Source organism: Anomaloglossus baeobatrachus, chromosome 5 (assembly GCF_048569485.1).
Source record: "Anomaloglossus baeobatrachus isolate aAnoBae1 chromosome 5, aAnoBae1.hap1, whole genome shotgun sequence".
Lineage (NCBI taxonomy): Eukaryota > Metazoa > Chordata > Amphibia > Anura > Aromobatidae > Anomaloglossus > Anomaloglossus baeobatrachus.
Window position 1 is genome coordinate 63,827,580 of NC_134357.1, and position 72,089 is coordinate 63,899,668.

Sequence of the window (72,089 nt, forward strand, 5' to 3'; positions counted from 1 at the left end):
GCACACCTATCCCAAGCAATCTCCACTCTTTTAAAAGTTGCCTTCCACGTTCCATAAACCAATCAAAGTTTCTGTTTGGGAGTCGTCGTGGACAAGTGTAGGAATAAAAGAACCACGGTCTGATGGAGCGCTATGGAGGCCACGGGGATGTATAAGTTCAATGGTTTTTATTAATTCACATGTGAATTAATAAAAACCATTGAACTTATACATCCCCGTGGCCTCCATAGCGCTCCATCAGACCGTGGTTCTTTTATTCCTGCAAATTCTTCCCCTCTGGGGACCCACGGCAGGAGCTGCTTGGACGGAGGTAATACTCGCAAACAGGAACACTGATTTTCAGTGACTCCTCCAGACCGGCTGCACGGGAGGCTTTCCTGGATTAACTCCTCGGCTGCAGGAGACCTCTACCCTGCCTGGCACAGCAGCACGTGTGGTTTATCTCCTGGAAGGATCTCCTGAACTCAGTTCCTGACAGCGCAAGTTTATACAAACTAATCATGTCTTTTACCAGGGTTGTGCAGGGGCTGCACAACCTTATCAGGTGAGCAAATTTAATTCATTTGTTCTCACCGCTTACATTGTGACCCTACACATGCGCTCCTTGTTTTTTCATTTTTGTCGCGGACAAGTGTGGTTTTCATGGTTTTAACATGCTGACTTGGTCAGTAATTCCATGGAGTTTAGGCTCTGTTCACACATACGATCGAACAGTTTTATTTTTCAGTTAAATTTTAAAACTTATTTCTCACATAACCTCTTCACCATCGAGAGATTTTTCCGCTTTTTATTTTCGTTTTTTCCTCCCTTTATTCCAAAAGCCATAAAGTTTTTGTTTTTCCATGAGGGCTAGTTTTATGCAGGACAAGTTCTACTTTTGAATGAAACCATTAATTTTACCATATAGTAAAATAGAAAACGGTGCAAAAATTCCAAGTGCAGCGAAATTGTAGAAAAAATGCAATTCCAAAATAGTTTTTTTTACCCTCTTTTTTATATTACCATGTTTAATGTTAACCAACGCCTGAATTACAGCTGGGGCATTACAAAGCCCAAAGGGCATGACACAATACTCATAGTGGCCTTCTGTGGTATTGAAAGCCATTTTCCACTCATCTCCCTCTCTTAATGCGAACAAGGTTATAGTCCAGCTTGGTGGATCAATTTCACCCCATGACTGTGGGTCCCCTCTAAGGAGAGAAATTATGAGGCCAAGACAATTTTTTTTTGTCCCCGGAGGAAACCTGAGTTAGAAATAGTTTACAACTCTCTCTAAAATTAATAAATTGCTTACGATCCCCCCCAAAAAAATCCAGAAGGGAAACCTTGGCTTCTATAGGGGTGCCCCTCACAGTAGAAATAGGATCATCATTCTCCCCGTGAGCAAGGGTCCGACTTTGCTGACCCACCGTATTATCAATCTGCTGTGCCACAGGGACCCGGTGAGCAAGGGTACCGTATTAGCCAGATCCTGGAAAATTCCCAAAAGACCATTCAATTGTTCAGCATGATGCTTGACAGGCTCCATTTTTTTATTGGGCTGTTTATTATGTTTTGCTTGGGAGAAGATCAATGCAGTTAGGACTTGCATCGGCCAGCAATAGCGCAGTCACAGACTCACTTAGCACAAGCTCCCACTGCTAATCAATCTTTAAGAGCCGAGATGATCTTCACCCTCTCCTGATATAGAGCCAGGTGATCGGATAGTCTGAACCTGGGTTCTCCAACCAAAATTGTGGACTCAGTAGTGGTAGGGGCGTAGTCCTGTAATCCATCAGCTGGAACCACGGTCCCTCGGCTGAAGTTTTGTAAAATCACCAGTAATAGAAGCAGGCCATTTTTTTATATCCCTCAGCTCCCATTTCAGGGTATCATGTCCGACAGCTTTGGGAAAGATAATCATCCTCCAGATGGCAGACTAGTACACCCCAGGGTGCTGATGCAATTGGCAATCAGCAGGCATTCCACAAGTTAGCATACAAAAAGGGCATCGGATAGTCCCTAGTGGTTCCTGCGTGGGCTGGAATAGGTCTATCCCCAGACGAAAAGATGGCAGCTTGGAACTATGCTGCCTGAAAGGCCTTCAAGTGCTTCATGTTCTTCCTAAAGAACCAGAAATCAGAGTAGAGTGCAATATATCTACAGAAGGAAGTAGTGCTGAGATGGAAAAGGATCCAGGAATGAGTAAAAACAAACCAAAAAACACCAAATGAAATGATAAAGTATGTACTGCTAGAGAGTATGGCACCTACTACCTAAATAGAAACAGAAGATAGGTGCAGGGTGAAAAACATAAACAGCAGAGAGATAAAACTCTAGCTGTATTTTCACTGTCTGGCAAAGCAAAAGCAGTATGGTTGGATATCCAAGTGAGAATATCACCTGCAGGAAATACCAGCATGGGGAAGGTATTTATAGCCGCAACTGAAAGGTGACTGGACAGATAAATGAGTAAATCAAAGCACCTGTTACTCTAAAAGACTAAAGCCAGGATAACAGATGATAAACATCAAGTCAAAACATGTATCTTCTGTGGCTCAGTGGACAGATAAACTGACCACAAAACACATGATGGTCGGGCATAATTAACAATAGGTTACCCCCAAAAAAGTGGCCAGATATTTCTTATTGACGCTGAGTCGTCACAAGCGGTATCTGTAAAGAATTATAAGAATTATGAATTTTCTGTAAAATATTAAATACAGGTTTTATTGGGTCTTTGTTAATCAAGAATGCACCCATTTTTGTATCGACACCTTCTTTTAGGTATTTTTTAACAATATAGATTCATTTTGAAGTAATGAATGGCTGAGGATCATGTTTTAATTCTTTATAGGTTTCAGTTTTGATAATTTGATGGAATGAGATTCACGTATTTAGTCAGTTTAGTCCATTATTACTACGCTACAGCCTTTATCAGCTGCTTTAAAAAATCAGTGAATCCATCCTCCATTAGATCATGTAATGCTAATTTTTCATCTCTCCTTAAATTATTGTGCATATGAAATTCTCTAGATTTTATTTTTTTTCTAACAGTTATGTCTTTTTCAACCAAACTCACATAAGTTTCTATAGGGTTTAGGTGGATTAAATATACTTTTTACTTTTAAACCAAATTGATCTAAGTCAAGTGATTGATTGATACGTGACATATGGGGTGCCTCCACTCCTGGTACTGCAAAATGTGCACATAAATTAAGATTACAGAAAAATTATTAAAGATCCATGTCAAGTCTAAAGTGATCAAATCCAATTGCGGGACAAAAGGAAAAACCTTTAGGTAGTACCTTCATCTCATCCGGATTCAATACTTTCGATGACAAACTGAGGACTAATGGTACACTTTGCCTCTATGACCGTGTTAGTATTGGAGCTTCGATTTCCCCCATGATGGTGCCCGGCACTTCCGATGGGTCTCTGCTGCGTCTTCATTTCCGATCGTAAAAAAAATTGTCAAGGGAAATAGTAACGTCACTCACAGATCCAGATATCTCGGATCATGCGGCAGGGAATTTTTGCTATCAGTAAACCTTTTTAGTTAGGTAATCCTCAGTGTCTCTAATAAATTTTGTTCAATATCATTTTTCAGATTTTTTTTTACTTTTTCAACCTTTATTTTAAGTATGTTCAGTTCATCTGTTTTCATTTCTTTCAATTATTTTCCATGGAAATTTAGTTTTTAGGTTAGTTTTTCTTTACTGTAATGGCTACTTGTAAATGTTAAATTGTCAATCCCAGTAAGTCCACACAACATTGATTGTACATAGGGAAAAAAGAACAACAAAAAAGAGTTATACTGCTCATAAATTACATATTTTCTTTAATAACACCAATGATATTACATACATAGTCCATTACATGAAAAAAGGCACTATAAGTGGAGGTAGATGGATTACAGCATGGGGCCACAGATGTTAAAAAGCCTATTACTAAATTACAACAAAATTTATGATAAAACCCAAAGGCTAATTGTACACAATGACAATTTGCTAGTATCACATTGGCAAGGGTTCAAGAAAAATAAATGCATATATAAAATTAGAGTGCTGAGTGCTGTGAACAGGTACGTATAGAAATACAGAAAATACTCAATAACGTCAAATGGAGTAATAAATCTTTAAGTACACTAACATCTCCAATAAACGTTTAACCTATCACACACATAAAAAAATAACAGTCTATAGAATTTATAGACAGATATGCACTAAAAGCTTATAACCATAATAGTGTCAGCAAGTACAAGTAGGCCTATGCCACAGAGGAGAAAGATCCCCCAAGGATAAGAGCCCCAACGTATGTTTCACTATTGACATAACATGCTTCATCATTGGGGTGAAGGTGCTGATAGGGGAGTAAATTTTATATGTGTAGGTAGACGACACACAGCTGTGCAGCAACCCCCGAGTCAATAATGCGGCGAATGCATGCTCCGTCAGTGCTTATCACAGGCTCCCCCGCAGCCATCAGGGAAAATCTGTGCATGCACGGGAGCAGGGACGCGTCTCCATGGCTTTTGGGCATGCGCAGACACCACATCGATGGCCAGAGAATAAGTGAGAATGCGCGGTGGACGCATGCATGCATCGACTCGGCATTAGCTATTGGTAATGTTATACAGCATTCCAGTGGGTCACAGCATGGGAATATTACCCAAACAGGCAAACCGCAAAAGGATACCAGAAAAACATAAACAAATACTAACATAACATAACTTATAAAGGTACAAATGGGTCCATATGAGGAAAATGAGGTTGTCTGATTTGTTCATGTAAGAAAGTCACAATGAAGTATAAATTATGCATTTCCATACTAGCAAAGTGTCAGTGTACAATTACCTTTTGGGTTCTGTCATGAAATTTGTTGTGATTAAGTAACAGAGTCTTTAACATCTGTGGCCCCGTTCTGTCCCCTCCGCTATCTACCTCCTCTTATAGTGCCTTTCTTCATGTTATGAACTATTTATGTAATTTATCATTGGTGTTATCAAATAAAATCTGTAATTTTTGAGCATTATAACTCATTTTTGGTTCTTCTTTTTTCTCATGCTTCAACGAGTTGCCTTTGTGTCATGACTTAGCCAATATTTTGGATTGTCCTGACACCAATGTTGGTGTGCCTATTGACTTATTGATAATAATTGATTGTAGTTAGTGGTCTCATGACCCAAAAAATTGTCAAACTGCATCATGTGAGCGTCATGACAGTTGGAAGAATACGAAATGAAGTTGTTCCAGCCATTCAAAAGCCAAAAGGTGAATGTCCAGGAAAAATATCAGCGTCAAAAAGCCTGCTCATCACAAGGTCTATCAGTTCTGGCACATCAAATATGACACTTGTTTGGTTCTTAATAGTGAGATCACAGATGTACATGCAAGTGATGTGTGATTGCATGTTCCACAAATCTGGTATCATGGCCAGAAAAAGATGAATCTTCATCTCATTATCATAGGAAGCGTCGGCTCGAGTTTGCAAAAAAATTCAAAAATTGGACATTAGGAGATTGAAGAAAGGAGATTTGGAGAAATGACATGAAAGTCAATAGACTAGGCTCTAATGGGTGCAAATAAGTCTGAAAAAAAACAAGGCGAAAAAAGAGGCAAATGGATCGAGAAACTGAAGGAACTGTTAAGTTTGGTGGAGGAAGCCTGATGATATGGGGTCGTTTCACGGCCAAAGGCATTAGATACTTGACCAGGATGATGGGGATCTCAATTCTGAGGTATATGTGATTATACTATAAGACAAATTACTTCATACACTTGAGTACTATGGGTATGTAAGGATGATATAGTGTTCCAGCAGGTCAAGGATAGAGTTGAGCGCGGTTCGTGGTTCGTGGTTCTCCAGTTCGCGGCTCGAGTGATTTTGGGGCATGTTCTAGATCGAACTAGAACTCGAGCTTTTTGCAAAAGCTCGGTAGTTCTAGAAACGTTCGAGAACGGTTCTAGCAGCCAAAAAACAGCTAAATCATAGCTTGGTTTCTGCTGTAATAGTGTAAGTCACTCTGTGAATCAAACTATTATCACATTTCAGTGTATAGTGTGCGTGAACAGCGCCTTCAGATCACTGCTGTTTCTATAATGGCGATCGCCATTTTTTTTTTTTTTTTTTCTTGTCTTCCTTCCCTAAGCGCGCGCGTCTTGTGGGGCGGGCCAGCATGTCAGCCAATCCCAGACACACACACAGCTAAGTGGACTTTGAGCCAGAGAAGCAACGGCATGTGTGATAGGATCTGCATGTCACATGTCCCTGCATTATAAAACCGGACATTTTCTTCACGGACGCCATTATCTGCCTTCTGCGTCTTTGGTGTCAGACATCACTGTCGCAGCTCCGTCTTCCTGAGTCCTATAGCCGATACAGCTGTATGCGCTGCATACACAGCGTTAGACAGCTTAGGGAGAGCACTTTATAGCAGTCCTTTTAAGGGCTCCAACCGGCAGGGTCAGAGAGCCATAGGTGACAGGTCCTGCAAACAGCAACAGCGTCTGTGTAGCCCAGGTCAGGGATTTCCTACCTGCATTTCACCATTAGGAGGGAATAGAAAGGCAGGCTTCCATTCCTCTACCCAGAGCACCACAATCCTGCCACTGTACCCTCTTGTCCTCTGCACACTCCAACTGATAACTAAGCCATTATACTAGCAAACACTCAGTGTACCTAGTGGCATCCTATACGTGGCTATTGGACTTTGCTATAGTCCCACTAGTGCAAAGACATTTGCAGAGCGCGTCTGCCTGCATTGCACACTACAACTCATTCTAACCAAGCCATTATACTAGCAAACACTCAGTGTACCTAGTGGCATCCTATACGTGGCTATTGGACTTTGCTATAGTCCCACTAGTGCAAAGACATTTGCAGAGCGCGTCTGCCTGCATTGCACACTACAACTCATTCTAACCAAGCCATTATACTAGCAAACACTCAGTGTACCTAGTGGCATCCTATACGTGGCTATTGGACTTTGCTATAGTCCCACTAGTGCAAAGACATTTGCAGAGCGCGTCTGCCTGCATTGCACACTCCAACTCATTAAAACCAAGCCATTATACTAGCAAACACTCAGTGTACCTAGTGGCATCCTATACGTGGCTATTGGACTTTGCTATAGTCCCACTAGTGCAAAGACATTTGCATAGCGCGTCTGCCGGCATTGCACACTCAAACTCATTTTAACTAAGCCATTATACTAGCAAACACTCAGTGTACCTAGTGGCATCCTATACGTGGCTATTGGACTTTGCTATAGTCCCACTAGTGCAAAGACATTAGCAGAGCACATCTGCCTGCATTGCACACTACAACTCATTCTAACCAAGCCATTATACTAGCAAACACTCAGTGTACCTAGTGGCATCCTATACGTGGCTATTGGACTTTGCTATAGTCCCACTAGTGCAAAGACATTTGCATAGCGCGTCTGCCTGCATTGCACACTCAAACTCATTTTAACTAAGCCATTATACTAGCAAACACTCAGTGTACCTAGTGGCATCCTATACGTGGCTATTGGACTTTGCTATAGTCCCACTAGTGCAAAGACATTAGCAGAGCACATCTGCCTGCATTGCACACTACAACTCATTCTAACCAAGCCATTATACTAGCAAACACTCAGTGTACCTAGTGGCATCCTATACGTGGCTATTGGACTTTGCTATAGTCCCACTAGTGCAAAGACATTTGCAGAGCGCGTCTGCCTGCATTGCACACTCCAACTCATTAAAACCAAGCCATTATACTAGCAAACACTCAGTGTACCTAGTGGCATCCTATACGTGGCTATTGGACTTTGCTATAGTCCCACTAGTGCAAAGACATTTGCATAGCGCGTCTGCCTGCATTGCACACTCAAACTCATTTTAACTAAGCCATTATACTAGCAAACACTCACTGTACCTAGTTGTATCCTAAACGTGGCTATTGTACTTTTGTCAATTCACAGTATTGGAACGTTATTTGCAGCACGTCTGCCTGCATTGCACACTCAAACTTTTTTAAACTCAGCCATTATACTAGCAAACACTCACTGTACCTAGTTGTATCCTAAACGTGGCTATTGTACTTTTGTCAATTCACAGTATTGGAACGTTATTTGCAGCACGTCTGCCTGCATTGCACACTCAAACTTTTTTAAACTCAGCCATTTATAGTAGCAAACACTCAGTGTACCTAGTTGTATCCTAAACGTGGCTATTGTACTTTTGTCTATTCACAGTATTGGAACGTTATTTGCAGCACGTCTGCCTGCATTGCACACTCTAACTTTTTTAAACTCAGCCATTATACTAGCAAACACTCACTGTACCTAGTTGTATCCTAAACGTGGCTATTTTACTTTTGTCTATTCACAGTATTGGAACGATATTTGCAGCACGTCTGCCTGCATTGCACACTCTAACTTTTTTAAACTCAGCCATTATACTAGCAAACACTCACTGTACCTAGTTGTATCCTAAACGTGGCTATTGTACTTTTGTCAATTCACAGTATTGGAACGTTATTTGCAGCACGTCTGCCTGCATTGCACACTCAAACTTTTTTAAACTCAGCCATTTATAGTAGCAAACACTCAGTGTACCTAGTTGTATCCTAAACGTGGCTATTGTACTTTTGTCAATTCACAGTATTGGAACGTTATTTGCAGCACGTCTGCCTGCATTGCACACTCAAACTTTTTTAAACTCAGCCATTTATAGTAGCAAACACTCAGTGTACCTAGTTGTATCCTAAACGTGGCTATTGTACTTTTGTCTATTCACAGTATTGGAACGTTATTTGCAGCACGTCTGCCTGCATTGCACACTCTAACTTTTTTAAACTCAGCCATTATACTAGCAAACACTCACTGTACCTAGTTGTATCCTAAACGTGGCTATTGTACTTTTGTCAATTCACAGTATTGGAACGTTATTTGCAGCACGTCTGCCTGCATTGCACACTCAAACTTTTTTAAACTCAGCCATTATACTAGCAAACACTCACTGTACCTAGTTGTATCCTAAACGTGGCTATTGTACTTTTGTCAATTCACAGTATTGGAACGTTATTTGCAGCACGTCTGCCTGCATTGCACACTCAAACTTTTTTAAACTCAGCCATTATACTAGCAAACACTCACTGTACCTAGTTGTATCCTAAACGTGGCTATTGTACTTTTGTCAATTCACAGTATTGGAACGTTATTTGCAGCACGTCTGCCTGCATTGCACACTCAAACTTTTTTAAACTCAGCCATTATACTAGCAAACACTCACTGTACCTAGTTGTATCCTAAACGTGGCTATTGTACTTTTGTCAATTCACAGTATTGGAACGTTATTTGCAGCACGTCTGCCTGCATTGCACACTCAAACTTTTTTAAACTCAGCCATTTATAGTAGCAAACACTCAGTGTACCTAGTTGTATCCTAAACGTGGCTATTGTACTTTTGTCTATTCACAGTATTGGAACGTTATTTGCAGCACGTCTGCCTGCATTGCACACTCAAACTTTTTTAAACTCAGCCATTATACTAGCAAACACTCACTGTACCTAGTTGTATCCTAAACGTGGCTATTGTACTTTTGTCAATTCACAGTATTGGAACGATATTTGCAGGACATCTGCCTGCATTGCACACTCAAACTTTTTTAAACTCAGCCATTATACTAGCAAACACTCACTGTACCTAGTTGTATCCTAAACGTGGCTATTGTACTTTTGTCTATTCACACTACTGCAAATCTATGTGCAGCACCTCTGCATGACAACCTCGTGCTCTGTTTTTAATAAGCTATAATGATAGCACAAAATACTGCCATTTTGTGGCATCATAGAACTGGCTGTTGTATTCCATTAGTGCCCCACTGGTGACAAGCTATTTCTAGCACCTCTACATCACACCCTCATGCACATTTAGCTACGCTAATGTTATAGCAAACTCATGGAATTCATTGCTGCATTTCATAATTCGGAGGGATAGAAAGTCAGGCTTCCTTTAGCTTTTCCTTCTGTTCATAGACAGCATCTCCAAGACAAATTTCCCCTCCACGTCTAAGTGTGGAGAGGCAGCTAGTGCGCATGCGTGTGCCGATGTACCCCAGCTGCAGCATAATTACAGTGTTTCGCCTAGTGAGTATGCTCAGCCTGACTGTGCCATTCCTGACGCTAAGTCTTCATTTCGGGATACAGCGCATGCTCCCACACTAAGTGTGAAAAGCCTCTTTGCACAGGTGCTTGCATTCTGTGCCGGGTCTAAGTCCTGTTTTGTGCCTAGACACCATGCTAAAGCTGATAGTCTTTTTTCAGAGACTGTATTTCATGCTACTGAGCATGCTCAGGCACTTCCTGCATCAGAGACTAGGTCCGGTAATGAACTCTTTGGCCCTGGCCCTGATGTGGGGGTCCCATATAGACCACAGGGCATCAGGTGTCCTCCCAAATGGCTTGCAGAGGCCCACACCTATGACTTGTCACCGCATTATTGATGGTCAGACGATGACTGGTGAGGTGTTTGGGTCATGGCAGCCATGAGGTCATCATTGAAGTTGCGTTTCCAAATAGGACGCTAGTTATGCCACTCATGACGTGTCACTCTGCTTTTGTCTCCAGGAGGTGCATTGTGGTTCACCCTGGTTTGGGGCGGACCCAGGTTATAAAAGGGGCTGGAGCCAACAAGGAGGTGCGCAGTCTTCTATTATGCTCCGAAAGAGCACACCTCCATGTGTTGAACCCATTGCGGCTTTAGGCCAGAGGTAGGCAGGGATAGGGTGGTGGATGCAGGCCACCACCACAGTTGGTAACGCAGAACGGTTAAGACCAGCTCCTGTCCTAACAGTCCTGCTTGTGCAGCCCAGTGGCATTAACAGGCCTGCTGCTGCTGATGCGCCTGCTGTCCACAGGTGTGGCCCCTACGCACACGGTCAGCGTACTCAATGGCCCCTGTGTTGTTAACAGGGAGTTCCTGGGCTGGGTGGGCATGTGGACCCTGTGACGCTAACAGGGCTCACAGTCTCCAGATCCGAATGGCGTCTAACTCGGTTCAGGCTACTATTAGTTTCATAGCCACACAGCTCTGTATCCTCCACCAAACCTTCAAGTTGCCAACCTCTCCTTTTCCAACTGGGAGCACGGTGGACACTGACTGCTGAAGGTGATATATACCTTTCTCTTTCTTTTCTTATTAATTTTTGTTATATAGCGGTCACAGATTATATACCACTTTATCCAAATCTGCCAGTCCCACTGTAACAGATGTTGTTTCTTCAGCAAATGTTACAGTTGTTTAACCACCAAATCCACGGACCAAAATTTTTTTCCCCTTTCCAACACACCTGTTCCCCTTTCCAACAGCATCTGTCCTTTTTCAACTCATTTTGGGATATGACCAAAAGTGCAACTGTGCAGGGACACCGTACTCAACGCCATCTCAGCACAGCAGCCATCCCTCGGTCCCTCCGATGTGGACAAGTAAAAGACCATTTCCTCCTATCCATGACAAAGTGTTGAGATTCACTCTGTGCAGCACTGGTGTTTAGTGGAAAAGTAGATCTAAGATTGCGTACCACATTCTGCAGATACTCCTGTATACGTGCGTCTATTTCTATGGCAGGAATTAGTTCGCCAAATTTTGTCTTGTACCGGGGATCTAACAGTGTGGCAACCCAGTATTCAGGATTACTTCAAATTCATACAATCCGAGGGTCATGTAGGTAGTGCAGCAAGAAGGCGCTCATGTGTCTTGTGCATCCAGGAGGACCAAGTCCTTGGTGTGTTGGTGGCAGAGAGGTGAGAATCGTGCATCCTTCCTCTGCCCTCTACCCACAACCTCGCACAACCGAAATGTGAGCAAGCTCTCACTCATCTGCTGAGTCTTCCATGCCCATCGCCAGTTCGTCCTCCATTTCTTCATGGGCTCCTGCACTTTCATCAACACTTTTTGCTGATACTATGCGCCCTTGTTAATCCCTCTCCCTCACCATGACTGCCGCATAGGTGCCGCTGACCATCTGGACCTCGTAGATCTTGTTATCCCTTCCGCATATGACTCCTCCTGTACTTCCTCCCCTTCCTCTTGTCCCAACACCTGACTCCGAATAATAATTACAGTGTGCTCCATCATGTAGATGACCAGAATTGTCACGCTGAGAATGACATTGCCAGTGCTAAACATCTTCGTCGACATTTCAAAACTGTGTAGCAGGGTGCATAGGTCCTTGATCTGACACCACTCCAGCAGCGTGATCTGCACCACCTCTGGATCAACTTATCCCAGGCTATATGTCTTACCGTATTTCAGCAGGGCTCTGCGGTGCTGCCACACACGCTGCAACATGTGCAGATTCCAATTCCTGCGTGTCGGAACATCGCATTTCCGGCGTTTAACTGCCAGACCCTAAGACTTCCGGAGTGATGAAAGTTGTTGAGCTGCTGTGTGCGCACGATGGAAGTGAGCACATAGCGAGCGTGCCCGCTGCACAAGGCCATGTAGGCCGTGATGGTGTTTTAAAAATTGCTGGAGAATTCGGATCAACACGTGAGCCATAAAAGGCACGTGTGTCACATTGCCCTGAGGATGGCCCGCAGCCAGGTTTGCATCATTGCCGCACACGGCTGTTAAGTCACCAACGGAGTCCGCTCCGTCAATTTGTACTCCGGTCGCCAGGTGACAACGTGTTCCTTTCATGAATAGTGCTGATGATGGGAGAGTAGTCGATGCCAGCGGCGCAGGTGGACGCAGGTTATGCTCACCCACTGGGCTGCATTACCTTGACAGATGCAGAATCTCTGGCTGAATGTAGCTGGTGGGTATCTCACAGATGAAATACCATCATTCAGCTACAACCAATGGGAAGACACCACACCCTTTTTTATGCCCATCCTGTCTGCAGACCACTGCCAGACATAGCTATGAACCTCTGGTTAATTTTACCCCCAGTTCAGTTTTATGATTTTGTGTGCTTGTTACCTGACTACTTTTCCTGCTTGCTGTTTATGTACCTTGTTGGCCGATACGCATTTCACCTCTGCTTGTTTTCTGATTAAGTCCTGGCCGTCCCATTCTGTTCCTGTTCCTCAATTAATGTTTTGACCCTGCCTGACTACTATTCTCTGTAATAGCGGTGTGACTCACATTTCCCATACATTTCAAAGTAAAACTTTGACCGCCTGATGGCATTGAGCTCTGCTGCCAGCATAGTAAGGAGGTGTGTGGTAGTCCTTGTGCGCAGTTGCAAGGAAGGGTGGCCTGACCACACAGGGTTTGCGCAAAGGTAGAGGACCCACACGAGGTTGAAGAGGCAGAAGCAGTGTATTAACTTCTACATACAGAACAAGGATTGAAACAACTCGTGGGGACGGCAAGACTTGTACAGCAGACCCTTCTCCATCTCTCACCATAGTTTGCCAGTGCCCAGTCAGTGACATGTAATGACCCTGTCTATGCTTACTGGTCCAAGTATCTGTGTTGAAATGCACCCTGTCGCACACAGATTTTCTCAAGGAAGTGGTGATGTTGTGTGCGACATGCCGGTGTAGCGCGGGCATGCTTTTCTTGGAGAAGCAGTGGTGATTGGGCATCTGGTACTGGGGCACAGCGACAGACATAAGGTCTGTAAAATCCTGTGTGTCCACTACGCGTAAAGGCAGCATTTCGGTAGCCAACAGCTTACAGAGGGATAGAGTCAACCACTTAGCTTTGTCATGGGTCGCAGTAAGTGGCCTTTTATTTGACCACATCTGAGGGACAGAGATCTGGCTGCTGTCTGTAGACGGTGTTGAGTAGGGTGTCCCTGGAAAAATGCAGGTTTGTGAGAAAAGTGCAGGCGGAGACATGATGTTGGCTTCATCTTGCCTTCAGATCTGTTCATCTTGTATCATTTTTAAAAAACACAGCAAGCAAGGGTTACTCCAAGCGGAGTCTCCCTTTTTTTCCAAAAATTGGGCCCCACACAGACACCTTATCAGTGGCAGCACTTGTGCCCTAGTTGCAAACAGGATGTTTTGATTTGCATCAAGCACATTCCAAATCCACAAGCATTTACTCTCCCCAGGATGACACAGGGGTAGTAAATTCCTTCTGGATCCATGACTTGTTCATTTTGATGAACGTCAGTCTGTCCACATTGTCACTGGACAGACGCGTGCGCTTATCTGTCAGCACACACCCAGCAGCACTGAAGACACGTTCAGAGACAACGCTGGCAGCTGGACACGACAAAATCTTCGAGGCGTAACTGGAGAGCTCTTGACATTTTTCTAGATTTGAAGCACAAAAGGAGCAAGGCTCCATTTGCAAAGTCATTGCATCGATGTTCATTTGGAGATACTCCTGTATCATCCTCTCCATCCGTTGACTATGTGTCAGACTTGTTGTCTCTGGTGGCCTTGCAAAGGAGGGTCTAAAAAAATTATGAAAAGATTCCATAAAATTGCTGTTACCAGCACCAGATACGGTCCTACTGGTACGGGTAGACTGTTGAAGATGACGAGGCCGTCCCATGTTTGTCAAGTTACAACTGGGAGAATCACTCCCTTCACCTGCACGGTTGTTTGGTGGAAAAGCCGAGCTAAGATCGAGTAACAGCTTCTGCTGATACTCCTGCATACGTGCGTCCCTTTCTATGGGTGGAATTATGTCACAAAATTTGGACTTGTCCCGGGGATCTAATAGTGTGGCAAGCCAGTAGTCATCATCACTTCTAATTTTGACAATACGAGGGTCATGTTGGAGGTAGTGCAACAAGAAGGCACTCATGTGTCTTGCGCAGCCATGCGCACCAAGTCCACGCTGTGTTTGTGGCATAGAGGTGCTAACCGTTCTTTCTTCCTCTGTCATCTCCCCCCAACCTCTTTCAACTGAAATTTGACCAAGGTCCCCCTCATCTGCTGAGTCTTCCATGTCCATGGACAGTTCGTCCTCCATATCTTCATGTCCTCCTGCACCTTCCTCAACATCTCACCTGCTACCATGCGCCCTTGTTGATCCCTGTCCCCCATGGTCCCATGCCTGCCGCGTTGGTGATGATGAACGTCTGGACCTTGGTGATGTTGTTGTGTCTTGCGCATATGAATCCTCCTGTAGTTCCTCCCCTTCCTGTTGTCCCACCCCCTGACTACGAATAGTGTTTAGCGTGTGCTCCAGCATGTAAATGACTGTAATCGTCATGCTGATAATGGCATTGTCAGCGCTAAACATATTCGTCGCCATGTCGAAACTGTGCAGAAGGGTGCATAGGTCCTTGATCTGAGATCACTCCATCAGGGTGATCTGCCCCACTTCTGCATCTCGTTGGCCCAGGCTATACATCATGACGTATTGCACCAGGGCTCGCCGGTGCTGCCACAGTCGCTGTAACATGTGGAGAGTTGAATTCCAGCGTGTCGCCACATCGCATTTCAGGCGATGAACCGGCAGGCCGAAAGACTTCTGGAGCGATGCAAGTCGCTCAGGTGCGGCGGTTGAACGGCGGAAGTGAGCACTGCAGACAGTTTCCGTGCCCTGGTCAGAAGGCCATCTAGGCCGGGATAGTGTGTTAAAAATTGCTGGACAACAAGGTTAAACACGTGAGCCATACAAGGCACGTGTGTCACCTTGCCCAGGCGAAGGGCCGCACCCAGGTTTGCAGCATTGTCGCACACGGCCTTACCAGGCTGCAGGTTGAGTGGAGACAACCATTTATCAAAATCAGTCTCCAGAGCTGCCCACAACTCAGTCGCTGTGTGACTCCTATTTCAAAGACATGTCAAGCTAAAGACCGCCTGATGCCGTTGCGCTCTGCTACCAGCATAGTAATGAGGGGTGCGTGATTCCTTCTGCGCAGTGAGAACGCTGGTGGCCTGACCAGGCAGGCTTGGGGCGGAGGTGGAGGACCCAGATGAGGTGGAGGATGCAGAAGCAGTGGCGGAACTTGGACAGACAGAGGATTGACACACAAGTCGTGGGGACGGCAAGACTTGTGCAGCAGACCCTTCACCATCTATCACCATAGTTACCCAGTGGCCAGTCAGCGACATGTAACGTCCCTGTCCATGCTTACTGGTCCAAGTATCGGTGGTGAAATGCACCCGTTGACACACAGAGTTTCTCAAGGAAGCGGTGATGTTGTGTGCGACATGCTGGTGTAGCGCGGGCACACCTTTCTTAGAGAAGTAGTGGCGACTAGGCATCTGGTACTGGGGCACAGCGACAGACATAAGGTCTCTAAAATCCTGTGTGTCCACTAGGCGGAAAGGCAGCATTTCTGTAGTCAACAGCTTACAGAGGGATAGAGTCAACCTCTTCGCTTTGTCATGGGTCGCAGGAAGTGGCCTTTTATTTGACCACATCTGAGGGACAGAGATCTGGCTGCTGTGTGTAGACGGTGTTGAGTCGGGTGTCCCTGGAAAAATGCAGCTTTGTGAGGAAAGTGCAGGCGGAGACATGATGTTGCCTTCATCCAAAGTTGGTGCTATCGATGTCTGAGAGAGCTGTACACACTCACTTGTTTCCCCTTCCAAACCAACTGACGACCTACCAAGCAAACTGCCTGTTGCGGTTACAGTGGTGGAAGTTGTGGGTGGAAAAACAGGTGTGACAACTGTCCCCACAGTCCTAGAAGATGACGAGCGCGCGGATGCACTGGAAGGGGCAGGCGGTGGATGGTTCGCTCCGCTAGGCCGCATTGCAGCACGGTGAGCTTCCCATCGGGCCATATGATATTTATTCATGTGACGATTCATGGAAGAAGTTGTCAAACTGCTGAGGTTTTGACCTCTACTAAGAGAACCATGACAAATTTTACAGATCACATAATTTGGGCGATCTTTTTCTATGTCAAAAAAGGACCTGGCTAGGCAAGGCTTAGAGGCCATGCGACCTGTTGATCCACCCCGAATAATGCTCAGAGGCAGAGTGGTGGCTGAGGATGCAGTTGTAGACGTGCTACCAGTGCTCCGACTGTGTCCAGGAAGGCGCCAGGTTACTTCGACGTCGGTTGCATCCTCCTCCACCGCCTCTGTTGACCTCCTCGAGTGTCTGACTGTGGGTTGACAGTAGGTGTGATCTAGAACTTAATCATCAATTGTTGTGTTTGCACTCCCCTACCCCTCAGACCGAGTTTCTTCTTGCCCTGACCGAATATTTAAGTTGTCATCCCAATCGGGTATCTGCGTCTCATCTTCATCAGTATGTTCCTCATTGCCTATAACCACAGTTGTTGGAAAGGCAGCATTTTGGTAGCCAACAGTTTGCATATGATGAAAGTCAACCTCCAAGCCATTTCATGCCCTTCTAAAAGCATGTAAAACACAGCGAGGGGACTCCAACCACAGTCTCCCTCGTTGCCACTAACTGGGCCACACACACCCCACTTGACTGGCATCGGTTGAGCCCCCTTTTGAAAAAGAAAAAGATGCTTTGCATGAAGCACTCTCAAAAATACGCGTGCCTTTCCCGTCCCCTGGCTGACCCAGGGGAAGAAAAGTCCTCTGAGAGCCATGACTTGTTCATCTTGGTTCTTTTAGAGACACAGCGAGGGGACTCCAACCACAGTCTCCCTCGTTGCCACTAACTGGGCCACACACACCCCACTTGACTGGCATCGGTTGAGCCCCCTTTTGAAAAAGAAAAAGATGCTTTGCATGAAGCACTCTCAAAAATACGCGTGCCTTTCCCGTCCCCTGGCTGACCCAGGGGAAGAAAAGTCCTCTGAGAGCCATGACTTGTTCATCTTGGTTCTTTTAGAGACACAGCGAGGGGACTCCAACCACAGTCTCCCTCGTTGCCACTAACTGGGCCACACACACCCCACTTGACTGGCATCGGTTGAGCCCCCTTTTGAAAAAGAAAAAGATGCTTTGCATGAAGCACTCTCAAAAATACGCGTGCCTTTCCCGTCCCCTGGCTGACCCAGGGGAAGAAAAGTCCTCTGAGAGCCATGACTTGTTCATCTTGGTTCTTTTAGAGACACAGCGAGGGGACTCCAACCACAGTCTCCCTCGTTGCCACTAACTGGGCCACACACACCCCACTTGACTGGCATCGGTTGACCCCCCCTTTTGACAAAGAAAAAGATGCTTTTCATGAAGCACTCTCAAAAATACGCGTGCCTTTCCCGTCCCCTGGCTGACCCAGGGGAAGAAAAGTCCTCTGAGAGCCATGACTTGTTCATCTTGGTTCTTTTAGAGACACAGCGAGGGGACTCCAACCACAGTCTCCCTCGTTGCCACTAACTGGGCCACACACACCCCACTTGACTGGCATCGGTTGACCCCCCCTTTTGACAAAGAAAAAGATGCTTTGCATGAAGCACTCTCAAAAATACGCGTGCCTTTCCCGTCCCCTGGCTGACCCAGGGGAAGAAAAGTCCTCTGAGAGCCATGACTTGTTCATCTTGGTTCTTTTAGAGACACAGCGAGGGGACTCCAACCACAGTCTCCCTCGTTGCCACTAACTGGGCCACACACACCCCACTTGACTGGCATCGGTTGAGCCCCCTTTTGAAAAAGAAAAAGATGCTTTGCATGAAGCACTCTCAAAAATACGCGTGCCTTTCCCGTCCCCTGGCTGACCCAGGGGAAGAAAAGTCCTCTGAGAGCCATAACTTGTTCATCTTGGTTCTTTTAGAGACACAGCGAGGGGACTCCAACCACAGTCTCCCTCGTTGCCACTAACTGGGCCACACACACCCCACTTGACTGGCATCGGTTGAGCCCCCCTTTTGACAAAGAAAAAGATGCTTTGCATGAAGCACTCTCAAAAATACGCGTGCCTTTCGCCTCCCCTGGCTGACCCAGGGGAAGAAAAGTCCTCTGAGAGCCAGGTCCACATTGTCAGTGGACAGACACGTGTGCTTATCTGCCAGCAGACCCCCAGCAGCACTGAAGACAGGTTCCGAGAGAACGCTGGCTGCAGGACACGACAAGATCCTCAAGGCGTACGTGGCGAGCTCAGGCAATTTATCCAGATTGGAAGCCTAAAATGAGCAGGGCTCAAGTTGCACAATAATGGAATCGATGTTTCTTTGCATATACTCATATATCTGTGTGTCTCCCTCTTTTTCCTTGTCCAGCTGTTTTGTTTTCACATGAGTATATGTCCTTGTCACTTTCCCATGTGTTTGTGTTATGTTGTGAGTTGTTTGTCACCTTTTGGACACCTTTCAGGGTGTTTTCTAGGTGTTTTACTGTGTTTGTGATTGCCTGCCATTGTTTCCTATGGGCTCGAGTTCGGTTCGTCGAACGTTCGACGAGCCGAACTCGAGCCAGACCCCCCGTTCGGCGAACCGCCTCGAGCCGAACCGGGACCGGTTCGCTCATCTCTAGTCAAGGACAAGGATCTGAAGTATAATAGTCGACATTGGTAAAGAAATGATTTTATGGCAATGAAGTGGAGGTATTGGATTAGCCAACTTGAGGGTAGAGTTGAAGAAAAAGCTGTATACATACTGAACCCAAGTGAGTCGACCAGTCTGCACCAACATTGGGAACGTGTAAAAGAGACCTGGGAGCAGATTTTGGTTGAGACATTTCTGCTTGAGAGAATGCCCAGAAAGATTCAGGCAGTGATAAAAGCAAAGATGGATTTACAAAAGACTAGATGATTGTCTATAAAATAAAGGTAGTTTCACGCTAAACGCTGTAGTTTGTAGTGAGATATGGAGTCTGAGAGTCAGTTACAATACATTGTTACACTTTTGCTTGTCACTGTATATTTAAGTTATGAAACAGGATGTCCTGATAATGTGCTGTTTCAGTAGTGGTGATATTGAATCCACTGCAGCTTGTGTCCACACTTTCTACATCTTCAGTGGCCGCCGTCACACATTGCTGCTCTTTTTTGAAAAGAGAAATATTCAGGGGCCGGTGATGGAAGCAGGGTGAGTAACATCAGTGCCACCTTTTGATTTTGTTTAACAACTGTTAAATAGCCAATCACTTCTATCATAAACAGAAATTATTCGTTATTGTTGGATATGGTAGGAATCATAGGGGTCTTCCACAGACCCCAGGTATCATAGCAACCCATCAGTACTCTGTGGATATGTTGCGCTGAGGCAGCTGAGTAAGGAAAATGATGCACCTTCATACTGTCATGCTATTAATGCCACAGTCAGCGATTGACAGGGGCATTTGACAGATTAATAGGGATGATCAAATACCTCAAATATTCGGCTACGCCATATTCGACGAATAGGTCGCCGCTATTCAACTATTTGAGAACATTCGATGCGCAATGTAAGTCTATGGGAAACCCGAATATTTGCTATTCGGCAACTATTCGGGTTTCCCACAGACTTAAATTGCGCATCGAATATTTGCATAGCGGCGACATACTGTATTCGTCGAATATTCGTGAAGCCAAATATTGCCGAGTATTTGTGATATTCGATCATCCCTACAGATTAATAGTTTCACTGCACCTGTGGCTGTTAGAGTCAGGTCCTGGGTGTGGAATACAGACATTATCTGTTGGGTATCGGGTAGGCTCAGCCTGTCAGCCTGCTCTATACACCCGATATCGACTTTCACCATACATATGCAGTGGATGTTGGGAAGAGGTAAATGTTTTTCAAATTAAAATTTTTTGGTCTGCATACAAATAAGAATTATAATTATATTTTTTGTTTTTATGTAAAAGAATTTTGATGTTAATTACGAAAATAAAAGAAGTTGGGACCAAAAGTATTGGGGCCCTTCACATTACACCTACAGGTATCCATAAGCATAAAGTCCATAGTTCATAGGTATAAATATGGATTTGATACCCCCTCTCCGCAGCTACAGCAGCTTCCACTCTTCTAGGAAGGCTTTCTACAAATCAAAATATCAAAATACGAATATGTGGGTATTTTTCTCTATTCATCGAGAAGAGCATTTGTGATGTGAACAGAACCCCTAAGGTGTGGTTCACATAGCAGAGAAGGGTGTAGATTTAGATGCATTGTTGTAACCAAAAATAGCAGTGGATCCTAAAAAGTGTATAAAGATAAGGAAGTTAGAGTTCATCGACTTAAGGCCCCGTCACACTAAGCAACATCGCTAGCAACATCGCTGGTAACGAACAACTTTTGTGAAGTTGCTAGCGATGTTGCTGTGTGTGACATCCAGCAACAACCTGGCCCCTGCTGTGAGGTCGTTGGTTGTTGCTGAATGTCCTGGGCCATTTTTTAGTTGTTGCTGTCCTGCTGTGAAGCACAGATCGCTGTGTGTGACAGCGACAGAGCAACAACTAATGTGCAGGCAGCAGGAGCCGGCTTCTGCGGAGGCTGGTAACCAATGTAAACATCGGGTAACCAAGAAGCCCTGTCCTTGGTTACCCGATATTTACCTTTGATACCAGCCTCAGCCGCTCTCACTGTCAGTGCCGGCTCCTGCTCTGTGCACATGTAGCTGCAGGACACATCGGGTTAATTAACCCGATGTGTGCTGTAGCCAGGAGAGCAGGGAGCCAGCGCTAAGCATTGTGCGCGGCTCCCTGCTCTGTGCACATGTAGCTGCAGCACACATCGGGTAATTAACCCCATGTGTGCTGTACTAGGAGAGCAGGGAGCCAGCGCTCAGTGTGCGCTGCTCCCTGCTCTCTGCACGTGTGGCTGGTCACTGGTTGCTGGTGAGCTCACCAGCAACTCGTGTAGCCACGCTCCAGCGATCCCTGCCAGGTCAGGTTGCTGGTGGGATCGCTGGAGCGTCAAAGTGTGACATCTCACTAGCAACCTCCTAGCAACTTACCAGCGATCCCTATCGTTGTTGGGATCGCTGGTAAGTTGCTTAGTGTGACTGGACCTTTAAGAAAATGCATCAAAAACATTAAAAAGAACCTAGAAATGTAACAAAAGACACACACATTGGTAAGGATGTTTGTGTGTTATGTAATTGGTGGCGGTTGTACATCTAATATAGTAATATATCCCAGTCACAAATCCTCTAAATAAACATAGCAATTACTTTATAGAGGCTTTTCTAGTGTGGTGCTTAATTTAATATTTATTGATATATGAAAATCTTTACGGGTAGTGATGGGCGAACCTGAACTGTAAAGTTTGTGGTCTGTACCAGATACCTAGTGTCCGTGCACGGACCCCAAACACGGACTTCTCAGGGAAGTCTATGTTATTGTTCGGGTTTGGTCACCCGGATAATTATAAAAAAGAGAGGAAAAAGAAAGAAAATAAGGAATAAAGCAGGACCGTTACAATTACCAACCTACCCCGCAGCTGTAACACTAATTGCGGGTACGCTCATTATCCCTTATACATATTCACTGCGTCCCCCGCCCACAGTCAGTGCCGGCATTTGTAATTGGTTGCAGTTAGACCGTACACCTACTCCTTGTGACAGCATCTGTGATTGGTTGAAATCACACATGCTGTCCGCATCCTTATAGCGGGGTAAAAATAAATAAATTAGCATAGGGTCCCCCCATATTGTGATACTCAGTGCAGATAAAGCATACGGCTACAGTGCTTATTTTGGCTGTATATCAAAATAAGAGCGGAATCAAAATAAGAAAGTTTAAAAAACAGCGTGCGGTCCCCCCCAAAATTTAATACCCAGCCAAGATAAAACCGACAGGTGGGTGCTGGTATTCTCAGACTGGGGAGGTCCATGATTATTGGGACCCTGCAGCTAAAAATAGAAGCCTGAAGCTGCCCAGAATTGTTCTATCTATTAAATGCAACAATCATAGCACTTTACCAGACTCATCCTGATTGCCCTGGTGCAGCGGCAAGCGGTGTAATCTAAGGGGTTAATGATCACTCACAGCTGCCACTAAGCCCTAGATTAGTAATGAGTAGGCAAAGCTTGCTCGTAAACTGAGTTACAAATTTACAGCAAGCTTTGCTCGTATAGCAAAATACTCGCACACCAAGTTACTTGTAAACCGAGGTTCCAAAATATATTCATTGTTAGCATAATTAGCGCTCTTGTTGTTTGTTTGTTCTTTTGTTCTTTATATTGTGTCCACACTTTTTTGTCTCATGGCTGTATATTATTCACTTTTTCATTTTGCCATTGATTTTTTCTTGTTTTCTTTTACATTTATTTCAGTGTATGTTTGATAAAGGTCTGTGACCGAAACGTCACAGATTTGTACACCTTTTTGAACCATCATTAAAAAATTATCAGTTTGCAACACATTTTGAGCCCCGGATTCTCTTCTATATTGTGACAAAAACAACTTGGCACTCAAAGCTGGCTGCAAAGAAGGTGAATTTGTGTTCCCAAAAACTGAATAGCACAAACGTTTCGGTCGTTAACAGACCTTCTGTTGAAGTGGACACTGTAAGGTTAAAATAAGCATCAGCCTCTCCTAGGATACTTCTCACTGAATCACTTCTGTACACTGAGGAAAGGCTGCCACTCCACGCAGCCACCATACCCAATGACTTGTAGGAAGGTCTCCATGAGGTATCGCTTCATGTCCGCAGCCTTGTGGGTTGTACACTTTCTAATCATAGCATTTCTGTATGCAAGATGTCGATTCGTATTGAATTGATGATGCCCTACAACTTTGCAATTCACTTTTTTTCTCTATCTTGTTCCATTTTCGAGATAAAAATGCAAACTCCGTTGTTTTCCACCAGGTGGCGCTATAGGTGGTTTTATTGCGTATCGCATGGCTACTTTACCATACCTAGACACCACTTCTATGCCTATAGCTGCCACCATTCTCAAGTTAATGGCGGTGGACAGGATATGGGTGGACACACTGTATATGACACAGGACGTAAGCGGGCTTTACACGCTACGACATTGCTAGCAATTACTAGCGATATCGAGCGTGTAAGCACCCGCCCCCGTTGTGTGTGCGATATTGTGTGTTCGCTGCCGTAGCAAACATCGCTACGGCAGCGTCACACGCACTTACCTGGTCGGCGGACTCGCTGTGACTGCCGAACAATCCCTCCATCAAGGGGGAGGAACGTTCGGCATCACAGCGACGTCACCGTGACGTCACTAAGCGGCCGGCCAATCAAAGCGGAGGGGAGGAAATGAGCAGGACGTAACATCCCGCCCACCTCCTTTCTTCCGCATTGCGGCCGGCGGCAGGTAAGGAGACGTTCCTCGCTCCTGCGGTGTCACACACAGCGATGTGTGCTGCCGCAGGAGCGATGAACAACATCGATAATCAACCATTACCGATTTTTGGTTTTGGAAAAACCTCTCCATGGTGAACGATGTTCACCATTTTTGAGGTCGCTTAAGGTCGCTGGTAAGTGTCACACACTGCGATATCGTTAATGACTCCAGATGTGCGTCACTAACAACATGACCCCGACGATAAAACATTAACGATATCGTAGCGTGTAAAGCCCCCTTAAGGCGATAACGCCGCCGCTCCTCCTCATCTTTTCTACTCTCATCCGGTTTAACCCGATCAAGGTTAAACTTCTCCAATGGAAGCAAAGAAAATATTTCCACGTACTCGTCTCTCCATATTTTCTCCCTAACCTCCTGTTTCAGATGCGCCCCCAAAGGCCCATCGAAGCATACATACACCTCCCCTCTTGCCTTGTCGACCAACCGGACTGCATCTACCATAGCCGCTGACAAGGTCACTAGAGCCACCACGCGCGGCACACTAACACCACTTCTGCTAGCTACTGCACCAGCTGTGGAGCCCAAGTTATCCTGTACCGCCAGACGCACAGTGCCAAACCGTGCTACGGCCCCCCACGGGGGCAAATAGACCCCTAACTAACCGCAACAATTTGGACGCCAGATGCCGTCACCAGGCACCACATTCAGACCCTGCCTACCACTCAGGCCACCGGGCAAACCACCCATACCACCAGATACCACATTCAAACCCTGCACGCCACTCATCTCACCAGACTCACCCCCAACCGCAAAACCAGACACACTAGTAATAGGAAAAACCGTGGTCTTACCATGCTGACTCCGAGGGGCCCGAAACAGCCGTCACGTGTCCTCCGCATCGCGCTCTATCCTGTTCGTCACCGCCAGTGATGTCATCCCCGATGCCATCCTCTGCGATGTCGTCCACCGCACTGGACCCTGGTCCAGGGAGCCCACCATCCGGCAGGCTTGACCTGTAACCCGATCCGCCGGAATATGCAAGGGCATGTGGTGCCATCCCCGGCGCACCATGTGGTGACCATCCTTGTATACTTCTTCTTGGAGCATGCCTGAAGGCATCCCCGTGCGATCCTTCTGCCCCCGATGCCACCATGCTGTCCTCCTGTTGGCCTGACCCTGCTTCCTTAACGCTGGTGCTATCGCCGCTGCCACCAGAGCCCTGTGCTCCTGCACAGGCCTCGCCCGCCAATCCTCTGAAGGCTGCCGCATTTCTGCCCGTCTGCCGGCGGCTATTGCGGGGTGCCGCGCTGATACTTCCTGGTCAGCTGACACTAGCGTCGAGGCACGTGACCGCATCGCCAGACCACGTGACCGCGCTGGGTCATGTGGCCATGACGCGCGCCTTGCCACTTTGCGCTGCGACCCGGAAGTGGGGGGGGCGGCCACGTCACTCACCGCCCCGCTGCCTTGCTGCCTGTGGCCTGACTTTCTCTTCAGGCCCCGCGATACCATCTCTTCTGGCTCCACTGCCGCGAGTCTTCTGCTGGGGCTCCTCCTCCGCTGCCGACTCTGTGGTGTAATCTCCGGGCTGAGATGCACAGGAGGCCGAGATCTTCGCTGCCGCTTCAGAGTCAGAGGGGTCACATCTTCCGTGCTGCTGCCGTCACCGGACCATCACTGCAGCTGCTCCTCCATCCACTGTTGGCCATGCTGCTCTACCATCTTCTTCATCTGTTCCACGAGGGATCCAAGAACACGGTGCAGGCACGATTCAGGACGCTGTCCAAGGTAAGAATGCCCACCCTCACCTGACCTATATACGACCCCTCTCTAGCACCACCCCTTGATCAAATTGACCCCTGATCCTAACTGCCTCCCAAAATTCCTCCCCTAGCTTTCTCACACAGCCTGCAATTTACACTTAATCCTGTTAACAACCCTATGGCCTTGCATCCCTCCTAGTCATGCTGCCCTCCCTTAAGCCCATTTGTGGCAGCAGTCCAGGCTATTCCTTTGTACTTGTTCAGCTTGGTCTTAAGGGGGCTTTACACGCTACGATATCGTTAATGTTTTGTCGTCGGGGTCAAGTTGTTAGTGACGCACATCCGGCGTCATTAACGATATCGCAGCGTGTGAAACTGACCAGCGACCTTAAGCGACCTCAAAAATGGTGAAAATCGTTCACCATGGAGAGGTCGTCCCAAACTCAAAAATCGGTAAGGGTTGTTTATCCAGGTGGTTCATCGCTCATGCGGCAGCACACATCGCTATGTGTGACACCGCAGGAGCGAGGAACGTCTCCTTACCTGCCGCAATGAGGAAGGAAGGAGGTGGGCGGAATGTTACGTCCTGCTCATCTCTGCCCTTCCGCTTTGATTGGCCGGCCGCTTAGTGACGTCGCGGTGATGCCGAATGTCCCTCCTCCTTAAATGAGGGATTGTTCGGCAGTCACAGTGACGACGCCGACCAGGTAAGTATGTGTGACGCTGCCGTAGAGATAATGTTCGCTACGGCAGCGATCACAAACAATCGCATGCGCGACGGGGGCGGGTACTTACACGCTCGCTCTCGCTACAAATTGCTAGCAATATCACTACCGTGTAAAGCCCCCTTAAGTCTTGATCTTTACACCCTTCTGTGCTTCTGTTAGTTGGCTGACTTCTCTTTGTGTCACCTTGATTTTTGCCTCCAGTCTTCTTTTCCATGGTGGGCACGTGCTTCTGTTGTTCTTGTTGGTATCGCCAAGCATTTCCAGGATTTCTGAGCCAGTGGCATAGATCAGTTTATTAGTTTGTGTTATGGTAGTGATGCAAGTGCTCTATTGGCATCTTCTAGCATACTGTCTGGTGGTATTTCTCTGCTGAGCTTTGGCAATCAGTCTCTGGGTTTCATGGTATTTAGTTTCTCTATGATTTTCTGTTTCAGATCAGCTGTTGATCTAGATCAGGATTTTCAGTGGGTTGTAGGATAGGATCAGGATTTTCAGGTGGTTGCACATGTTGTTCTTCCAGGTCTTCCTGTGGTATGGATATGCAGTGCAGTTGATCTATCCCAAGTTGTGATAATAGCTTTCTATTTATTACTATTATTATTATTATTTACTACTATTTATACTGAAGCATTGGGTGACTAGTTGCGTCTCAGTCAATGGACTTTCAGGTTTTATATCTATCCATAGTTTCCTCATATGCTTTATGTATCCTCTCTCATTTGGTCTGCTGTTGTAGTAGCATTTTATCAGATCCAGGTTGTCTTGCCTTGTCCATGGTTTGTTCCAGTAGCCTATTATCATCAGGTTGTCCTGGTTCCTCAACATCTGACACAGACCTTGAAAATCAGGGCAACATCCAAGGTGGTATGACTCTCTTTGTTCATGACACTTTCATGTTTATTGAGGTAGGCATTATAGTGTTAGGGGTCTTGCCTAAGGGCTCCTACTGGTGGATATGCAATTAACCACTATGCTATATCAGCCACCGGAAGGAAGGTATTATAGTGTCTATATATTATAGGAGGCTTTTTCCCAAGGTATATGGTCATTTATTTTATTTTTTTATATTACCACATGGCAGGGCCAGAATTTGAACCCCAGTCTCCCATGTTGGAGGCAGTGCACTTAACCATTACACTATACCAGCCACTACAGCCACTACTATATAACTATATACAGTGCCTACAAGTAGTATTCAACCCCCTGCAGATTTAGCAGGTTTACACATTCGGAATTAACTTGGCATTGTGACATTTGGACTGTAGATCAGCCTGGAAGTGTGAAATGTGCTGCAGCAAAAAAGAATGTTATTTCTTTTTTTATTTTTTTTTTTAAATTGTGAAACGTTTATTCAGAGGGTCATTTATTATTAAACCCCTCAAACCACCAGAATTCTGTTTGGTTCCCCTAAAGTATTAAGAAGTATTTCAGGCACAAAGAACAATGAGCTTCACATGTTTGGATTAATTATCTCTTTTTCCAGCCTTTTCTGCCTAATTAAGACCCTCCCCAAACTTGTGAACAGCACTCATACATGGTCAACATGGAAAAGACAAAGGAGCATTCCAAGGTCATGAGAGACAAGATCGTGGAGGGTCACAAGGCTGGCAAGGGGTACAAAACCCTTTCCAAGGAGTTGGGCCTACCTGTCTCCACTGTTGGGAGCATCATCCGGAAGTGGAAGGCTTATGGAACTACTGTTAGCCTTCCACGGCCTGGACAGCCTTTGAAAGTTTCCTCCCGTGCCGAGGCCAGGCTTATCCGAAGAGTCAAGGCTAACCCAAGGACAACAAGGAAGGCGCTCCGGGAAGATCTCATGGCAGTGGGGACATTGGTTTCAGTCAATACCATAAGTAACGTACTCCACCGCAATGGTCTCCGTTCCAGACGAGCCCGTAAGGTACCTTTACTTTCAAAGCGTCATGTCAAGGCTTGTCTACAGTTTGCTCATGATCACTTGGAGGACTCTGAGACAGACTGGTTCAAGGTTCTCTGGTCTGATGAGACCAAGATCGAGATCTTTGGTGCCAACCACACACGTGACGTTTGGAGACTGGATGGCACTGCATACGACCCCAAGAATACCATCCCTACAGTCAAGCATGGTGGTGGCAGCATCATGCTGTAGGGCTGTTTCTCAGCCAAGGGGCCTGGCCATCTGGTCCGCATCCATGGGAAGATGGATAGCACGGCCTACCTGGAGATTTTGGCCAAGAACCTCCGCTCCTCCATCAAGGATCTTAAGATGGGTCATCATTTCATCTTCCAACAAGACAACGACCCAAAGCACACAGCCAAGTTAACCAAGGCCTGGTTCAAGAGGGAAAAAATCAAGGTGTTGCAGTGGCCTAGTCAGTCTCCTGACCTTAATCCAATTGAAAACTTGTGGAAGGAGCTTAAGATTAAAGTCCACATGAGACACCCAAAGAACCTAGATAACTTGGAGAAGATCTGCATGGAGGAGTGGGCCAAGATAACTCCAGAGACCTGTGACGGCCTGATCAGGTCTTATAAAAGACGATTATTAGCTGTAATTGCAAACAAGGGTTATTCCACAAAATATTAAACCTAGGGGTTGAATAATAATTGACCCACACTTTTATGTTGAAAATTTATTAAAATTTAACTGAGCAACATAACTTGTTGGTTTGTAAGATTTATGCATCTGTTAATAAATCCTGCTCTTGTTTGAAGTTTGCAGGCTCTAACTTATTTGCATCTTATCAAACCTGCTAAATCTGCAGGGGGTTGAATACTACTTGTAGGCACTGTATATATCTCTATATCTCTATATATATCTATATATTAGTAAAGTATATTGTACAGTTTATAGTTTTTTGATGTCCCACTATTTGAGGGAACACATACCATACAGTACTTCTGCATTGCAGTGTTTTATACCTGTCAGTACAATACATGCCTAAGGGGGGGCCTGAGATAGCAGACTTTGAGCTCTTTGTTAGATTACATTGAGACAGCCATTGTAAAACTCCCGCCAGTCACTTCCGCAAATTACGGATTGGCACCATGTGTGTAGCTCTTTGTGCCTCTCCACAAGGAGAATGAGCAAAAGCAATAGATTTGCTTGGTATATCCATGCTCTAGTCTGGAATTATTTATAATCGTTAAATCAGACCAGATTAGAGCATGCTGTGATTGGGGTTTTTTTTAACCATATTGAGGTCTGTATGAAAAATAGCCCTTTTGAACTAGCACATAAACTAACAATATGTCAGTGTGTTGTACAGTTCCCACGTGGACAGAAATCTGAAAATATGTTCATCTGAACGTACCCTTAGGGGTACTTTGCACACTACGATATCGCAGCTGCGATGTCGGTGGGGTCAAATCGAAAGTGACGCACATCCGGCGTCGCTGTCGAAATCGGAGTGTTTAAATAGTTTTTGATACGATTAACGAGCGCAAAAGCGTCGAAATCGTATCATCGGTGTAGCGTCGGTAATTTCCATAATTTCGGAAGGACCGATGTTACGATGTTGTTCCTCGTTCCTGCGGCAGCACACATCGCTGTGTGTGAAGCCTTAGGAGCGAGGAACATCTCCTACCTGCGTCCTGCGGCTCACGCCGGCTATGCGGAAGGAAGAAGGTGGGCGGGATGTTTACGTCCCGCTCATCTACACCCCTCCGCTTCTATTGGCCGCCTGCCGTGTGACATCGCTGTGACGCCGCACGACCCGCCCCCTTAGTAAGGAGGCGGTTCGCTGGCCAGAGCGACGTCGCAGGGCAGGTAAGTCCGTGGGAAGCTGCGATAATGTTCGCTACAGCAGCTATAACACAATAACGTATGTGCGACGGGGGCGGGGACTATCGCGCTCGGCATCGCAAGCATCGGCTTGCGATGTCGTAGTGTGTAAAGTACCCCTTAGGCTATGTGCCCATGGGATAATGTACCCGTGGATTTTGCCGCGGAAAACCTGCGAATTTATCTGGTTTTCCAGATCAATCCGCATGTTTAAGCAAGTACAGACACTCCCCATGTTATCCTATAGGATTTGGGGAGTGTTGTATCAATGCTGCCGTATGTGTGGCTATGGAATATGCTGTGGATGTCCCGCAGCCGCACGTAACTGCATGTCAATTATTCATGCGGAAATATCTGCGGAATTCCCACTCCTTCACTATGGAGATACAGGGCGGGAATTGCACAGGTATTTCCGCACTTGTCCTGCAGATTTACCACAACAACTCTGCACATATACCGCAGCTGGAAACCTGCGGATATACCTGCGGATATGTACCGTGTCGGTTGCCGAGCCGCTCGGATCCATGCTCGTCGGTGGTTGTCTCGAGCTCTCCACGGACCCGGAGGTCACGTCGCTCTGAAAGGGGGGTTGGCGCTGCACGTAGGGACTTCGGTGGGGAGGTCCACGGCTGGAGCCGCGGTGGTTTTCAGGGGGTTTTTAAGTTCGTGACGCCACCCACGGGTTGTGGTGAATGGATGAACACCACCGCTGCCGTTGACTAGGCTCCCGGGGATGGTGTTGCGCAGCTTGGTGTTGACCCCCTTCGTGAGTAGGGGGATGATGGTCCCGGGGGCCCGAGGGAGGTGCTGAGGCGAGGGGACGAATGCGTGCTGGGGTGTCGGTGCGGTGCGACGCGGTGTGCGGCCCAAGGCACTGGTGTACTCACTATGATAAACGCGCTGGAGTCTCTGGTAAACCAAACAAGATGGTGAACAGCGCCCGCAGCCGGCTGCAGTTTTTCTTTTTAACAGGTTGGTGGTTTCCGCCTTTCTCCTGCACCTCTGCACACTTCTGCCAGGTGCTCCAGATGGGCCTCGTACGTCTTGGAATACACGATCACATCACCCAAATATAATAGCACAGTCTCAAAGTTGAGATGCCCCAAGCAGCACTCCATGAGCCATTGGAAGGTCCCGGGGGCATTGCACAGCCTGAACGGCATACTGTTGAACTCGCAGAGCCCCATAGGGGTAGCAAATGCGGTCTTCTCACGATCTTCCTGTGCAACCGCCACTTGCCAGTATCCACTGGTAAGGTCAAGGGTAGAGATGAGCGAACCGGTCCCGGTTCGGCTCGAGGTCAGTTCGCCGAACGGAGGTCCCGTTCGAGTTCGGCTCGTCGAACGTTCGACGAACCGAACTCGAACTGCATAGGAAACAATGGCAGGCAATCACAAACACATAAAAACACCTAGAAAACACCCTCAAAGGTGTCCAAAAGGTGACAAACAACTCACAACACAACACAAACACATGGGAAAGTGACAAGGACATATACTCATGCGAAAACAAAACAGCTGGACAAGGAAAAAGAGGAGGACACACAGATATAGGCATGGCACGCCCTTCTAAAATCATGTAAAACACCGCAAGGTGACTCCAAGCGTAGTCTCCCTTTTTTTCCAAAAATTGGGCCCCACACACACCCACCCCTTCAGTGGCAGCAGTTGTGCCCCAGTTGTACAATTCACAGCTAGATTTGCATCAAGCACATTCAAAAATACGCCATTCTTATCCGTCCCCAGGATGACACCGGGGTAGGTAGCAAAGTCTTTCCTGATCCCAGCTCTGTTCATCTTGGCTTCTTTTAAAAACACAGCAAGCAAGGGTTACTCCAAGCGGAGTCTCCCTTTTTTCCAAAAATTGGGCCCCACACACACCCACCCCTTCAGTGGCAGCAGTTGTGCCCCAGTTGTACAATTCACAGCTAGATTTGCATCAAGCACATTCAAAAATACGGCCTAATTAACCGTCCCCAGGATGACACCAGGGTAGGTAGCAAAGTCTTTCCTGATCCCAGCTCTGTTCATCTTGGCTTCTTTTAAAAACACAGCAAGCAAGGGTTACTCCAAGCGGAGTCTCCCTTTTTTCCAAAAATTGGGCCCCACACACACCCACCCCTTCAGTGGCAGCAGTTGTGCCCCAGTTGTACAATTCACAGCTAGATTTGCATCAAGCACATTCAAAAATACGCCATTCTTATCCGTCCCCAGGATGACACCGGGGTAGGTAGCAAAGTCTTTCCTGATCCCAGCTCTGTTTATCTTGGCTTCTTTTAAAAACACAGCAAGCAAGGGTTACTCCAAGTAGAGTCTCCCTTTTTTCCAAAAATTGGGCCACACAGACACCCCATCAGTGGCAGCACTTGTGCCCTAGTTGTACACTTCACAGCTAGATTTGCATCAAGCACATTCCAAATCCACAAGCATTTACTCTCCCCAGGATGACACAGGGGTAGTAAATTCCTTCTGGATCCATGACTTGTTCATTTTGATGAACGTCAGTCTGTCCACATTGTCACTGGACAGACGCGTGCGCTTATCTGTCAGCACACACCCAGCAGCACTGAAGACACATTCAGAGATAACGCTGGCAGCTGGACACGACAAAATCTCCAAGGCGTAACTGGATAGCTCTGGCCATTTTTCTAGATTTGAAGCCCAAAAGGAGCAAGGCTCCATTTGCAAAGTCATGGCATCGATGTTCATTTGGAGATACTCCTGTATCATCCTCTCCAGCCGTTGACTATGTGTCAGACTTGTTGTCTCTGGTGGCCTTGCAAAGGAGGGTCTAAAAAAATTATGAAAAGATTCCATAAAATTGCTGTTACCAGCACCAGATACGGTCCTACTGGTACGGGTAGACTGTTGAAGATGACGAGACCGTCCCATGTTTGTCAAGTTACAACTGGGAGATTCACTCCCTGCACCTGCACGGTTGTTTGGTGGAAAAGCCAATCTAAGATCGAGTAACAGCTTCTGCTGATACTCCTGCATACGTGCGTCCCTTTCTATGGCTGGAATTATGTCACAAAATTTGGACTTGTACCGGGGATCTAATAGTGTGGCAAGCCAGTAGTCATCATCACTTCTAATTTTGACAATACGAGGGTCATGTTGGAGGTAGTGCAACAAGAAGGCACTCATGTGTCTTGCGCAGCCATGCGGACCAAGTCCACGCTGTGTTTGTGGCATAGAGGTGCTAACCGTTCTTTCTTCCTCTGACATCTCCCCCCAACCTCTTTCAACTGAAATTTGACCAAGGTCTCCCTCATCTGCTGAGTCTTCCATGTCCATGGACAGTTCGTCCTCCATTTCTTCATGTTCTCCTGCACCTTCCTCAACATCTCGCCTGCTACCATGCGCCCTTGTTGATCCCTGTCCCCCATGGTCCCATGCCTGGCGCCTTGGTGATGATGAACGTCTGGACCTTGGTGATGTTGTTGTGTCTTGCGCATATGAATCCTCCTGTAGTTCATCCCCTTCCTGTTGTCCCACCCCCTGACTCCGAATAGTGTTTAGCGTGTGCTCCAGCATGTAAATGACTGGAATCGTCATGCTGATAATGGCATTGTCAGCGCTAAACATATTCGTCGCCATGTCGAAACTGTGCAGAAGGGTGCATAGGTCCTTGATCTGAGACCACTCCATCAGGGTGATCTGCCCCACCTCTGCATCTCGTTGGCCCAGGCTATACGTCATGACGTATTGCACCAGGGCTCGGCGGTGCTGCCACAGTCGCTGTAACATGTGGAGAGTTGAATTCCAGCGTGTCGCCACATCGCATTTCAGGCGATGAACCAGCAGGCCGAAAGACTTCTGGAGCGATGCAAGTCGCTCAGCTGCAGCGCTTGAACGGCGGAAGTGAGCAGACAGTTTTCGTGCCCTGTTCAGAAGGCCATCTAGGCCGGGATATTGTGTTAAAAATTGCTGGACGACAAGGTTCAACACGTGAGCCATACAAGGTACGTGTGTCACCTTGCCCAGGCGAAGGGCCACACCCAGGTTTGCAGCATTGTCGCACACGGCCTTACCAGGCTGCAGGTTGAGTGGAGACAACCATTTATTAAACTCGGACCGCAGAGCTGACCACAACTCCTCAGCTGTGTGACTCTTATTCCCAAGACATGTCAAGCTAAAGACCGCCTGATGCCGTTGCGCTCTGCTGCCAGCATAGTAATGAGGGGTGCGTGATTCCTTCTGCGCAGTGAGAACGCTGGTGGCCTGACCAGGCAGGCTTGGGGCGGAGGTGGAGGAGCCAGATGAGGTGGAGGATGCAGAAGCAGTGGCGGAACTTGGACAGACAGAGGATTGACACACAAGTCGTGGGGACGGCAAGACTTGTGCAGCAGACCCTTCACCATCTATCACCATAGTTACCCAGTGCCCAGTCAGCGACATGTAACGTCCCTGTCCATGCTTACTGGTCCAAGTATTGGTGGTGAAATGCACCCGTTGACACACAGAGTTTCTCAAGGAAGCGGTGATGTTGTGAGCGACATGCTGGTGTAGCGCGGGCACACCTTTCTTAGAGAAGTAGTGCCGACTAGGCATCTGGTACTGGGGCACAGCGACAGACATAAGGTCTCTAAAATACTGTGTGTCCACTAGGCGGAAAGGCAGCATTTCGGTAGCCAACAGCTTACAGAGGGATAGAGTCAACCTCTTAGCTTTGTCATGGGTCGCAGGAAGTGGCCTTTTATTTGACCACATCTGAGGGACAGAGATCTGGCTGCTGTGTGTAGACGGTGTTGAGTAGGGTGTCCCTGGAAAAATGCAGGTTTGTGAGGAAAGTGCAGGCGGAAACATTATGTTGCCTTCATCCAACGTTGGTGCTATCGATGTCTGAGAGAGCTGTACACACTCACTTGTTTCCCCTTCCAAACCAACTGACGACCTACCAAGCAAACTGCCTGTTGCGGTTACAGTGGTGGAAGTTGTGGGTGTAAAAACAGGTGTGACAGCTGTCCCCACAGTCCTAGAAGATGACGAGCGCGCGGATGCACTGGAAGGGGCAGGCGGTGGATGGTTCGCTCCGCTAGGCCGCATTGCAGCACGGTGAGCTTCCCACCGGGCCATATGATATTTATTCATGTGACGATTCATGGAAGAAGTTGTCAAACTGCTGAGGTTTTGACCTCTACTAAGAGAACCATGACAAATTTTACAGATCACATAATTTGGGTCGATCTTTTTTTATGTCAAAAAAGGACCAGGCTAGGCAAGGCTTAGAGGCCATGCGACCTGTTGATCCACCCCGAATAATGCTCAGAGGCAGAGTCGTGGCTGAGGATGCAGTTGTAGACGTGCTACCAGTACTCCGACTGTGTCCAGGAAGGCGCAAGGTAACTTTGTCATCAGTTGCATCCTCCTCCACCACCTCTGTTGACCTCCTCGAGGGCCTGACTGTGGGTTGACAGTAGGTGGGATCTAGAACTTCATCATCAATTGTTGTGTTTGCACTCCCCTCCCCCTCAGACCGAGCCTCTTCTTGCCCTGACCGAATATTTAAGTTGTCATCCCAATCGGGTATCTGCGTCTCATCTTCATCAGTATGTTCCTCATTGTCTATAACCACAGGTGTTACAGTTTGTGACAAAGGGTCAACATTATGCTCAGAAACTTGGTCCTCACGGCCTGAATCAGAGTCACAAAGGTTCTGGGCATCACTGCAGACCATTTCCTGTTCTGTACTCACTGTAGCTTGGGAGCAGACCTCTGATTCCCAGGCTATAGTGTGACTGAACAGCTCTGCAGACTCAGCCATCTCAGTTCCACCATACTGTGCAGGGCTGATGGAGACTTCAGAGCTGGGAGAAAGCAAGTTTGATTGGGATGACAACTCAGAGGACTGCTGTTTTTTGGATGCTGTACTTGAAGTGGCTGAGAGGGCACTTGTTGGACCACTTGAGATCCATTCAAGCATTTTCCTTTTTAGGCCATCATCTACCTTTGTTCCTGTTGTTCGTGTCCGTAAAAAAGGGAGCACATCGGATTGTCCACGGTAAGTAGACATCTTACTTTTGCTGGTAGATGGTCTATCTTCAGCAGATGATAATGGAGCTTTGCCACCTTCCCCACGGACAAAACCTTTTTTGCCTTTTCCACCACGCCTCTTCCCCTTTCCACCACCATCTGTCATTTTGCCACTCATGTTGATTGCGACAAGATTGTGCACTGAAAATGTGGTAGTAAAAATTGAGAGGTGGTGTAGATTGCAGTGGTGGTCTAGCTTTATTAACAGCAGAATAATAAAGAATAAATATCCCTGACAATGCAACTACGGCCCTTAAACTGGCAGCAAAAATTGCTAGTATAATGGCTTAGTTATAATGAGTTGGAGTGTGCAATGCAGGTAGAGGTGCTGCAAATGTCTTTGCACTAGTGGGACTAGACAACAGTCCAATAGCCACGTTTAGGATGCCACTAGGTACACTGAGTGTTTGCTAGTATAATGGCTTAGTTATAATGAGTTGGAGTGTGCAATGCAGGCAGAGGTGCTGCAAATGTCTTTGCACTAGTGTGACTAGACAACAGTCCAATAGCCACGTTTAGGATGCCACTAGGTACACTGAGTGTTTGCTAGTATAATGGCTTAGTTATAATGAGTTGGAGTGTGCAATGCAGGCAGAGGTGCTGCAAATGTCTGTGCACTAGTGGGACTATAGCAAAGTCCAATAGCCACGTTTAGGATGCCACTAGGTACACTGAGTGTTTGCTAGTATAATGGCTTAGTTATAATGAGTTGGAGTGTGCAATGCAGGCAGAGGTGCTGCAAATGTCTTTGCACTAGTGGGACTATAGCAAAGTCCAATAGCCACGTTTAGGATGCCACTAGGTACACTGAGTGTTTGCTAGTATAATGGCTTAGTTATAATGAGTTGGAGTGTGCAATGCAGGTAGAGGTGCTGCAAATGTCTTTGCACTAGTGTGACTAGACAACAGTCCAATAGCCACGTTTAGGATGCCACTAGGTACACTGAGTGTTTGCTAGTATAATGGCTTAGTTATAATGAGTTGGAGTGTGCAATGCAGGCAGAGGTGCTGCAAATGTCTTTGCACTAGTGGGACTATAGCAAAGTCCAATAGCCACGTTTAGGATGCCACTAGGTACACTGAGTGTTTGCTAGTATAATGGCTTAAGCGGGCTTTCCACGCTACGACATCGCTAATGCGGAGTCGTTGGGGTCACGGAATTCGTGACGCACATCCGGCCGCATTAGCGATGCCGTTGCGTGTGACATCGATAAGCGATTTTGCATCGTTGCAAAAACGTGCAAAATCGCTAATCGGCGACACGGGGGTCCATTCTCAAATCTCGTTACTGCAGCAGTAACGAGGTTGTTCCTCGTTCCTGCGGCAGCACACATCGCTGCGTGTGACGCCGCAGAAACGAGGAAGCTCCCCTTACCTGCCTCCCGGCCGCTATGAGGAAGGAGGGAGGTGGGCGGGATGTTACGTCCCGCTCATCTCCGCCCCTCCGCTGCTATTGGGCGGCGGTTCAGTGACGTTTCAGTGACGTCGCTATGACGCCGCACGGACCGCCCCCTTAGAAAGGAGGCGGTTCGCCGGTCACAGCGACGTCGCCAGACAGGTAAGTATGTGTGACGGCTGTGGGCGATGTTGTGCGGCACGGGCAGCGATATGCCTGTGTCGCGCAACAGATGGGGGCGGGTACCCACACTAGCGATATCGGGACCGATATCGCAGTGTGTAAAGTAGCCTTAAGTTATAATGAGTTGGAGTGTGCAATGCAGGTAGAGGTGCTGCAAATGTCTTTGCACTAGTGTGACTAGACAACAGTCCAATAGCCACGTTTAGGATGCCACTAGGTACACTGAGTGTTTGCTAGTATAATGGCTTAGTTATAATGAGTTGGAGTGTGCAATGCAGGTAGAGGTGCTGCAAATGTCTTTGCACTAGTGGGACTATAGCAAAGTCCAATAGCCACGTTTAGGATGCCACTAGGTACACTGAGTGTTTGCTAGTATAATGGCTTAGTTATAATGGGTTGGAGTGTGCAATGCAGGCAGAGGTGCTGCAAATGTCTTTGCACTAGTGGGACTATAGCAAAGTCCAATAGCCACGTTTAGGATGCCACTAGGTACACTGAGTGTTTGCTAGTATAATGGCTTAGTTATAATGAGTTGGAGTGTGCAATGCAGGTAGAGGTGCTGCAAATGTCTTTGCACTAGTGTGACTAGACAACAGTCCAATAGCCACGTTTAGGATGCCACTAGGTACACTGAGTGTTTGCTAGTATAATGGCTTAGTTATAATGAGTTGGAGTGTGCAATGCAGGCAGAGGTGCTCCAAATGTCTTTGCACTAGTGGGACTATAGCAAAGTCCAATAGCCACGTTTAGGATGCCACTAGGCACACTGAGTGTTTGCTAGTATAATGGCTTAGTTATAATGAGTTGGAGTGTGCAATGCAGGCAGAGGTGCTGCAAATGTGTTTGCACTAGTGGGACTATAGCAAAGTCCAATAGCCACGTTTAGGATGCCACTAGGTACACTGAGTGTTTGCTAGTATAATGGCTTAGTTATAATGAGTTGGAGTGTGCAATGCAGGCAGAGGTGCTGCAAATGTCTTTGCACTAGTGGGATTATAGCAAAGTCCAATAGCCACGTTTAGGATGCCACTAGGTACACTGAGTGCTTGCTAGTATAATGGCTTAGTTATAATGAGTTGGAGTGTGCAATGCAGGTAGAGGTGCTGCAAATGTGTTTGCACTAGTGTGACTAGACAACAGTCCAATAGCCACGTTTAGGATGCCACTAGGTACACTGAGTGTTTGCTAGTATAATGGCTTAGTTATAATGAGTTGGAGTGTGCAATGCAGGCAGAGGTGCTGCAAATGTCTTTGCACTAGTGGGACTATAGCAAAGTCCAATAGCCACGTTTAGGATGCCACTAGGTACACTGAGTGTTTGCTAGTATAATGGCTTAGTTATAATGAGTTGGAGTGTGCAATGCAGGCAGAGGTGCTGCAAATGTCTTTGCACTAGTGGGACTATAGCAAAGTCCAATAGCCACGTTTAGGATGCCACTAGGTACACTGAGTGTTTGCTAGTATAATGGCTTAGTTATAATGAGTTGGAGTGTGCAATGCAGGCAGAGGTGCTGCAAATGTCTTTGCACTAGTGGGACTATAGCAAAGTCCAATAGCCACGTTTAGGATGCCACTAGGTACACTGAGTGTTTGCTAGTATAATGGCTTAGTTATAATGAGTTGGAGTGTGCAATGCAGGCAGAGGTGCTGCAAATGTCTTTGCACTAGTGGGACTATAGCAAAGTCCAATAGCCACGTTTAGGATGCCACTAGGTACACTGAGTGTTTGCTAGTATAATGGCTTAGTTATAATGAGTTGGAGTGTGCAGAGGACAGGAGGGTACAGTGCCAGGATTGTGGGGCTCTGGGTAGAGGAAAGGAAGCCTGCCTTTCTATTCCCTCCTAATGGGGAAATGCAGCGACGAAATCCCTGACCTTAGCTACACAGACGCTGTCGCTGTTTTCAGGACCTGTCACCTATGGCTCTGACCCTGCCCGTACGAGCCCTTAAAAGGACTGATGGAAAGTGCTATCCCTATGCTGTCCAGCTCTGTGTATGGAGCGCATACAGCTGTATCAGCGATAGGACTCAGGACGGAGCTGCGCCAGTGATGTCTGACACCAAGGACGCAGAAGAGATAATGGCGTCCTGGAGGAAAATGTCCGGTTTTATAATGCAGGGACATGTGACATGGACATCCTATCACACATGCCGTTGCTTCTCTGGCTAAAAGTCCACTTAGCTGTTTGTGTGTCTGGGATTGGCTGACATGCTGGCCCGCCCCACAAGACGCGCGCGCTTAGGGAAGGAAGACAAGGAAAAAAAAAAAAAACAGCAGTGATCTGAATGCGCTGTTCCCGTACACTATACACTGAAATGTCATAATAGTGTGAGTCACAGAGTGACTTACACTATTACAGCGGAAAGCCAGCTAGGAATTAGCTGGTTTTTTTGCTGCTAGAACCATTATCGAACCTTTCTAGAACTATCGAGCTTTTGCAAAAAGCTCGAGTTCTAGTTCGATCTAGAACAGGCCCCAAAATCACTCGAGCCTAGAACTGGAGAACCGCGAACCGCGCTCAACTCTAGTCAAGGGTAGAGTAATAATTAGCAGTTTTTAATGCAGCCAGCGACTCTTCAATGCGGGGGAGAGGGTAGGCATCTTTATGCGTTATCTGATTGATCTTTCGGTAATCCACACACATCCTCATGGTGCCATCCTTGTTCTTTACCAGCTCCAATGGAGCTGCCCGGGGACTACAACTATCCCGCATGACCCCTGCCTCCTTCATGTTCCTCAACATGTCGTTGGCGCATTGATAGTGTGCTGGTGGGATCGGCCTATACCTTTCTTTAATGGGTGGATTTGTGCCGGTGGGGATATGATGTTGAACCCCCTTAATCCTCCCGAAGTCTAGCGGGTGCTTGCTTAAAACCTGCCCATATTCCTGTACCACCCTGTATACCCCGTCTTTATGGTGTAGTGGGGTAGACTCAGTGCCGACATGTAACTCCCGGCACCACTCCTCTATCTGTATGGATGGGGTGTCACTGCTCATGTTGGGCGCAAAGGTAGTGGGGGTGGTTTCATGGATGGAGTGGGCGTCTATGTGAACAGCTTAGCTATGGTGGCGTAGCGGGGGAGCCTAACCTCTTCCTCCCCGCAATTCAGCACTCTCACAGGCACTCTCCCCTTCTTGACGTCAATCACCCCCCTGGCTGCCATTACTGTGGGCCAGTGCTCTGAAGGCGAGGGTTCCACCAGCGCCAGGTAATCTCGTCCCTGGGGGCCTACTGCTGCCCTGCACCAAATCATCATCTCGCTCCTTGGCGGGACCACTAAAGGGGCTGCGTCCATCACCCGCACTCCACCAATCTCTCCACCTGTCAGGTTCACTTGCTGCCGATGCAGGAGGGCTCGGATCTCACGCTGTAGTGCCCTCTGCCGACCCCCTCCTGCAGTGGCAGACAGCTGCTGCAACAGGTCAACACTTCTCCCATACAGTGCTCAATCACGTCGGTCCCTAGTACCACTTTTGGGTTACGGTCACTGGGCTCATTCAGCACCACAATCATCGCTCCGCGTCTGCCCAGGTCTCCATCTCCTGCTCGGCCATGCCGGTCAGCTGCCCTAGCACTACCGTCGCACACTGTCTGCCAGTCATGGCATACAAGTCAAGGATAGTGTTTATCTTTTTCCAGAACACCTGCAAGGCATCAGGCTTCCCATCATACTGGGGTAGCCAGGTAGCACCGGGAACGTAGGGCAAGGAGATCGGTATTACCTGAGCGACCGCTGGACCCACGGCCTTCCCCGCTCCTGCGTCCGGAGTGAGGGCCGCCACGTTCCCATCTTCGGGCGCCGCAACTCCTGCAGCTGACGCCCCTTTGCCATCTCCGGTAGGTACGGACATCTTCCCTCCGTCCCCCCCCTTGGTCTTTTCGGGGCACTCCGCTTGCTTTCTGCACCGCTCTGCTCTCAGGGGGCGGGGCTTACTTTCGCGCCCTTTTTGCTTGGAGAAGACGGCTTGGGCGGGAAACTTTGCGCCACAGGAAGGTGACAAGATGGCGGATTCTGCAATTTTTCAACGGGGACTCCGCTGACAATAACTTCAAGGTGCACTTCCACAGGTAAGTGGATGGGTTCAATCCTGTTCGTGGCGCCAGAAGAGTCGACGTGTACCGCCCCGAGGCTCGGCCGGCTGCCGAGCCGCTCGGATCCATGCTCGTCGGTAGGTGGCTCGAGCTCCTCACAGACCTGGGGGTCACGTCGCTCTGAAAGGGGGGTTGGCGCTGCACATAGGAATTTCAGTGGGGAAGTACACGGCCGGAGCCACGGTGGTTTGCAGGGGGTTTTTAAGTTCGTGATGCCACCCACGGGTTGTGGTGAATGGATGGACACCACCGCTGCCGTTGACTAGGCTCCCGGGGACGGTGTTGCGCAGCTTGGTGTTGACCCCCTTCATGGGTAGGGGGATGATGGTACCGGGGGCCCGAGGGAGGTGCTTAGGCGAGGGGACGAATGCGTGCTGGGGTGTCGGTGCGGTGCGGCGTGGTGTGCGGCCCGAATGCACTGGTGTACTCACTATGATAAACACGATGGAGTCTCTGGTAAACCAAACAAGATAGTGTACGGTGCCCCCAGCCGGCTGCAGTTTTTCCCCTTAACAGGTTGGTGGTTTCCGCCTTTCTCCTGCACCTTTCTTGTGTAAAAATCACGACTCCTATGCCTCAGCAACGGTAGTCCGCTCCCCGGCTTGGTATGTGCCGGGAGAGCCCTCTTTGCCCGCAGACGCTGGCTCCTCGGGTCTCTCTGCCTGGGCGGTGGCATTACCCTAATGGTTGGGCTGTTGTCTTCAGTCGGGTCTTAGGTGGGATGGGTCCTAAAGTCCAGTACTCAATCAGTTGATTTGACTCAGCCCGGTTGTTTCTGGGCCTCATACTGGGTTTGAGTACCCCTCCTGGTGCTCCGGTTTCCTATCGGTTCCCCGGATCGGTACCGGCGGGCCACCGCCCGTCCCCGGTCCCTATGGTTCCACCGGCTGTAATCCCAGCTCCTGAAGACAGCCACCACCGTCTGCCTCCTTGCCAGAGGTGACTGGGCTCCAACCCAGATACCTGGTGTAGACTTTGGCAGGCCTGAGCACAGGTCTGCCCTTGAACTTGACTCCACTTCACTCCACTGTCAAGTCTAGACTCTCACCAACTGTTTTCCCGCCTCCGGGCCTGTGAACTCCTCGGTGGGCAGAGCCAACCGCCTGGCTCTGCCCCCCTGGTGTGAACATCAAACCCGGAGGGAGGTGACAAGGGTTTTTGTAATTTGGCTGCTGTCACCTTACTAAGGGGGGGTTGTGTGTGTGTTGGACTACCTGGGACGACCTGGGTCGAACAGGGCGTCACAGATATATCCGTGGGTACATTGTCCCATGGGCACATAGCCTAAAGAGTGCTTTACACGCTGCGACATCGCTAACGATATATCATCGGGGTCACAGTTTTTGTGACGCACATCCGGTGTCATTAGCGACATTGCAGCATGTGACAAGTAGGAGCGACGATCAACGATCGCAAAATCGTCAAAAAAATCGTTGATCATTGACACGTCGCTCCTTTTCATAATATCGTTGGTTGTGCATGCCGCTGGTTGTTTGTCATTCCTGCGGTATCACACATCGCTATGTGTGACACCGCAGGAACGACGAACATCTTACCTGCGTCCACCGGCAATGAGGAAGGAAGGAGGTGAGCGTGATATTCCGCCTGCTCAACTCCGCCCCTCTGCTTCTATTGGACGGCTGCCGTGTGATGTTGCTGTGATGCAGCACAAACTGCCCCCTTAGAAATTAGGCGGTTCGCCAGCCACAGCGACGTCGCAGGGAAGGTAAGTCCATGTGACGGGTGTAAGTGTCGCGGGCAGAGGAGGGGACGCTGCGCTCTCCCACTGCTCGGGTCCGGCTGCCGCAGCTGCTGCGGCTGCTGCTGCTCGGTGGTGGCTCGAGTGGTGGGCCGGATCCCGGGGACTCGAGCGGCGCTCCTCGCCCGTGAGTGAAAAGGGGATTTTGATTGTGGGGGTTTTGATTATTGTCCGTGATGCCACCCACGTTTGTAGTGATTTTGGTGACACCACCGCTGCTCTGGACGGGGATCCCGGGAGCGGTGACAGGGAATAGCTTTGTTGTTAGTTCTCCCCTCCGTGGATAGGGAGTTGGTTGTCCCGGGGCCCGATGATGGGGTAGGGATGGATGGCAAGCGGGTTGCGGGGCCTGGTGAGGTGCAGGGTCGCGGGGGCAGCGCTGTGCCGTACGGCACGGTGGTACTCACTCAGCCAATGATGAAGACACAGTTCTCGGTAAAACACACGGCTGGATGGACGGGTCCCACAGATGGCTGTGGTGTTGTTTCTCCCGGCAGGTTGGTGGTGACTGCCTTTCCCTGCACCTAAGTAGTTTGTACGGTTCCAATGGGTTCCCACCGGTAACCCGCTCCCTGGCTTGGATGTGGGCCGGAGGAGCCCCTTTTGCCCGCAGGCTCTGGCCCTGGGAAACGGTTGCCTTGGCGGTGGCGGTGTCTCCCTCACTTGGTTGGACTGTTGCCTTATTATTATTATTACTATATTATTATGTTGCCGTTATTGCTGTAAAACACAAATAACATCACATCAACATCTTTAACATCTCTGGCTACCCCAGCGTGGGGCATCTTCAGGGGGGAAAACTGCTTCTTCGTTTTAGGGGTCCGTCCACCCCTTACATTCCTCCCCTCTTTTACCTTAGCCTCCCGGCAAGGCTCGGATCTGCAAGACAAAACCTGACCAACAAAACACATACACCTGGTTGCAAAGCAATCTTTTCTCTTTATCAAATAAAACTTTAAAACCATCACATAAAAGCACAATCAATGGTCACACAAGTCCGGTGCCCGGAGTCCCTCCAAGGGAGCTCCCGGTCTTAGTAGTATCTTTGCCCGGAGGCTATTCTCAGCGCTCCCGGTCTTAGCTGACCTTCCGCCCGGAGGCTATTCCTAGCGCTCCCGGTCTTCTGTAGGCAAACAAATAACAAACAATAAAATTTTCGTAATAGACACGGAGGGAGTCCCTGCACAGTCCGGCATCAGGCTCCTCCCGGGCTCAGTACCTTGAACGTTGCTGCAACTGAGAACAGTCACCGGCTTGGAACAGTACCGGTTCTTGAAAACATCTATGTCCGTCACCTCTGTTGACTGGTATCTCATGCAGGGTGGTAAGCGCGCAGCCATTCAGCCCGCTGGGCCCTGACGTACTCGGAGAGGGATTGGCCCGGTAAGCGGCGCAGCCTCCGGAACGGCTCGTAACTTGGTGACTCTGACTCCCCGGCCTCCGGTTTTGGCCCCTCAGCCCCCGGCGGGGGTGATGGGGTAGCTGGACGGGACGGCTGTGGGCTGCTAACAACGACCACCGGATGCGACACCATGCTCTGGCGAATCGCCAATATCGCCGATGCTTCCTTCACCTGATCCCCTTTTGTTGACTCGGCTACCGGCCCAGCAACTGCCTCTGGTGATGCCGCCGGAGTGTTTCTTGGCCGACCAACTTCAGCGGTCACCGGTTTCTGCTGCATACGCCGCCTGTACTGGCAGTCTTCCCACTCTATCTCCTGCTGCCACTGCGCGGCCTCCTGGACAGTGGGCATCCGGGTCACTCCCACTGCAAACAGGCCCCGGCAACCCACTTCTCTTCTGAACTTTACCTTTTCACCCGGATACAGGGTATGGAGACGCTGCGGTAGCCCCTCAGTGTCCAAATTGACTCGATTATAGAAGAAGTGGTCTCCGGTCTCGTCATCTTCGATAAACCCATACCCCTCGGCCTGATTAAACTTAACCACTGTGCCGATGCTGCACTGCCGGTCAAATTCCTCACTGTGGGACCCGGCCATTATTTCCCTCGCCACTGTCTCGGCCAGGAGCCTTTCCTGCACCGGGTCTATCTCAGGCGGTGGGGACTGTCGCCGGGTTAGGGGCGCCGAGAAAGGTGGAGGCGGACCTTCTTTTCCCGCTCTTGCATACACTCCACCCCTGGCCTCACTCACGAGGTCGACCCAGCATAGGCGACGCCTCTTCTTTCCTGCAACGCCACCCACATCTCTAGCCTTCTGCAGCATCTTGGGGCAAGTACCTCCCCTCTTTGGGCGGCGCACTCTGCACTTCTTCTTCTTCGTCGGCCAGCTCAGTGTTTTGCGTTTGGCGCCAATTTTCCGCGCCTTCGCTGAGTCTATGAGGGTGGTGGCCATCTTACAGCCATCTTGCGACAAGTCTAACGCCTTAGGCACTACTTGGTCTTCTTCACATTCCTGAGTCGGGGTTCTTCTCAGACAGGCTTCACCCTGCTCGCAGCGCCACTTGTAACGGTGGGCAGGGGGTGCCTGGGGGGTTGCTGTAATGGCCGCTTTATGCATCAGACTGACCCCCGGCCCGGCTGTCACTGTTAGAACAGGGGTGTTGTTTGTGGGGCAGAGTGTGGATGGCAGGGGCATTTCGCCAGACTCAGGTAAACACCGCAGACAGGCATCTGGTGAACCAAAAGGCATTTTATTGCACATAACTTCTATACAGTTTCGGTACACAAATCTTCCAGCTTCCAAATCACAATTCTTGCCGGGGGACTACTCCTGTTTCTCTTCAGCGGGCGTTACCCGGCTACTATTGTTTCTCTTCAACTATGCTCGTACTCCGGCTACTACAGGCTTTGCCCATAAACTTCTGCTTCTCTGTCTATGCTTCTGCGGGTCTTACCCGTACACTGCTGGTTCTTGATCAAGGCACTTTTCTCTTTCTCTCTTTGGCTATCTGCCACGGTCGCTCCCACACTCTGCCCCGTTGCTTCTTCTCTCTGCACCAACAGACTCACTCACTGCTCCACTCTCACTCTGCTACAGAGCCCTCTAGCCCTCCCCCTAGGCTTTCCTGCTCCTCCTTTCTCCTATACTGCTCCCATGGGGACCACTGTTCCACCCTGACACCTAGTGGGGAAACCCGTTATTGCTGCAAAACACAAATAACATCACATCAACATCTTTAACATCTCTGGCTACCCCAGCGTGGGGCATCTTCAGGGGGGAAAACTGCTTCTTCGTTTTAGGGGTCCGTCCACCCCTTACACTGTGATGCGATCTCAAGATCGTATTACAGTCGCATGACCCTTGGCTGACACCCGCAGCAGAGGGTCATTAGCATATCGCTTCCGATGCTCTGCATCGGAAGTGGTACGCAAGTGGAAAAGAGCCGTACACCTGAACATGGTAGTGCTCCCTCATCACTAGTCATAGCAGCTCAGAACTAAAGGGTGCTTTACACGCTGCAACATCATAACGATATATCGTCGGGGTCACGGTGTTTGTGACGCACATCCGGCGTCGTTAGCGACATTGCAGCATGTAACACCTATCAGCGACCTTAAATAATCGCAAAAGAGTTAAAAATCGTTGGTCTGTGACACGTCGTTCATTTACCAAATACGTTGTCTGGTCATTAGCAAGGTTGTTCGCCATTCCTGCGGCACCACACATCACTACATGTGACACTGCAGGAACAACAAACATCACCTTACCTGCCGTCCACCGGCAATGAGGAAGGAAGAAGGTGGGCGGCATGTTCCGGCCGCTCATCTCCTCCCCTCCTCTGCTATTGGGCGGCCGCTTAGTGACTCCGCAGTGACGTCGCTATGACGCCGAACGCACCTTCTCCTTGAAGGAGGATTGTTCGGCGGTCACACCGACGTCGCTGAAAAGGTATGTGTGTGTGACGCTGCCGTAGCGATAATGTTCGCTATGGCAGCGATCACCAAATGTCGCACGAACGACGGGGCGGGTGCTATCGCGCACGACATCGCTAGCTATCGCTAGCGATGTCGTAGCATGTAAAGCACCCTTAAGTCTGAGTACTCATGAGACAAGCAAAATCAGATGTGTGCTGTCCAACCCTCAATTGGATCATATACGGAGAGTACACTGACCCGTATTATTCAATAGAGCTGTTCAGATGAACAAATTTTATCTCAGGCCGACTGTAGGTTAAATAAAAATAACAGGATGCACTACTTTCTCACTAGTCTCGGATTAGACTCACCTATTCTAGTCTATGAGTGCGTGAAAAAAAATCGGATCCCGCATGAAACACACATTATATGAATAGATTTCTATTATAAACCTAGGAAACTGTATTTGATCATGTACAATGTAGTTGTATGAAAAAAGATCGAACACGACATCACATGGATGTATAAAAGAAAAGTGGCACAAGGATGAAAATCAGCAGTAAATTGTCCGAGTTATCTGGATGAAACTCAGACGATTTCTCATACGCTCGTCTGCAGCCGTCCTTAAGGCTGCTTTACACGTATTAATTTATCGTGCGTTCGCCTGAGCGATCGCACCCGCCCCCATTGTTTGTGCGATACGGGCAATTTGTTGCCCGTGTCGCACAAACTCGGTAACCCCCGTCACTTGTACTTACCTCCCGAACGACCTCGCTGTGGGCGGCGAAAATCCTCTTCCTGAAGGGGGAGGGACATTCGGCGTCACAGCGACGTCACACAGCGGCCGGCCAATAGAAGCGGAGGGGAGGAGATGAGCGGGACGTAACATCCCACCCACCTCCTTCCTTCCGCATTGCCGGCGGGACGCAGGTAAGCTGCAGTTCATTGTTCCCGGGGTGTCACACGGAGCAACGTGTGCTGCCACGGGAACGATGAACAACCGGAGCACAGAAGGAGGACTGACATTTTGAAAATGAGCGACGTGTCAACGAGCAACGATAAGGTGAGTATTTTTGCTCGTTCACAGTCGCTCATTTGTGTTACACGCTACGATATGTCAAACGAGGCCGGATGTGCGTCACTAACGACGTGACCCCGACGACATATCGTTAGGTATATCGTAGCGTGTAAAGCGGCCTTTAGGCTATGTGCATGCTATGTGCATATTGCGTTTGTTGCCCTAGTCTAAATGGATGCCTAAGTAAGGGAGCCCGAACAAAAGCGATAGCTGTCCTATACAATTAAATAACCTGTATATAGGTGAAAACAGGTCAGATAGATGCTCAAAAAACACAATTTTGGTATCCATCTGGTACATGGAAGCCTATGGTAACATTAAAATATAGATAAGGAAAAGATCCTGACATACTACACAAGTGAAGAGTGCACTTCTCCACCATTGTCTTCCAGTCACTTCTAGAGATGTTGTTGGATATGACAGCTACAGTCACAGAAAAAATCCCCAGAATATCCATTACTTCTGAACATACCCAGAAGTACTTGTCTATGTATCTGAATAACAAAAAAAAGAAACTGTTCTGAAAGATGCTGTGATGGTTCACCACTAGTCTTACAAGTAATCGGCCCCGACTGCCGTAATGACATTTGTCTACTGCAGACAATAAATATACTGAACGTTAATGTCGGTAACAATGGCATTGATTGCAGAGGCTGTAGATTACTGCGTCACCACGGACAGACTAAACACAAAGACCAGCAGAGCTCAATGCAGCTATGCTAGCTTGGTGGAGGATGTCCACATAGAGGTTTTTCAGGAGTTTTTTGGAGATTGAAGAATCACTCAAAGTGTAGATGTGAAGACACTACTGTACATTACGATGCAAGTCAATAGGAAGGCTCAAAAGATGCCTGGACCATGCTTGGGTGTCTTTTTTTTAGCATTTTGCCAGTGTCTTTGCTTCAAAAACTTCTACCAGGTTCTTCTTTGTAAAACAACAGCAAATAATACGCTACAAAAATGCTGGAAAAAAACACTCAAAAAACCAGCGGTTGTGTCACTTCTTTGATTTCTCATCTGATAAAAATGCTCCAAAATACGCACTGTCCAAACAAAAATCTGCAAAAACCACTAAGGTATGTGCACCGCAACCTTTTTCCAGTGGAAGGGCCAACAATTTTTTTGGGGGTGGAGCACCTTCCAGAAGACACCAGCAGTCTTTTACTGAGCCCTCCTTCACACATCCGTGTCTCCAGTACGTGTTGGGTCCATTTCCTCACGTACCGGAGACACGGGTACACATAGACCCATTAAAATCAATGGGTCTGCACTCACGTGCGTGTTCTGCCACGGACTGTGTGTCCGTGTGGAGCATACGTGTGTCCGTGTGCTCCACACATAGACATGTACATTTTTCTCTGGCATCACGGGTGTCACACGGAACGCAAATGGACCACACGGATGTGTTCCATGTGACACACACCGGAGAAAACACACGTGTCTGAGAAAAAAATAAAAAAACTTTACTCACCTTCTCCAGCCCTGCTGTTTCTGCCGTTGCTGTCACTTGCTTCTGATCGCCGCTCAATATGCTCATTGCATAATCACTTCACTGCGGGCCGGAAGCAGCAGCAGCAGCAGGGAGTCAGCAGGACCGGAGACCGAAGATCAGCACCACGGACAGCAACGCCAGGGACAGGTGAGCAGAAAGTTCCCGTTCTGCGTGTGTTATCACGGATAACACACGGAGAACACACGTGTGCCATAAATACGGCTCATGGAGGGCAATACGCACCTTTGAGACGGCCGTAAAAAACGTGCGTGATTTTCACGAACGTGTGAAAGAGGCCTGAAGTAGCTTCTCTTGCAGTCTGGGTAAGCTCACACAAGCGTATAAATCGGACGAGTGCAATGCGAGAAATTATTGCATTGCACTCGGACCAATGTTAGTCAGTGAAGTAGAGCAGTTGGTCAGCTTTTTTCTCATCCAGATTCTGGATGAGAGAAAATTGCAAGATTCTGCAAATTGCTGCCGAAATCGTCCGAGACTTGAGACAAGTCAATGGGTGCGAGAAAAAAACTGACGTCACACGGACGGTACACGGACCATCCTAGTGACGTCCATTTTTTTGGATACAATCCTATCATGTAGTAGAGAACACTGTAAATGCTCTTATAAATGGTCCTGTAAATGACTGTAAATGACTAATAACTGCTGAGAAAAAAAACGGATTGCACACGGAGAGCACACTCATAGTGTGGCGCCCTGGACAAGCCAGGGGCCACAGGTAACAACACACACACACCCCCACCCCCAGCAGTTCACAGCAGACATCCCCAGTGAGACCTGATTCCTTCCCTCGGGTTCAGACAGACACACTAGGTGGGCGGAGTCAAGCAGATAGGCACGCCCACCGAAGAGTCTGGCTGGCCTGAGGCAGGAAACTAGGGCAGACAAGTCCAGGCAGAGGAGGAGAGAGGCGGTCTGCAGAGAGGCAGACGCAGACTGGGGCCTAGGTTGGAGCCTAGGGCCCTCGTGCAGCAGTCAGGCAGACGGTAGTGGCCGTCTGTGAGAGCCGGGAAGACAGTCTGGTGGAACCGTAGGTAGCCGGGGCTGGGCGGTGGCCCACCGGTACTGAACCGGGGAGCCAGCTGGAAACCGGAGCGCAGGAGGAGTGTACGGAAGGTGCAGGAAAGGACTTACATTACCAACCTAGGGTCAGGGGAAAACACCGCAGCCGTCTGTGGGACCCGTCCATCCAGCCGTTTGTTTCATCAGAGACTCCGTGTGTGTTACTGGCTGAGTGAGTACCACCGTGCCGTGCGGCACAGCGCTGCCCCCGCGACCCTGCACCTCACCAGACCCCGTAGCCCGCCTGCCATCCATCCCTACCCCGTCACCGGGCCCCAGGACAACCAAACCCCCTACCCACGGAGGGGAGAACTAACATTGAGGCTGCTCCCTGTCATCGCTCCCGGGATCCCCGTCCAGAGCAGCGGTGGTGTCACCAATATCACCACAACCGTGGGTGGCGTCACGGACAATAACCAAATCCCCACAATCAATCCCCCCCTTTTTCACTCACGGGCGAGGAACGCCGCTTGAGTCCCCGAGATCCGGCCCACCGCTCGAGCCACCACCGAGCCGCAGCAGCCGCAGTAACAGCGACCGGACCCGAGCAGTGGGAGAGCGCAACGTCCCCTCCTCCGCCCGCGACAATAGCACACGGATGACAAGTGAGAAAAAAATCGTCCTACTCTCCTGGATGAGAATGGGATCATTTTTTCATACGTTCGTGTGAGTCCAGCCTCATGCTGTTGTATTTCCTGTAGTGGTGTTATTTTTACAGCCTTAAGGGTGCTTAAGGCCAGCTTCTCACTTGCGATTTTCTCGCAGTAGTGCAATGCGAAAAATTCTCGCATTGCACTCAGACACATGTTAAACAATGAGGCAGCTCCCATCTGCTATTTTTTTCTCAGTCCAAATCGGGTGAGAAAAAAATCGCAGCAGGCTGCTATTTGTAGAGTTTCACACACGAGTCTCTCCAATGCAACTCTATGGGAGCGTGAAAAAAAAGCATGTCACACGGACCAGCACTCACATTCGTTTTTCTAAATACATTAATCGCATGTTTCTCAAAACACTGGAAATGAGTGAGGTCTCACAATGTCGGTCAATCATAGAGATTGACCGACATTGTGAGACCTCACTCATTTCCAGTGTTTTGAGAAACATGCGATTATTGTCAGTCGGTCTCTCCCTCTCGGTCTCTATTCTCTCTCTGTCGGTCGGTCTCTTGTACCGCCTTGAGAGGGGCCCGGCCGCTTCTTCCGTTTGCTCGGGCCAAGCCGCTCGAGGTCCGGGCTCGGTTTGTCGGTGGCACGAGTGCCTCCGGACCGGGGGACACGTCGCTCTGTTGAGGGGGAAGCAGAAGGGTGGTGGTGGTGCGGGACAAGGCGCGCAGCCGGGCGGGCCGCGCTGTCGTTCTACGGGTCGTGACGCCACCCACAGGTCGTGGTGATGGGATGCACCACCGCTGCGGCTGGAGTGAAGGCGGGCTCGTCCGGGATCGGTGTTGCGGCAGCAGCCTAGATGTTAGCCCCTCCGTGGGTAGGGGCGGTGTGTCCCGGGGCCCGGTGGTGAGGGGGCGCTGGCGACAGTGTTGTGGTCGGGGTGCAGGGTGCCGTGCTGCGGTGCAGTGTCGTGCCCGGATGGCACTGGTGTACTCACGATTAATTCACACTCAGAGTCACTGGTAAACCAAAGTTCGGGTATGGTCGGATCCCACAGCCAGCTGCTTGTGTCCCCTGTGAGGTTGATGGTGGCCCCTTTTCCCTTGCACCTCTTGTGTGGTTATTCGGCTCCCCTGCCTAGACAGTGGTAGCCCGCTCCCCGGCGTTGAGCTGCCGGAGGAGCCCTCGGTTGCCCGCAGGTGCTGGCCCGTCGGGTGTTTGGCCCTTGGCGGTGGCACTACCCGGAATCGGTGAGCTTTTGCCTTCTTTCTGGACTTTGGGTGTGGATGATCCCGTGAGGTCCAGCCAGCAATCAGTCAATTTGCCTAGACTCAATGGCTTCTAAGCTAGGATGGGGTCTGAGTACCCGGTTTCTGGTGCTCCGGTACACGGTTGACTCCCCGGTTCAGGGCCGGCGGGCTCCAACCCTGGCCCGGTCCCTACGTTTCCGCCGGTTGCTGTACCGGTACTCCTGCAGACGGCCACCACCGTCTGCCTGCCTGACGTTTCCAAGGGGCCCAGGCTCCTACCCGGGTCCCTGACAGCTTCTCTCCTTTTCACCTCCTGTCACTGTCACTCTCTACAACTATTCTCTAAACTAACTGTATTTCCTGCCTCAGGCCAGTAGTTTCCTCGGTGGGCGTGCCTTTCTGCCTGACTTTGCCCACCTGGTGTTCCCTACTGGCCCTGAGGGAGGCATCAGGTCTCCCTTTCGGGTGACAGGTGTGTCCTCACTGGGGGTGGGGGTGTGTGTGTAATGTGGTAGGTGTTGTTACCTGTGACCCCTGGGGTCCAGGGCATCAAACTCTCTCTCTCTGTCGGTCTCTCTCTCTCTGGCAATGTCGGTCTATCCCTCTCCTCCCCTCTTTCATACTCACTGATCCCCGGTCACTGGCACGGCGCTGCACAGCGTTCATACTGCTCCGGCGGCTTCTCCTCTTTTGAAAAAGCCGGCCGCTCATTATTCAATCTCATATTCCCTGCTTTCCCCACCCACCGGTGCCTATGATTGGTTGCAGTCAGACACGCCCCCACAATGAGTGACAGCTGTCTCACTGCAACCAATCACAGCTGCCGGTGGGCGGGTCTATATAATGTAGTAAAAAAAAAAAAAATAATTAAAAAAAAAGGCGTGTGGTTCCCCCCGATTTTAATACCAGCCAGGGTAAAGCCACACGGCTGCAGGCTGGTATTCTCAGGATGGGGAGCCCCACGTTATGGGGAGCCCACCACCCTAACAATATCAGCCAGCAGCCGCCCGGAATAGCCCCATCCATTAGATGCGACTGTCCCGGGACTGTACCCGGCCATCCCGAATTGCCCTGGTGCGGTGGAAATCGAGGTAATAAGGAGTTAATGGCAACAGCCCATAGCTGCCACTAAGTCCTAGATTAATCATGGCAGGCATCTCCCCGAGATACCTTCCATGATTAACCTGTAAGATAAAGAAAATTAAGACATACACCCAAAAATCCTTTATTTGAAATAAATAACAAAAAAACAACACCTCTTTCACCACTTTATTCAAGACCCCAAATACCCTTCCATGTCCGACGTAATCCACAGAGGTTCCTCGACGCTGTCAGCTCTGCTACATCGGAAGCTGACAGAGAGCGGTCACAGACCATGACCGCTCTATGTGAGCTCGCCGCAGCGACTGAAGTGAGTCACGCTATAAGCGATGACGTCACTCAGGTTACCCGCGGCCACAGATCTCAGCGGGAGGACTTTTGCTGTGGACACGGGTAAACTCACTGACGGCACCGCTGATAGCGCGGCTCACTGCGGTCACTCAGGGGATTTGCGGTCTCCGGTGAGACCTTCACCAGTGACCGAAAATCAGGCCATGCCACACAGACAGAGCCGCGGGATGACAATGAAGTCGGATGACGTTCATCCGACTTCATTTTGATCGCGCGGCTCTCTGTGTGTCTGCTGTCAGCGGCTATTCAGCTCTGCTACATGGCTCTGTCTGTGTCTGCTGTCAGCAGCCACGTAGCATAGCTGAATGGCAGATGGCAGCTACTGAGAAAAAAAAGGATCACACACGGATCACACACGCATTACACACGCTCTGCTAGCCTGGAAACAATTAAAAAAAAACATCGCACTTGCATTGCACACTGACCTAACGTGAACTAAAATCGGCCAAGTTTTTTTCATGCAACTTGGACCGATTTTACACGCATAAGTGTGTTTCCAGCCTTAGGCCTCTTCTCCACTAGCGTTTTTTAAATCACAGCGATACTCGGCTCAAAATGTGAGTCGAGTATCCTGCGTGTGTCCTGCGTGTGTCCTGCGTGTGATCTGCGTACGTTGTGTGTTTTTTTTCTCACATAGCATCCGTATGACATGTGAGTGTCATGCAGGTGCTATGTGAGTTTTTAGGTAAGCAGCGTAGGACTGGCTACGGGAGAAATCTCCTGTAAAACTAGTCCTGGCCGGGGTTACCTGCACTCAGCTCCAGAGCTGTAATCTGAGCTCCAGCATCTGCCTGATCTGTTTGCAGCTGTGCTGACCTGAACAGCAATCGCCGGGGAATCCATCACTCGGCGCTCGCTGTTCAGGCTGCAGTCTGGAGCTCAGGGGACAGCTCGGGGTTCAGTGCAGGTAACAGCGGTCAGGCCTGGTTTTACAGGAGTTTCCTCCGGTAGCCAGTCTGACGCGGTATGCAAGTGTCAGGATCCGTGTGACATGCGCATGCCACCCGGATTCTGACTTGCATGGGGGTGAGAGAGCTGAGAATCGCATCAAATCGCAGCATGCTGAGATTTCAAGGAGAGCCCGTGTATCGTCTGGAAAAAAAGGGGAAATGGAGACAGCATCATTAGAAACCATTTGCAAGATTGCAAACCGTTTCTCAATGCGAGGGAATTTGCAGGACAAAAACGCTAGTGGAGAAGAGGCCTTACACACTCAATAGCAGAGGAGGGGAGGAGATGAGCGGCCGGAACATGTGTTCAGTGTTGAGTGTTGATCAGTGTGCAATGCAACTGAAAAGTGATTCTGTGATTTTTTTCTTGATTGTAGTCCGTGTGCAATCCGTGTGTGATCCGTATGTGATGCGTTTTTATTCTCAGCAGCTATGTCATCTGCCATTCAGCTCTGCTACATGCCCGCTGACAGCAGACACAGACAGAGCCGCATGATCAGAATGAACTCATATGAACTTCACCCGACTTCATTGTCATCCTGCGGCTCTGTCTGTGTGTCGTGGCCTGATTTTCCCCTGAGTGACAGAAGTTATCTGCGTGATCAGCGGTGCCGTCACTGAGGTTACCCGTGGCCACAGCTGAAGTCCTCCACCTGAGAGCTGTTGCCGCGGGTAACCTGATTGATGTCATCGCTGATAGCGCGACTCACTTCAGTTGCTGAGGGGAGCTCACAGAGAGCGGTCATGGTCTGTGGCCGCTCTCTGTCAGCTTCCGATGTAGCAGAGCTGAAAGCGTCGTGGAACCTCTTTGGATTACGTTGGACCTGGCAGGGTATTTGGGGACTTTAATAAAGTGGTGAAAGAGGGTGGGGTTTTTTTGTCATTTATTCCAAATAAAGGATTTTTGGGTGTATGTGTTTATTTTCTTTAACTTACAGGTTATCCATGGAAGGTATCTCGGGGAAACGCCTGCCATGATTAACCTAGGACTTAGTGGCAGCTATGGGCTGTTGCCATTAACTCCTTATTACCTCAATTTCCACTGCACCAGGGCAATTCGGGATGAGCCGGGTACAGTCCCGGGACTGTCGCATCTAATGGATGCAGCAATTCCGGGTGGCTGCGGGCTGATATTTTTAGGGTGGGGGGCTCCCCATAATGTGGGGCTCCCCATCCTGACAATACCAGCCTCCAGCCGTATGGCTTTACCCTGGCTGGTATGAAAATTGGGGGGGACCGCTCGCCATTTTTTTTTAATTATTTATTTATTTTACTGCACGATATAGAGCCGCCCACCAGCAGCTGTGATTGGTTGCAGTGAGACAGCTGTCACTCATCGTGGGGGCGTGTCTGACTGCAACCAATCATAGGCGCCGGTGGACGGGGAAAGCAGTGAATACGTGATGGAATAATGAGCGGACGGCTTTTTCAAAAGAGGAAAAGCCGCTGGAGCTTTGTGACAGCTGTGCAGCGGCGCGCTGGTGATCGGGGATCAGTGAGTATGAGAGAGGGGGTGGGAGAGACCGACAGAGAGAGAATAGAGACCGGGAGGGAGAGACCGACTGACAGAGATAGAGATTGACCGACATCGACAGACCTCACTCATTTCAAGTGTTCTCTGCAACATGCGATAAATGTATTTAGAAAAACGCATGTCACTAGGATGGTGTGTGTGCCATCCGTGTGACATCCGTTTTTTTTCTCGCACGCATAGACTTTCATTAGAGTCACTCGCACGAGACACTCTAAAAATCGCAGCATGCTGCGATTTTTTTCTCAGTCCGATTTGAGCTGAGAGAAAAAAATAGCAGATCGGAGCTGCCTCATTGATTAACATTGGTCCGAGTGCAATGCGAGATTTTCTAGTGCAAGTTAATCGCAAGTGTGACTGCAGCCTTAGGGCTCGGTTCCACTTGTGTATGCTAATGACCCTCTGCTATGAGTGTGGGGTCATGCGACTGTGATCCAGTCTTGCAATCGGATCACAGCTGCGGAGAAGAGGGAGGGAGCACCTTCTCCACATCTCCTCCGCTGCCTGTCTCTGCGCACATTGCACTGCAGTCGGATGGCATACGAGTGCAGTGCAATGTTTCCCACACACCCATAGACTTGTATGGGTGTGTGTGAGTCAAGAATTGCTGCCAAATGCATCATGCTGTAGTTCAATTCTCATGCCAATATGGCATGAGAAATCAATTGCAGATGGACACTGCCCCATAGTTTTGTACTGGTGCGCATTTAGTCCGATGTTTTATCTGAATGCACTCGTCCGCACAAAACGCAAGTGGAACCGAGGCCTCATAGAACCTCTGTGCACATACCCTCAGGAGGTAAATACTTTTTATTTTTGAGCATTTTCTGCTCTATTCTTTTGGTTCAATCTCTCAAACTATTGGACGCATCCGGATGTACAGGAAAAAATAAAGAATGTTAGTGTGCCCCCTTACAACTCAGAGATGGTTCAAAGTCTCGCTATATTTGTGTGCAGAGTGGTCGTTGCACCTATAGCAGTTGGTGCCTTGTTAGGCTAGGGCCCCACTTTGCGTTTCCACCTGCGTTTTAGGTGCTTTTTAGGTCCGTTTTGAGAAGCACCTTTATCATGCCAAAAGTCATGCGTTTTGATTTACCAGCAAAGTCTATGGAAAAAGTGGATTTCCTGACCCTACTTTGCGTTTCTAAATGCTGCGTTTAATTTGCATATTTTGTGGCAAAATCCATGCGTTCAAAGAAGCAACATGTCAATTGTTTTTGCCATTTTGGGTGCGTTTTGCTAATATTGAAGTCAATGAGAAAAGGCAAAAAACAAGATTCCTACAAATTCCAGCGTTTTACCTGCTTTTTCAGTGCAGAAAACATGCGTTTTGGACATCAAAATAATGATTTCATATGTCCCTTTACACACACATGTTATAGCTGTTCTGTTTTGTCACAAGTCAGCTTATGGGATCACCAGTGAGGTCCTCTGAATTAGGCCTCTTCAGACCTAATCAAGAGCGAGCGCTCGGAGAAAAAGACCTGCATCATTCATGTGAGCATGATCAATTCTTCTGTTTATTTAATGTACAGTTTATTTATACCATTTACAGATCAATGTGATATTGCAAATAAAGCTTCTAGCTGGAAATTTACAAGTTGCTCATATGACCTTTAAGTTTCAGCAAAACAGAAATGTAGAGTCATGCATATGAGATAAGAAGAAGATAAGAAGAACATTTAGAAACAATAATAATCCTTGATCTTGTCTCTTATTCCGAAGGCTCTGACTATGAACTACTTACTAATGAAATAAAATATCTTTAATAAAGAAATAGAGAAACCATTTAACCCTTCTATATCAATTTCCTCCTTTTGTAAATGGTATAACCTTCACTACAGGGTCAGTAGGCGTCCAAACAGGAGCTGCTGGCTCATGGGCCTAGTACCCATGAGGGGTCTTCCTAAGACTTCACCCATCCACCCTCAGTGTGGACACCTACTCCCGGTCAGCAGAGGCCATTTGGGGTCCGTAGTAAACTACAGAGGGTTCAATACTGAAACTCTTAGAACATACATTATTCAATAGTTTAGCTAACGCATATATCAATGCTTTTACAGCTATATAAAGCAATAGACAGAATAACAATATTTGCATACATGATTGTATAATGCCAGAAACCCAACCTTCTAGGCCCTTAAACCAATTAGCTGGATTCATAAAAGAAAATGTCCAAGAAAAATGTCCAAAAAAAAATATAAAAGAAAATGTATTTCCCCACCAGGAGTCTTTGCTGGAATCATCCATATATATACATATATACGTATAATAGGAGAACAGACAAAAACTGGTGACTATGTATGTAGATACACATATAGACACAAACACACGGAAACAATCATTGTCCTTTCCACAGATAGCAACATCATTATATTGAAGACTGAACCATAATCCATCGTAGGTAATGGGGCCTGAATGAGGGATCTTAGTCTTTAGTTTGGTAACTACACCCTCAATGTCCGGATTGTATTCCATCCACCACGACTGTCCCCTAGGCTGTGTGATATTTAGCTGGAACCAGGGATTAGTGACCTTTCCAGCTATAGTCAAGGTGGCAAATACATCTTTTCATCAGAATATCGATAGAGTCCAGGTTTCATTGTGTATACAGTCTGATATCAACACCTCCTGTGGTTCCAGAGGTAAGGCTAAATAAGGCATAGTCTTTGAAGAAAATAAAACTGTGTGTGCAGATCCAGCAGTCTTTTGGCTTTTCTCCTTCCATGTCCTCAGTAAGAGAAATATGGTGGCGAATGAGTTTATTATCCCAGTCCGTAGTTAAAAGTTCGCTGAGTGTCTTTGTTTGGCGCAGCAACCCTGCTACACCTAGCAGGATAATTAGCAAAACTGTCATTCTGCCGGTGGAGTGACCTTTTTACAGTGACTGGCGTGGATCCAGGTGGGTTTTCCCTCAAGTTTCACTGAGGTGGATGTGGTCAGCTGGACTTGGAATGGGCCATCAAAGCGTGGATCTAGGCTCCTTCTCACGTGTCTGCGCACGACCACCCAATCACCTGGATTCAGCTGATGCACATCTGCACTTGCATTGGGATCTGGAATGGATGAAAAGACATGTTTATGCACCACATTAAGTCTTTCCTGTAAGGCCTGGACGTAGGCTGTCATAGTGCAGTGTTGCATCTGTAACGCTTGTGGAAAGTAGAGACCTGTTTTTGGGGCACTACCAAAAAGGACTTCAAAAGGAGACAAGCCTGTCTTTCTATTTGGAGTGTGTCTGACTGAAAAGAGTGCCAGGGATAAGCACTCTACCCAATTCTTTCCTGTCTCTGCCATGGCCTTTTGAATTTTTAGTTTAAGTGTCCCGTTTAATCTCTCTACTTTTCCACTGCTCTGTGGATGATAAGGGGTATGGAATGCCTGCTCTATTCCCAGGGCCTGCATAATGTCCCTCATTATTTCTCCAGTGAAGTGTGTACCCCTGTCACTTTCTATGGCTTCTGGGATGCCATACCGACAGACTAGTTCCTTCATCAGTTTTTCTGCAGTTGTTTTAGCATTTGCACATTTTACTGGATAGGCCTCAACCCATCCTGAGAAGAGATCTACACATACCAGGACGTATTCATACACTCCTACCTTGGGTAGTTGTATGTAGTCTATTTGCAGTCGTTGACACGGTAGAGCGGTCTGGGTGTTGCTTTCTTAGGGACTTTTACTGTTTTACCTGGGTTGTGTTGTGCGCAGATAATGCAGGATTGTACGTGTTTGGAGGCTACGTAACTGAAGCCAGGAGCGATCCAGAAGGCATTCACCTGGTTACACATGTGACTTTTTGAGGCGTGAGTGGGGCCATGTGTTGTTTGTGGCATCATAGGGAACAGGGTCCTTGGTAAACACAACCTATCCTTACTTTCCCATACTCCATTTGAGTTCAGCCCAGCTCCCATTTTCCCCAGTGTTCCTTCTCTGTTTGGGCAGCCTGATGCTGGAGGGATTTCAGGACATCCAGACTTACTGTGGCTGGGACTTGCTGGCTCCCTGCCACTATCCTCTGATCCCTAGGCCTCTTTGCCGCTGCTTTCACCCGCTACCTCCAGTGAGTCACCTTTTGTGTGTGCTTTCACCTTAATGATGCCAACCTGGACTGGTAACATTAGTGCCTCCATTAACCGTTTTACCAATTCTGCATTTTTAATAGGCTTACCAGCTGACGTAAGAAAAGCTCTACTTCTCCAGATAGGGCCAAAATCATGACAGATCCCAAATCCATAATTTGAGTCTGAATAAACATTAATTTTCCTGCCTGATCCTGCTCTACACGCCTCAATGAGCGCTGTTAGCTCCGCCTCCTGCGCGGACATGTGCGGCGGGAGTGGTTCAGCTCGGATTACCTCATGCGAGGATACTACTGCATATCCAGTGTAGAATCTCCCATCCAGGTGGTATCTGGAGCCATCTACAAAAAACTCAAAATCTGCATTAGTAATAGGTGTATCATAGACATGGAAAACCTGCAGTCTCCTGACTCATCAGCTCTATGCAGTCATGCTCGTGCGTCATGTCAAAGTATTCATCCTCACTTGTCACCAATTCCCCCTTTTCTGAATCTACTGGCAAAAGGGTGGCTGGATTCAGAACATTGCACCTCTTGAGGGTGACATACTCAGGAATCAGAAGGGCACATTCAAGTCTGAGCTGTCTGGCCATAGACAGGTGTTTTGGTTGGACTTGCACAAGTATAGCATGGATGTCATGCGGGGAGTAAATTGTTAAGGGAAATGTCAATGTGATCTAGCAAGCTTTCCCTAGCAGTACTGCAGCAGCCGCTACAGCACGGACACATGTGGGTGACCCTCTGACAACTGGGTCCAATCGCGCTGAGTAGTAAGCTATTGGTCTTTGTTTGTCACCATGTTGCTGTGTGAGGACGGCTGTCGCATGCCCTCCCTGTTCTGTGCAAAACAAGAAAAATGGTTGATCGTAATTTGGAATACCCAGGGCCGGGGCAGATACAATGAGTAGTTTAAGGGAATGAAAGGAGTCAATAGCTTCCTGAGTGAGGTCAAAGAGGTCAGATGACAGACAATCATAGAGGGGTTGCATCATTTGCGAGGCAGACCTTATCCAAGGCCTGCAGTATGACACTAACCCCAAAAAGGTGCGCAGTTGCCGGTGGGACCTGGGTAAGGAAAGATTTTGGACTGCTTGTTTTCTCTCCTCAGTCAGGTGTCTCGTACCTTCAGAGATACAGTGACCCAAAAATGTTACCTTTTGCTTACAGTACTGTAATTTTTCACGTGAAACTTTGCAACCATTCTCTGCCAGAAAACACAGCAAAGAAATTGTGGCTTCCTTGCAGGACGTCTGGTCTGGACAGCAAAAGGTCATCCACGTACTGCAATAGCGTAACCTGTGGATGAGGCGGTTGCCACTGTTCCAGAATTCCTGCCATAGCTGTAGAATAAATGGTAGGTGAATTCATTCCTCCTTGCGGGAGGACTGTCCACATGTACTGTTTCCCCTCATGTGTGAAGGCAAAAAGATACTGACAGTCAGGGTGTAGAGGCACAGAGAAAAATGCATTTGCCAAATCAATTACTGTAAAACATTTGCAGGTCCCTGGGATTTGTGACAGTAAGGTATGTGGGTTTGGAACAATTGGTGTTACACTCTCAGTGACAGCATTGACAGCTCTCAAATCATGCACCATTCTGTACGTGTCAGGGGAACCTTTGGGCCCTTTTTTTCTTGATTGGATACAAGGGAGTGTTACAGGGGGAGGACCTTTGTACTAGAGCCCCTGCTTGCACATATTCTCTGGTCAGGGCCATTGATTTGGCTGGGCTTAAGGGATACTGTTTTATCAAGGGAATTTCAAACACCAATCCCTCCAGTCCCTTCATGGTCACCAGTTTCCTAGGCCAGAGGCAAAGGAGGAGGGAAGGAAGGAGGAGAGTCAGTCTGCTCCCTCTCCTATTTGGGGTTTTTGCACTGTCTGGCGTAATGTCCATTCTGTCCACAATTCCAGCACTGTACGGTCGCTCGGTCACCTGGTGCCCTCCCTCTCTGCTTCCACTGTCTTCCTTGTGCTCTAGCATACATAACTGGTCACTTGCATTTTGTCAGTTCAACCCCCTTAGCTACTTGCAGAAGGTCTGTTGGGTCCATGTTTCTCCACTCAGGTCCGGCTGTCTGTACTGCTTTTCGTAAAACCTTATTCATACCGTTAATGAATATACTCATCAGTATTTTGTCATTAAGGGAGGTTCTGACTTTGAACCCCACGTCTGCCCACTTCAGGTGTAACCTCCAAAAGTACGTCTCTATACTCTCCCCTTCCTGCTGTATTACGTCAGTCAGGGAAAGAGGGAAAGGTTGGTCTTCAGGGTCAAATAACTGTTTTCTTTCCTCACCGTCAGAGTAATATCCAGCTTCCTCCCCAAAACTCAATTCCTTCACTACCTCTGTCTCAGTGTCAGCGTACTCTGTCATCACATGTGATCTGGTTCGAACAGGATTTAGTGCAATCTGCTTAGGGCGAGTAACATTACACGTAGCACAAGTACCTCTCCAGTCTGGGTTTTTCTGACTACAATGTTTACAAGTCCATTCATCTGGTCTGGTTTTCTGATCATGTGAAGGTGGGGCGGTAGCAGTCACAGTTTTTGCTCTTGGTGCATTAAAACATTTATAATACACTTTACATAACAATAATATAATAATACATCCCACTGTTATTTCTTTACATCCACAATGCTGCACCTCTTCCTTGAATCTGTGCCATTTCTCAACATCCAAACACCCACACTCTGGCATGTCTGCCTTTCTGAGTATTGGTCTGACATTTTTCACTGCTTCCTTGACTTTCCTTTCTTGCACTATCTGTTTGGCTGTTTTGGATCCTGCTGGAGCCCCACACTGCACACTGAACAAGTTGCCCATGGCTTCAACTTATTCCCACACAGCCCACCTTTCTGCAAATGCCCTCTCAGTGTCCCTGAACCTTGTTAACAGGCCACACGTCTCCTGGCAAGTCAGAATGGGCTCTCAAGTGGTAGCAAGAAGGCTCAATCAGCATTCACTCTCACCTGCTACACTTGTAGGGCGTATTGGGAAGGGTTAAAAAACCTCTCTCACCCAATAGACCAGATGACTAAAGCAGGAAGGACCAGGTGTGATAGTCCTCTCACCTGCTAGACCACCTCCATGTAAGTGGGAAGGCCACACGGCTCTCTAACCCACTTAGACCTGATGTGCAGTTGGGTACTTCATGCTGGTCCTTTTCAAAGTATTCCAGCAACGAACGTAAACTAGAGTTAAACCAATACAATTAACAGAGCTGACTTCTCACAGAGGGCAGAAAATCGCGCAGCTGTTCACTTGACCCCTCCCAACAGAATGTCAGTAGCGCACAGTTTGTTTAGCAAGAGTGTTATCTCAAAAAGAATTCTTTGTCCAGATCCAGATTCAGTTTTCCCAAAACATCCCTAATACCCACTGGACACAATCCTAGCAGAAAATTGAGACTACTTATATACCTTCACAGCACTAATATTCTACTTTGCTATAAAACCTTCATCCCCATTTGGAGGGGAAGAAACACACAATATCTCACTATAAGGACAGATCCCAGGACCACTTGTCCTACTCATTCATTGATTCCAGAAGCATATGTAACAATACACCTTCCAAGGATCAGTTAACCTCACATGCAAATAAAATTATCTAAACCGCTCTTGACACTGATGGGGAAAAAATACATATGTCAGGTATCCACTCAAATACTCTATATGGCTATGCCCTGTGACATTTCACAACCGGAACATCTTTTCACAGTCCACAGTATGACCTATAACCATTAGACTTATACATACATATTATTTCACCAAGTCTCTTATCTCAATTTCTCATCACTTTGCTATTCAGAGGCTTCTCATCAATATACAACAACCTATTGCCTGCCTACTTTATCTAGGCATTAATATGGAACCACTTATGAACACATATCCCTAGACCAGTGTATTGCCCATCAAAGATGCAAAGATGGCCAAAGCAAAACACAAAACACAGCAACACAGCAAATGCAATTATACAGAGACTGTCCCAAATTCCGTGCTATGCACTCTATGCAATCAGTTAATGGACGGACAACAGATTATCTTATTACTCTATATTTCAACTCTCATTCAGACATGCATGAAAAAAACAATACTCACTGGTGATGCCAGAGTTCTTGAACCGTGTGTACAGCCTTACCCAGAATATTCGGGAAATCAGAGAGAGTGAAATGAAGTGTAAGAATAAAGCTTCTCACCTTGCTGCAGCTGAAATTTCACTGTCTCAGGAGTCCCCAAAACTTCTTCCGAATAGGCTGGTTGGCCACGGCTCCACGTTGGGCACCAAAAACTGTTATAGCTGTTCTGTTTTGTCACAAGTCAGCTTATGGGATCACCAGTGAGGTCCTCTGAATTAGGCCTCTTCAGACCTAATCAAGAGCGAGCGCTCGGAGAAAAAGACCTGCATCATTCATGTGAGCATGATCAATTCTTCTGTTTATTTAATGTACAGTTTATTTATACCATTTACAGATCAATGTGATATTGCAAATAAAGCTTCTAGCTGGAAATTTACAAGTTGCTCATATGACCTTTAAGTTTCAGCAAAACAGAAATGTAGAGTCATGCATATGAGATAAGAAGAAGATAAGAAGAACATTTAGAAACAATAATAATCCTTGATCTTGTCTCTTATTCCGAAGGCTCTGACTATGAACTACTTACTAATGAAATAAAATATCTTTAATAAAGAAATAGAGAAACCATTTAACCCTTCTATATCACACACATAATCCGACAATTAAAAATAAGAAATTTATTAAATTAGTGCTATTTTTCCATTAAATATCATATTACCGCTATAATTTCATTAAAATAATTTATTTCCCATTATTTTTTAACAAAAATATAGATTTGTTTTCTTTTTCCAACTTTTTCATTGAGTTTGACTATTTAAACTTTATTTATCAGTGTCTAGATGTTCAAAACGCATCTATCAAAACGCAGGTGGAAAAGCAGGTAAAAAGCGCTGAAAACGCATCTTAAACGCGGTAAATACGCATGCGTTTTCAGCGCTAAATTTCTGAAAAAGGCAACTTTGGTCAAACTAATTAAGCCCAAAATGTGCGTTTAGAACTGCAAGTAGGAGAACGCAAAGTGGGGCCCTAGCCTTACAGATTTTATTGCCCTAGAGATGTGAAGATATCATCTGACAGTGTGACTGCCAAAGATTCAATTTAATGGAAGTCCTTTACAGAAGCGTACAGGACATGGTGTGACTTAATTTCTAAAATCTGAGGTGACGTGACTAAAGGTCCATTTAACAGTAATGACAGGCGGCACTAAACAACCGCCAATCTGAAAATATTTACCGATAAGCTCTCACTTAACACCTTAACCCTGCATGATGTATATAGCACGTCATTAGCAGGTGTCAGTTCCCGCATTTTGACGTGCTATATACATCATAGATTTAACCCCCTCACCACCCAGCCTGTTTTCACCGATATGACCAGGCCATTTTTGTAAAAATTCTGACCACAGTCATTTTATGAGATTATAACTCTAGAACGCTTTAACAGATCCCAGTGATTCTGAGATTCTGAGTTTATCCGTGATATATTGTAATTTATGATAGTGGTGAATTTAGGATGAATATTTGGAAAAATATGTGAGAATTTGAAAAAAATAGCACTTTTCAAATTTTAAATTTTTATGCCCTTAAACCAGAGCATTTTGACACACAAAATAGTTAATAAGTAACATTTCCTACATGTCTACTTCACATCAGCGCAATTTTTTAAACTTTTTTGTTTGGTTAGGAAGTTAGAATTCTTCCAATAAAATTTACAAAACCATTTTTTCTTAGGGACCACATCACATTCGCAGTGACATTGAGAAGCCTCGGTGACAGAAAATATCCAAAAGTAACAACATTCTAGAAACTGCACCCCTTAAACTGTTCAAAATCGCATTCAGCTAGTTTTTTAACCCTTTAGGTGCGTCACAGAAACTAAAGCAATATGGAAGGAAAAAATTTAAATTTTATTTTTTCCCAAATAAGTTAATTTAGCCCCAAATTTTACATTTTTAAAAGGGTAACAAGAGAAAATGCAGCTTACAATTTGTTGTGTAATTTCTTCTGAGTACACTGATTCCCCATGTGTAGTGGAAATCTACTGTTTGGGCAGGGTTCAGAAGGGAATTTTAGAGCGCAATATTGTCTGGAATAGATAGCGGACAGCATGTCCCATTTGGAGATCCCCTGAGGTGTCGAAACAATAGCGCTCTCACACAAGCGAACCCATTATGGAAACCAGATTCTTCAAGGAATTTATCTTGATGTTTGGTGAGCACCTTGAACCCTCAGGGTGCTTCACAGAACTTTATAAAACTGACGCGTGAAAATAAAAAACTTTTTTTTACCAAAAAAAAGTTTCTTTAATCCCAAATCTTTCATTTTTACAAGTGTAACAGGAAAAAATGCACCATACAATTTGTTATGCAATTTCTCCTGAGTATGCCGCTTTGTCATATGTGGTGGAATTCTACTGTTTGGGTGCATGGCAGGGCTTGGAGGCATTGCGCCGTGAAAAAAAAAAAATATATATTAACTACAAAAATGTTGCTTTAATTTAAAAATTTTCAAATTCACTGGGCTAATTGGAGATAATGGACCATACAATTTGTTGTGCAATTTCTCCTGTTTAAGCCCGCTTTACACGTTACAATATATCTTACGATGTGTAGGCAGCGTCACGTCGTAAGTGACGCACATCCGACATCGTAAGGTACATTGTAGTGTGTGACAGGTATGTGCGATTGCGATTGAACGTTAAAACGTTCATCGCATACACATCGTTGAATCCTGACGAATTGCACGTCGGTTTGTTCAATGTTCCCGAGGCAGCACACATCGTAGTGTGTGACACCCCGGGAACATTGAACAGATCTTACCTGCCTCCCGCTGCTCCAGCCGACAATGCGGAAGGAAGGAGGTGGGCGGGATGTTTACGTCCCGCTTAACTCCGCCCCTCTGCTTCTATTGGCCGGCTGCCGTGTGACGTCGATGTGACGCCGAACATCCCTCCCATTACAGGAAGTGGACGTTCGCCACCCACATCGAAGTCATATGGACGGGTAAGTACGTGTGATGGGGGTTACTCGTTTGTGCAGCACGTTCAACAAATTGAACGTGCCACACATACGATGGGGGCGTTGCAAATCGCATATGATATCGTATGCGAAATTGCAACGTGTAAAGCAGGCTTTACGCCAATTCCCCATATGTGGTCGAAAACTATTTTTGAGGCATGGTGCAAAGTGAAACTCCAGCAGTGGAAAAAAAGTTACAGCTCTCAGAATACAGCAGTGCGAAAACAGTACAATTTCTTTAAAATTGTTTTTATTGTGTAAAAGTGGCAAAGCATAAAAAAATTATATGTGTGGTATCTCTGTAATCGTACTGACACGAACAATAAAGCTGCCTCATCACTTTTACCACATGTTAAATGGCATTCAAAAAATAAATAAATAAATAAATAGATAAATAAATAAATTCTGAATTGCTGTTTTTTGTTCATGCTGCATCACAAAAACCTGCATAGAAAACGATTAAAAAATATTATGTGCCCAAAAATCATACCAATAACGTCAACTCATTCCGCAAAAAGCAAGTTCTCATATGACTCTGTTGGCAGAAATGCAGAAAATTAAAAAAAGCGTTTTTAGTGTGCAGCCAAACATAAAAATATAAAAACTATATTAATCTGTAATCGTAGTGACCTAATGAATAAAGCCATTTAATCACTTATACCATATGGTGAATGGTGTAAAAAATAAATAAGAACAATTCTTCACCTTACCTTGATTTGTTCATAAAGATTGCAGTACACCGTGTCTCACATTTATCCTGCACGCTATGCTGAGTGCTTAAGGGCTCATGCGCACGTAACTGCTGAATATTCTGCAGCGATTTGACAGCACATGTGCGTGTCAAATCACTGCAGAAACACTGCATAATGTATGCAGTTTTTCTGTGCAAAAGAAGCTGATTTCATGCGCTCTGGCTGCTGCCCCCACCATAGACAGAGCGGGAGCTGCATCCATAGCGCACGGAATAATTGACATGCTCATTTTATGAAAGGACGGATTTGGGTCCAAATTTTAGCAGTCAAATTGCTGCGTTCACAAAAGCAACGTGTGCACATCTCATTCACAATCTTCATAGATTGTGCAGGGGTCGCAGGATGCATGCATTTACACTGCAGTGCAATACGCAGTGTAAATGCATGCAATTACACAATGTGCGCATGAGCCATAAGTCTCTGAAATATGTGATTCAGACAGAACCCTCAACGAAAAATTCCCTATAATGAGGCAGAGGAAGACACTGTGGAGTGTCTCTGGCCAGTGGTCAAGCCATGCCCATCTTTTTAGTTGTGCATAAAAGTGTAGGCAAGCACTTCTTTTGCATACATCTTTAATGGCAAAACCATCGAACAGACGCCACACAGACTCCAGGGTATCTCTGCTGCCTCGTTAGTGAATGGATCCGTTGGAGGTTTCAGTTGAATCACATATTTTGTAGATTTAGATGAAAATCCAGTGTAAGTTCTCAGTCTAAAGCACAGGTTAAATGTGATCCAAAATGTTCTGTATACCAAAATACCAACTATAAAACTTCTACTTAACCCCCAAAAAATAATCCCCACTCAGGTTTGCCATCTGTTAACAGATATATAGGGGGTTTTCATGTTAAGCCTGCTTTACACCTTACGATATCACATACGATATCGTATGCGATCGTACCCGCCCCCATCGTATGTGCGGCACGTTCAATTTGTTGACCGTGTCGCACAAACGATTATTTGCCGTCACACGTACTTAATCTTCCATACAACCTCGATATGGGTGGCGAACATCCACTTCCTGGAGTGGAAGGGACGTTCGGCGTCACAGCGACGTCACGCGGCAGCCGGCCAATAGAAGCGGAGGGGCAGAGATGAGCGGGACGTAAACATCCCGCCCACCTCCTTCCTTCCGCATTGCTGGCGGGAGCCGCGGAACACAGGTAAGATCTGTTCATCGTTCCCGGGGTGTCACACACTGCGATGTGTGGTACCTCGGGAACATTGAACAACGCGACGTGCAATTTTAAGGAAATGAACGACATGTATGCGATGAACGGTTTTACGTTCAATCACAATCGCACGTAGCTGTCACACGCTACAACACCACTAACTATGCCGGATGTGCGTCACTTATGACGTGACCGCGCCGACACATCATTAGATTTGTTTTAGCGTGTAAAGCCTGCTTTACTTGTAGCACAAAGTCTATGGAAAAAAGCTATGGCTCCTTGCCCCCTAGAAGAAATCCAGTGAAATCTGCGCTCCCAAATCCAAATGCCCACCTCCCTTTTGAGCACCACAGTGTACCTAAACTGCAGTTAGCATCCACATAATTGCCATTTCTGTAGTGAGGAAGGCCGCTTAAATTACGGGGTGCAGGTCTCCAGAGCAAGCTGGGTACAATGTATGGGCACTACAAGATACTGAGCACTACAATGGAAGATTTCCATTTTCACTACATCCATTGCTGCTTACTTCTGGGAAACACCCATGAAGTCAAAATCATCACTACACTCACCAGAAGATTAATTCCTAGGGGGGTTTAATATCCAAATTGGGGTCACTTGAGAAGGATTCTGCTCTTCTGGCACCTAGGGGCTCTGTTTTATTCTAGGCAACTGTGCTCTAAAGTCAAACAGCGCTCCTTCCCTCCTGAGACTCAAAATGTGGTCAAACAGTACCGTACAGTCACATATAGGGTATTGTCACCTTTAAGAGAAATTGTATAATAATGTTATTATTATTATTATTATTATTAGTAGTAGTAGTAGTAGTAGTAGTAGTATTATCAATTTCCCCTTGTGAAAATGTAAAATTTGGGGCTAAGACAACATTTTTGTGGTAAAAATATAATTACTTTTCTTCACTGCGCAATGGTTTAATATTTTGTGAAACATATGTTGTGCTCACTGCACCGCTATATGATTTCTTTAAGAGGTGTAATTTTTAAAATGGGGTCACTAATTGACGGTTCTGCTGTTCTGACACCTCAGAGGCTCTGGCAATGTGATGTGGCAATCGCAAACCATAACAGCCAAATCTGTACTCCCTTATGGCATTCCTTCCCTTCTGAGATTTGCATTGTGAATGAAAAGTAGTTTCCAACAACATATGGGGTATTGCCATACTCAAGAGTTTTTCTAATTTCTGCCGTTACTCTTGTGAAAATTAAAAATTTGGGCCTTCAACCTTAGTTTTGTTGAAAAAAATAATATTTTATTTTCACGGACTAATATAAAATTCTGTGAAGCACCAATGAGTTCAAGATGTCCACCACACCTTTAGATAAATTCCATGAGGGGTATAGTTTGCAAAATGTTGTCACTTTTGGGGGGGTTCTGCTGTTTTGGAACATCAGCAGCTCTCCAAATGCGATATAGTATAATCTATTTCAGACATTTTTACACTCCTAAAATCAAATAGCGCTCCTTCCCTTCTGAGCCCTGCTGTGTGCCCAAAAAAGAGTTTCTGGTACTTAGGAGAAATTGTACAACAAATTTTATGGTCCATTTTCTCTTGTTATCTTCATGAAAATGAAAAATGTGAAGCTAAAACAACATTTTGGGGGAAAAAAAATATTTTTAATTTTCACGTACCAATGTTTTAAAATTGTGTGAAGCACCTGTATGTTCAAGATGCTCTCCATATCTCTATTTAAATTGTTTGAGAGGTCTAGTTTCCAAATTGAGGAAACTTGTGGGGGGTTTCTACTGTTTAGGCACACGAAGGGGTCTGCAGACATGGTATGTTGTCCGATATCTATTACAGACAATTTTGCATTTGAAAGGTCAAATGGTGCTCCCTCCTTCTCTTCCCAGCTCTGCTGTGTGCCTGAAAAGTAGTTTTACAGTTTTACATCACATTTGAGGTATCAGTGTACTCAGGAGAAATTGCACAATAAATTGTATTATAATGAAAAAATTGGGGATAAAGCAACACTTTTTTTTTTTCGCAAA